The sequence below is a fragment of the Thermobia domestica genome, chromosome 4 (assembly GCF_964235325.1).
Source record: "Thermobia domestica chromosome 4, izTheDome1.hap1.1, whole genome shotgun sequence".
Taxonomy (NCBI): Eukaryota; Metazoa; Arthropoda; class Insecta; order Zygentoma; family Lepismatidae; genus Thermobia; species Thermobia domestica.
The window spans coordinates 119,355,442-119,427,530 of record NC_137457.1 but is presented as its reverse complement, the minus strand read 5'-3'; positions in this window follow the sequence as shown (position 1 = coordinate 119,427,530).

Sequence of the window (72,089 nt, the reverse complement as noted above, 5' to 3'; positions counted from 1 at the left end):
TCTTACATCTGCGTTATAAGGCTGGTCTAATATTTTCTTACTGGTTCTGGTAATAACGGGCAGAGAAACTGCGATGCCTGTTTATCAACTTGTCAAAACATTAGTGATAGGGGACGTCAGAGTGTCCAAACAAATGGCTTTACGTCAATCATCCACAATATCACCAGGACATTTTGTATTTTGTTTGAGCCCGGTAGACTGAAGGGACCAGCTCTGGTTAGGAGACAATATTTGCATTGTATATTTTGAATTAAATGTACAATGTAACGAAACATAAAACTGAATGGGGGCCTTATGTTGCATGATAGCTAAAAACTCACTTTACGTTGTACAAAAGTTTATATTACTTGAATTGTGTGTCCTGGGCAGATAAGTTAGAATTTCAAATTTTAGCCAAGTCTCTCTATTGTTCTTGTTTCTGAAATGCTTCAACTGCTCTCTGTACATGCTACTGAACCAGGTGGTGTTTATAATGTATTTGGTCCCGGTAGCTAGTGGAAAATAACAGTGGACAGTCTATCTGAAAAATTGTGTAACTAGTTAAAAAGTTTTATAACTGTGTTAGTACAGACGCGTTTAACTCAGCGTACATTGCACTTGATTGATTCCGGCTTTTCCCGGATGACACGTGATAGTGAATAGAGCTTTTTAATATCCTATATTTTTCGTTTTAGTTTTGATTAACCTTCAGGCATTTAGTATATATTTATATTAAGAAATTGAGTTACATTCCAAAAGACGGGGTCGACTATCTAGGGCATAACTCTTAAAAATATATCAGATAGTATGATTTGACTACAGTCTTCAATTTTATCCTTCCTTTTAAAACATTTGTTTTAACATCTGTAAGCCACATAATTTTTTCTTGTATTAGAATTTCTAATTTGAAGCTGAGTAAAAGCTCTATTTTTATTCGTTTTATAAAAATATGTTGTGTTATAATCGATATTTCGTAAATCCTCCGTGTTACGATTATATTGTCCACATGAGAAGGTAATTTCCTCGTGTGATCATTTTATTCAATAGTTTGGAATAGTGCCCCTTTAATCCGAGCCACACCAGCCCCGTGCTGGGATACTAACGAGGGCGCTGGACAAGACTACCAAAATAGCGACATTAGAAACGTGAATATTTATAGCCTATTGGGTGGTTCCTGTCTCCAAGATAAAAGCGAAAACTATAGAACAACCAGGGTGTAGAAATGCTTCAGATCTATATTCGGAAAATTATCGGATAAATGCAAAAAGAGACATACTCTAGAACAAAATGTTGGATCGAAATCGTGCATAATGGAATGTCCATTATTTTTAGTCATAGATTACATTATATATACAGTTAGATATAGTACAGCGGCGGGGCAAGGGCGACTCTCAAAGAAACTAGTGTATTTTTTCGATTATTTTATCAATCGATGAATAAGGAAAATGAACAAAAATCAAGTAGAAGATTCTAACAATCAAAAGTAATAGTGCATCATTCAAATTAGAAAACTTAGAATTCGAAAGAAAGAGAGATATATACGTGTGATTGATCTACAGGTTTTTCCAAGAAGTAATGAAACTGATTCTATAAACAGAAATTTATTCATCTGATTTTAATCACTACTCAAAATTCTTCAAAATAGTCCCGTTGGGCGTCTATGCGCCGCTGCGAGCGCGATTTCCGTGATTCATACGCTCCCTGGAAGTCAGTGTCCGAAATGATTTTCAATGATTTGGTCACGCTTCTGGATGGCTTCAACGTCATCAGAACGACGACCTTTCAGGGCAGTTTCCACTTTGGGGAACTTGAAAACATCTGATATACCTTCCACGAACTCCACCATTTCAGGCCACACATCAACTCGTCGTTGTTTTTATTCATAACCCAACACATTTGGTACCAATTTTGCACAAACTTTTCTGATGTTCAAATTGTCGGTCACGATGTTGTGTACCATTCCCTTGCACGTGTTAAGTGATTACGCTATTAATCGCAGACTCAACTGACGCCAGAATCCAATAGTTTCTTCATATTTAATACGTTTTGAACCGAAGGACTCGTCGAACGGCGTCCACATTTATCTTTGTTCTCAACTGTCTCCCACTCGTCTTTGAATTCGTTATACCATCGCAAAAATGGGCTTTCTACATTGTATTGTCTCCGTAGACCTGCCCAATAAAGGCAAGAGACTCTGAAGCAGTTTTCCGCAAGCGAATGCAGCATTTGATGGCGTGTTGTGCTCTGTCATGTGCTCTATTTTTCACGTTTTATCCCATGTTGAAAATGAAAAAAAAATTGCCCAACGATCGATCCTCATTCTCTCTCAGCTCAGAAGCGACCGGCGCAAGGTGCGATGCTTAGGTTAGACTCCCACTACGGATAACACCCATTTAGAGCTCTCTGGTCGTGACTGGAGCGCAGCCCGGGGGCCAGTCTCATAATTTCTTGGACAAACCCTGTATTTTGACTCAGTACAGAATAAACTCTCAGAAGATTAATTTAAATGAAAACAATTCTTTAACGTATCACACTTGTATCTTCTAGGCAAATAGTAACGGATGATTAATGAACGACTTCCTGTCCATGTTAAGAGCATGTAAAACTTGAGAAAAAATAGCTTTGATCCAGAATAAGTTTATAACGACTGTCCGTAAGACAGTCAGGCGGCAAAGATAATAATCATAAACGGGCATCCTTCACATGTTAATAGCGATTCACACAAATTATGTGAATACAATTTGGGCGAAAATAAGCCCCGTCAAAAGATTTCCTCCTCAAATAACTAAATCCGTGGAAGATAATAATTACGAACACAGAAGCAATGAATCTCGACGAAACACAAGCAGTGGCGGTGTGGCACAATAATACAAAGAAATGCAGTTTCAAACTACGACTTATTCTGTTTCTTACAAGGTAGGATATCTGTGAAATACTGAGGGGTACCTTCTACAGTATTTGTGCAATGCAATATGTGTATATGATACAGCTCTGAAGAATAACAGTTCACAGTCTGATATTGTTCACCGTTGACTGCATTGCAAAGATGCCATCGGCGAAGCGAATTTTTCCACGTGCAGTAAAAAACACCTGAAGTTTCGGATATAACTGCCAAAACTATATTCACTTGAGGAACAGGTTCTTTGACCGTCGTGGTTGGTGTTTCATGCTTACGAGTTTCATACTTCCCCCCAAAAAAATTAATCCAGGGAAGTGATGAGGGCTGAACAAGGTGGTCATAACACAGGTCCTATCTTAAAAATCCAAAGATCTGGAAATCTATCATTTAGGTAGGTATGCACATTCCTGTCAAAAATGTGCAGGTGCACTATCATGCTGGGATCACATTGGCTTTCTTATGTACATTTGCACATGTTTTAATATTTTGGGAGAATATTGCGTATAAATAAAAGATACGTGTTCCGCGTATTTTACAGGCAGACCCGGTAATAAATAAGATCCTACCACAAAATTATCCTCGCTCACACTAAGTCTTTGCTGCTAATTCTTCACTGGAATTGTATCTAAATTTTTACGATCTATGCATGGCTATTGATTGTTTCAGAATGATCTCTAATCATTTTCTGTAGGCATAGGGAAAAAATTTAAGTCAGACGCACTCGCCAAAGCTGTTTGTTACTGGTACATCTCAGGTACAAATTATGATAGGCCCCTCTTCCCGGCCTTTGATTTGGCAAAGAAAGAGATTACTTTAGGGCATAAAAACTTAAAACCATACATTTGATGCAGGATAATCAATTTTGAATTGGACAATTCATATACATGTTGAGTTGTGCGAATTACAACGATGTGAAAACTTCACCTTCCATGCCCGTTGTAAAGACTACACATTCCCTCACTCAGCTACACTTATTTTCGTGCAAGATAGAAAGTGCGCAGCGACGTGAGTTTAGGAAGAAACCATTCCTATTGAACATGGGTAGCCAGGTCTAAATTTCTAATCGACAATGGAGACCTGGCGACCGGAAATGTGGTGCCTTGCAGTGACTATCTTCAAATTTAACTGTCTATATTGTGCGATTTTCTCCGATTTCTTATACTGAAAATGGGATTCGAAGATACTCTATCTCTTGAATGAGAATATGAAGGCATGGGAAAATACAGGGAAACTTACGCTCCTTTGAGGTCGACGGTCGTGGTATAAACACCTCGCTTCTGGACTATTTTCCCTTGCCTCTCTGCGCAGACACGTGCGAATTAACACAATCAATTTTACTTAAACACCAACGTCTGCATTTTACACTACCGTGTATACCTATACACAACCCTCTACCGTTGAATGCAACAATTTCCATCATATTATATAGCGATTCCAGACTAGAGAATTGAACTATGTATATCGCTTCCAAATTATGTAAATGCCTACCACAACCCAGTTACATTAATTGAAGCCTTTCCACAAAAAACTACAAGGCAGCATTCTGCAAGCCACTCGCAATTGGCAGAAAAAATACTATAGTTCCGTATTGTGCAACCAAAGAATTATGCCCTTAGTGAAAGTACTATGAGATACGTACGTACTGGTACGAGTACCGCGAATTCCCACATTCTCTTTGCTATCCCACATACGTTTGCCATCACACACGTATGCTATTCGCTTAGCCACGAAAGAGCTCTTCCTATTAGCGTATTCGTCTCCAAAATACTAGGTTTCTTTATTGCTACGTGTGTATAGTCAAGTGCTCCGATAGCACCCGGAAATGTATATTGTTCTTGCCACTCTGCCTTTGCTGTTTGAATATTACACACACCTCCGGAAACAATCAATTTTCAGATTTCGCAATAATCGCATCCATTACACTTGTAGTAGTCATAGACACAATACTTTGAGCCACAACAGAATCCCCTGACATTCAGACCTGGAATCCCGGATCACTCACGTAAAGCAAGAAAACCCGCATCTTTTCATCATTACGTAGTGAATCACCCCAAATTTCCGTTGATTCTCCTAAAAAAAATGTTGTGCTAACTACTCTATATTTTCTTTCATGAACCTATGTTTTTTGTAATCTTCATTTGCAACATTTCTGTGCAATTTATAAATTTTGCTACATAGCAAAACAATCATATACTCTGCCATATTTCGCACGGAGTCACCTATTTAGCTTGCTCCACAAATTTGGAGAAGTTACTAGCATCACAGAAGAGTCTTTGATTTTTATTGATATCAAACGCGCAGTAGTTACTCGGCCCGAGAATAGAGGTGTGGTTACTTCAAAAGGGCGGGGCTTCTTCGAGGTCAGCCGAGACGACTAGTACTCAGTTCTCTTTTTATTGATACCAATGCGAGTAACTACTTCAAAATTGGGCGTAATGAGTAACTTCTCCGTTTTATTGATATCACCCATTGTCTCGTTCTCTGCTTACCTTTATTAAAGATTTATTACTTACTGAATGGTACTATATTTTCGTTACGTGTAATCATTTAATATTGTCAGAGCTGATAGATTTCACAAGATCTTTAGTTTAAACACTTTATTTTGCTTCATCCTTTTGTGAGCAGTTATTTATTGAAATTGATTTATTGTTTTATGATACCTAATTGCATTGCTAATTGTTATTTCTTGTTCTCGTAATGATCAGCGATGAATTCTTGAAGTGATATATTATATTATAACAGTTATGTAATATTCATTTCTTGAAGGATGAGAGTGAATCTTGTCCAATAATATAATTATTCCATTAGACGGTTATAGTCTAATTTAACATCTCTGCCTTCTTTCGTTGTTTTCACCCACCTACTGGTACTTTCGAGCATAATACATTGTAGCTTGATAACTTTTCTCGATTTCAATATGTACCAAAGGCCGCATAAATTAATTAATATTGCAAATAATATCACTTTTCACAAGGTCTCAAAATTAAGTACTTTTACGTAGGCGACAATTTAAAAATTGCAAAATTTTAATCTTTCTAAATGCATTTGCTTAATGTAAGTTGTCTCTCTGCTATATCTTTTCATACATCTAGTAATCATAACTACTGTCCTCTTCTTAATTTGCCTGCTTATCTTATTAAGTATTATAATTCAAGAATAATGCTTATTCTTTGATTGCTTAACAATTCAAGAATAATGAACAATTGTATTATTCAACAAATAATAGCCCGTATGTCTTCGTACACGTCAGGAATGTGATAGATTCGGTAAGAAAAGTCAATTGCATTAATAGTAGAGATGGTTTTGAACATTGATTCTTAGAGCTTCAGTAAATGAGTTTGTTAATAAGTCGTAGGCGTTACACGTACTCGCAGAAACCTGTAATCTCCGAAAGATCGTAAGTTTCCATGGGAACTGGATATAGTAACAGACCTCATCGAATATTACCTTGGGACGCTACGCGAAACTGATTTGTTCCTAAGGGGTTGTAGCGTTTCATCAGTTTCTTGAAGGAAGTAATAAGCAACGTGATGTGCGTGAGTCTGTGTGTGTGACGTCGTATACGTGAAGTAGTAGGATCATCTGTTAAAAGATAGCGAATGAGATGATGATGTAATCAAAGACGGAACGTAGACTGTACATGTATACGTATGTGCTGACCATTTCATTAGAAGCTCTTGTGAAGGAAGGAACATCGAATTAAATATTTCATTGTCAATGAATCTGTTAGATAAACTTAATATGCCATCATTGAAACCCATTACAAAGATGCGTGCTTTAGAGGTTAGCGTACCATTTCGTATTGTAAACTGTGAGATAATTAAAAGGATATATGAAAGGAATGCCTAGTGACATTTGAAAAAGGCGAAAAAGTGTTTATACCAGGACGCTATACTGAAAAATCAGAAGCAGATAATGGTGCATTATTATTGTATTTGTAAAGTTATGTTTTAGATATAAAGAAATTGAGATTAATTGATCTGGACGTAACATCAACGACCCTGAATTTACTGTGTTGGTATCTTATTCTTCGTAAGTGCATGAGACAAGGACAAACAAGACAAAACGTGATTTTCCTCTTCTTCACCCGCGTTCATGTGAGCAGAGATATCTGTAAGCATAGTGACGTTAGTCGCTGTTGGTCAGCTACAAGAGTAACATGTCTATGAGTTTGAGCATAACTATATACGCAATGAATATGGTTTTAATTTAATGAAAACAAAATTAATTTGTATTTGTATGGAACCAGTGGTTCGAATTAGTAAATGATATCCGTTTGGAGTGAAGATAAATTTAGCAGAATCGAAAAACTTATAAATTTAACCTCACTTGTTTCGGATTATTTGAAATCTCAAGAGGAAATTACAAAAAAATCTCTTGATCGGAATAACGATCTGGTGATGCAAAGACTAATACAAGACAAGCGGTTGTGTCACTGTTTTCCTCTTTCTCTTTTCATCTTCTGCTATTCTGCTTTCGTTTTCTATTATTTATAATAATACTTAATATTTCTCTCTTCTTCTTCTTTATCTGATTCAGGATGTGGAAATAATTCGTCAAGCCTATCCTGTATTTGTTTTAATAAAATTTTTCTTCTTTTGCATTCTGGTCTTCTTCATTCCCACTATAATCCTCTACTATCATCTATAAGAACGTTAAATTTATTACTTCTTTATGAGATGTCATGTCTTCTTCTTTTAATCATTTTTTTATTTTTGTATACAAGCTGATGCGTCACCTTTTTCTGTTACCATTCTACTAGTTTCATTTTCTAATGTTTCTATTAATACTTCACATTTCTCTTTTTCTTCTTCTTCTTCAGCTTCGTTAATCATCTCTCTTTTTCTCCTTCCTTTCAATTCCATTAACTGAATCTCTTTCTTCATCTTTGGATATTGCAACTGTATGTAATGTTACTTCTTCTTCCTTGCGTGTTCCTTTCTTCTTCTTAATTTCATAAACACCATCATCTTCATCTTTATGGGTTCCATCCTTCCTCTTATCATCATCTTCTATCCCAATTACATTGTATATATTCGTTTAGTTTGGACAAGCTCCACTTCTTGTTCTACGTCTAGTTCTTTCAAAAATTCTCATGTATTTTTATTTTTCAAGGGAATAATGATAACAACGAGGATAACGAAAAAGGAGTATATACTTTTATTTGTTTGTAACCTACCTAAAACAAAAAAAAATAAATTTGCCTTGATACCTCTAAATACATTCGAAATAGTTATAAAACACTGTATATTAATACAAAATATAAGACAAGAAGTATATACACATTAAAATGGTTATAAAATGTTGTATTTACAAAGGAAAAATTTAGGACAAAATTTAATATATTCCTGAACGGTCATTTTTCAGTAAACCCTCCTCCTTCCACGTTTTCTCTTTACGTTCAGTCACCTTTATTATGTCTATCTACTCGGGAGACTTCCAGTATAACACATGTACTCAAGATTGTTTTTACTTCTGTGATTGTGCTGAAACTCTTTTTTGTATTTATAGAATAAAACGTAGAATAAACAATTGTATGTTCACAGTTTACTTCAAGTGAGTTTTCTGGGGGACAAGCAATCTGTGCGTGACTTTTGTACTTCTGCCTTTTTCGCAATTTTCGTTTCCACCCGATTCCCTATGATGATGCTACATGACCCTAAGATTGACTAATATATCTATGTTAATAATTCGAATGGGAAGCAGTGAATAGAAGATAGATCGCTCACCTTTTTGCGTGAGAGTCATGGTTTAGTTGCAGTATAAACCTAATGTATTCGAGCAAACAATATATGTTGGATGCTTCATTTCACCATTTAGTTCGTCATCAATAATATCACCGTCTTTCTTCGAAGTATACTATTTACACTAATTTTAAAAAGCAACCTAATGATAAGCATGAATTGTGGCTGTATTAGGACGTCAATGAATGTGGAAGTATAATCATTCATTTTAGCGACTACGAAACCCATAGATTTTACCCTCATGTCGGCCATTTTGAATTATTTTTCATTTCTCGCTAGTCCCCTCCATTAGGGGCTGTTGCTTAACTCATGGGGGCTAAATTTGAAAGTAAACGGGAACTGGAATTTACATTTGTGCTCATTACCCGAAAATACATGTCTTAATAAGCTCAACACCGGAGATCACCCTGACTTGCAACCAAATATGACGAATGCGTTGTATCATGCAACAGACAAGTTTATTATAACGAGTAATATCAGAATTTCTGTTCATATACCATCAACATGCCTTGGAACTCTCTCATCCACGGTCAGGTTCCCCATGCGTGACAGAAACAGACAAACAGATTTATTTATTTATTTTAGTTATATATTTCACATGTAAAGGTTCATTGTCGTTCAGTGTCAAATCTTTACGTATCATACTAGGCTTTCAGCTGAATAAGATCTATTGTTTCATACGAAACGTTAAACATCAAAGCTAAAACACACACATCTACTACATTCCTATTATAGTAATGATTGTTTTATTAGAATACGTTGATATGTTTTTCGCTTCTTCTCTGTACATCGTTGACACGAAAGCTACAGAAAGAATTGCACTTTGCAATGTAACATAGAGCACAGAGAAACACTAATCTTGATATAAAACTTCAAAGCTCAGACAAACACAAATCTTGATATAAAACGACAGAGCTTAGACAAACACGAGTCTTGTATTGAATTTCTGGAACTTCAATTGGTTTGTATATAAGCTTGTGTCATTTTTAAGGTTAGAATTCATTGTTATTACCAAAGTAGGAGAAGATTATGAGTTATAACTTTATTCCTTTTTGTCTCTCGAGCTTCTTCGTAGTTAAACGATGATGTAACACCCATTTTCAATGTTTCGGGCATAATCATGGAACATAAAACTTGAAGCAATATAATTATTTATTTACTACTAATGTTTACATGTTCTTGTTTACTTATACTCACCTATTTTAATAAACAACAAGTGATCACATCAATTCACCAATTCACTATTTAATCTACCAGAAGGGAAACCACCTTATACAAACCCACTGTATCCACTATCAATCATAATTAATATCTTCCAGTCCTATACAAGCTTTCATCCAACACACGCACATATCATGTGAACCGTACCTTCGACAAAAAAAATGACTTTGACCAAAAATGTAACAACAAACAGAGGAATTGATTCGATGGAACATAACAACTAATCGATAGCACATGAAACTACTCAGGTAGCTCCGGACATCATTTATGACGTCTTCTGAAGGTCATGAAATAACGTCATATGTTCGTCATGATGCCACCAAATATCACGCCATCTGGACGCCATAAGCGGACGTCATATTATTTGCATTTAGGTACTTCTTCGTTTGGAAGTTCACTGTTTTGTATAATTGATTTGAGTTTCGATGACCACTTGTAAGGCGGCCAGAATGCTTCCTATTTTCGCAGCGTTAACCACCTCACATTAATAACTGCAGTCGGACGGCTGTCTCTTATACGTTACTCTTCTTCAGCTACAGCTTACATGTTTTTTCAAGTTAAGATAAATACAGTAACTTTTCATAAGAATTCTATGACAACAAAAACACATAACATGCAAACAAACACTACCGTTCCAATGGCTGGCACTAAGTACCGCATGTATGTTCCTTTAATTGGTTTGGTCTGTCTTACCACGTCACTTCTGTCACTATTATTGTTCCTATGTTATAGGTTTATTTTGGTCCCAGTTTTGAAGTATTTTTTTCACTATTACGGTCCGTATACTGTACATTGATTTCTTATCCTATGGTTAATGTCATACTTCTGACATATTCATCACGTACAAATAACGTCTGTATATTTTTCAAGATGTCATTTCCACAAACGATTCCTTAATACGTTCAGTGTACACCAAAGCTAAATTCCAGTCTGATGCAACCATAACATTACAGATTACTCGTATTAAAAAGTGAGTTTGAAAACAAATGTCCTATGAGGAGCTTCGATCTATGAATTTATCATCAACGTTTTCACCTGTTATCGTATACAATACTACATGGAACACAAGACCAATCAAGATCGAGGGTCTTTCCGTGATGCTGTCCAAAACTCAGAGGGATGAAAGATAATGTCGGAAGAAGAAAGTTAAGGATAGTTGCGAGTCCTGGAAATGAGTCATTTTGGATTTAGGGGTCGCCGACAATTTCTCGCAAGGGTACAAATAATTAACCATAACTCGAGAAGAAAATGGCAGTGTGCATTATTTTACTTGCATATTTCATTCATGTATGAATGGATTAGAAGCAAGGGCGGCGCAAGGGTAGCTCCCAAAGAAATATTGGATATTTCGAACATCTGCAACAAACATGCGAAGAGAACTTGATATCTGTGTCATTACAGATGCCACTAGCTTATTTATGAGCTACACATAGTAGTATGTTTTGAAAGATAGAAGTAAATACTTGATGGTGACTGTGCATGTGGAAAAGACGGAAATGGATTGTGAGCAATCATAATAGAAGGAATCCGAGGTGAGAAACTAATACTTGCACATGCAACAATACAATTATTACACGGTAGAGGCTGGAATATGTGCGAGAACATAGAAAGCGTGGGATGTTTTCTTTGCGGAAATCGTGAATAATCGTGCTCTCCGCTTCAAGGCTGTTTTCATTAGCCAGTCCATACATAAAAACCGAATCTGTGAGCAAACTACATTGAACTAAAAAGGTAATTATCACAAACTACAACCGAACGAACACGAATCTAATCTATCAACACTAACAAAACCAATACACGCTTTATCAGCTGAATTTGATGAAATACTTCACAGGCAACTGACAGCTGCTGCGGTAGAGCTGCAGAGAGGGCGTGCATACATTCGTGCTATTGTTGGTATCGACTTGCACACTCCCTACAGACCCTTTACTTACTATCCGTGTGTTTGTCTTGTTTCCGTCACTTGCTTTTGTCTTTACATGCGATAAACGTCGTGTTTATCAAAAATGACACATTGACATAATTTCAAGTAGACCAACATGCAATTGGCCACAATCATTTGTGTTCGTCTTCGTGGAGAGTTGGAGTGGGTCAGTGGCCGTGGTTCACTTAAGTCAAGTTCGAGCGTAGATCAGTTAGTTGTGAGTCGTTTCGATGACAGACGAATCACAGCGGACTAACACTAGCTACAGAAATGACATAACGCACCATGACCTACCACACACCACGACAACTGATCCGTACAATATTAGATTCATGTGTCAGACTGGGTCAGTCGATTTATATTGGACGGTGGTCAAAATGGACCGTGATTACGATGTGTGGTGGGTCAGTGTGTCGCGAGTCACGTCTTTGGTGACCGACTCCATCTCTGCGCGGTACATTTACTACCGTCCGGCTACGGCTTTCTTTCACACTACTACCGTGTAATTATTGCACTGTCGCACGTGCTAGTAGTAGTTCTTCACCTCTGATTCTCTCTTTTGTGATTGTACATTCTCCGTCTCAATCTTTCCCACTTGCACAGTCAACATCACGTACTACCTGTTTCTACTACTGTGTGCAGCTCATATTTAAGCCAGTGGCATATGTAATGCCACAGTTACCTTGCGCCGCCCCCTGCTTTTCATCCCTTCATACATGAATCAAATGTGGAAGTAAAATAATGCACAATTCATTTTACCGAATCTTAATAGGGCATTTCCTTCTCGAGTTATGGTCAATAGTTTGGACCGTTGCGACAAATTATCGGCGGACCAAAACAACGCATTTCCGGACACTCGTTTCTATCCTTTAATTACTTCTTTTTTAATAGTCTTCACCCATCTGAGTTCTGCACAGAATCAAGGAAACATCATGTATAATACACAATACTATGCCACATAGCAACTGTTCCATCATTGACCAGGTCCATTTCATATGGGAACGTCCCTTCATTCCCAGGGTACAAGCGTCTACGAGCACATATGCCTGTGTGCCACCACTTAGGAACAAACTGGTTTACTGCGGCGTTCATGGCCAATGGTCAAAACCATCCTAAGCTGGGGAATTGCACTTTAATTTTATTTAATATATACACAATTTTGTAATACCATTAATATTATTCGTATTTCTTTCTATTACTGCTATGTTTCTAGTTCTTCTAATTTAGGAACGTTGTATCTCATTTATGTTTAGTGCTAACAACACTGATCATGATTAATTGATCTACTTCTTGGTTGTTCGTCGGTTAACGTACCTTCTATCACAGGGGATATATGAATTGATAACTTCGAGCATATCTTGACTGCTGGGTTGCCAGGAATTCAATTTTCAACATTTTGTTTTTTATCGTATTTTCTATGAGTAGCGAGGTTTTAATTTATTATAAATAATTATTAGATACACATGCAACATACGGTGTATAAGAAATTCATCTTTTGTTTACTTTTCATGAGATGTAGAAAACTTAGACATAGATCTCCGCTTTATCAAAGGCTGGTTTAGGCAGACATCCCGGAAAGAGGCTGTCATTTATTCTACGGTTATGTATGAAGGGATGCTATAGAGTTTGCATTTTCAGTAGTGGATATTATTTACTTAAATGTCCACAGTTTTAAGCTTATTATTGAACTGAATGTTTATTTGGTCGAATAAATGATCGACGAATTCAGCAGATATGATGATGCTTCTAATTAGTGCATTTCACTAGGTAAGTTGCTCGTCTAGGAAGCGTATGATTGATCAGAAAAGATTTCTTCCTGTTGGAGTTTTCAAAGTACAATCAATAATTCTTTATGCTATGATATTACAAACGACTGAGATTTTTTGTAGTCTTTAACAATAGTTCACTCTTTAGCAATAAAATAGGTGATGAATCGAGGAGAAATATTCAGCCTAATAAAGATTTATATTTATGCTTCAGAGTTGTTGATATTTCAGTTTTTCCTCCCAAAGTCTAGAACTCTAGTCTTGTATACAAAGATAACGTCTTGCTTACTAGTAAGACGTGCGGGCTATGTTCCTCTTAACAACATTATAATAAGTTAGTGCAAGTGAATAGACATTCATATAAGCCATTAATGTAACGTAAGTAGTATGTGCTCATTTCCACATATTCTATTTGAACATTTCTCCGTCAGAAGTTGTTTGTAACAAAAACAATTGTTCCCTCAGTAAGGGATATATGTCTAAGCATTATGAGCTGGAAATCTTTCCCGTGTGTGATAGTCAGGGTCCGATAGAAATGCAACTGGGAATTGTATTTGATAATTGGTCATGGTGTTTTCTGTAGTTAATGAATTGCTGAAGTTCTTTTTATCAAGACTTTAAGACTCGATGTTTCAAAACGCTATGTCTAGGTGGCTCTTGTAGACAGTGCCTCATAATACTGATAAGCATATTACGAATTTTGAAGCTGATATATTAAGTTGCGTGTAGTCTAATATTTGCCATGCCAATAGTCTTCCCATAGCTGCTTATCATTATTATTACACGTTTTCATGTTTTCAAAAAGGAGTCAAAATGTGTTGTCGTCTGGAAACTAACTCAGGCATTGGCATGAATCCCATGACTTTTCAGTTTCAATTCATAAAGTAACTTCAAATTATTTAACATATTTTAATGACTATTTCGATAATAAACACTAGGAGTTTTCAAATATATGCTGAGTGTAGTTGAGTTTGTGTTGCTTAATCAAATACCTCTAAATTTTCTCAGATATTTCGTTGTGATAAAGGAAAAGAATAACAAACAAACATTAACCCATATTTACTAGGTATCCTAAACCACCAGAAATATATAATTTCGAATTTCAGTTACTACGTAATGTTAATTTCCATAGATAAACAGAGTAGCATATCATTCTCACTGTATAAGGGTGCGTCTTATAGTACCTTGTTTGTTCTTTTTAATTTATTGAAGATACTGTTAAATTGGTAATGCTCGCTTTAGTTTTTTACATCACATTAGTCACACACTGTTCAATTGATGTTTTAGTAGTTCTTTAATGTTTATGCTGTGCTTTTGTGGTACATATATGACTATTAAATAAAACCACCAACTTCTGTATATTAATTGGCCTTACAATTCGGAAATTAAATTCAAAATTGCTGGTTCAAGATAGAGGAAAAGTTTCAAAAACTTCTATGAAACTGAAACATAACAATGACTGGAAACGTACGCGTTGTTGTGTAAATATGCGTTATGCTTCGACGACTGTCTTCCTGGTATCACATTATTCCATTTATATTAGTAACCTCTAGTTATGCACTGGTGTGCGTATCGTGCCTGTAAGAGAATGAGAGACAAATGTAGAATTATTAATGATAATGATAGAGAACAAATAAATATTTCCTACACATGCTTTTAAGACTTTATATATATGACAACATGATTTGCAGATTCTTTTCTGGTTACAGTAATTTCAAACGGGCTCTTCAAAAGAGAAAATAATTTTCTTCACTCTTATAACTTTTTCTAACGACACATAGGACTTGACGAACCTTGCATATTTCTGAAGGTGTTCGATAGGGGTTTGGTAATAATATAATTAATTTGTATGCTTGCAATTTGTTCGTATACCAAAACTTTGCTTCAATCCGTGCCTCAATTATGAGATGGTTCTGTATTATAACACTCTCCGCCTTTATTGTAAAACATCATCTTTCCCTACTTGCTCCCCTATGTACTATACGTATTTCATACTACACCTAAGATAATCACATATATCCATTCTGTACATAACTTTTGCCATTTGCACTTCGATATCGGATCCGTCAGGTTCGATTTTGCATTTTAAACATTGAATTCGTAGTCGTCAAACCACGAAAACCTCCACCTACACATTTTCAGTGCCATAGCAGTGTTTTAAATTTTATCCGCCATCTTGGATCCAATATTTTGAATTTTACGGTTCAGGTATCTGATTCATTCATAGCAACTTCGAATATCTCTATATACCAAATTTTAGATCCATAACATTTTTGTAATTTGTGTCCTCCATTCTCGATTCGCCGTTTCAAAAGGCAGATATTTGATGCCAAATTAGTAGACAGACATCTTTTAAGTATATGTATAACACTTTTCAAAACAATTACATTATAGTTTCCTATTTTGTCCATGTTTAGTGTAGAGTCGGATCCTGCCTGGTTCGTATCTTCAAATTTACGGCCCTACAGGACTCATTCAAGCAAGATATTTCATATGGGACATTAACCCGGTGGGGTCTTTTCAACGATATACCGTATATCAAAAGCAGATTCCAATGTACCACTTCAACTATTCCCTTCTTAGTCTTTAACTTAATTAAACACACGGATGACAAGGGTGTATCAAAGTACTAGGGTGTATCAAAGTACAATGTTAATTAAGTTCAAGGATGTATACATATAATAAGGTATAATTCTGTGTTACAGTAATAGGGCTTGCATTCGTTATCAAAATATGTAACTCCTAATACGTTAGTTTATTCCTCCGTTTCAAATCAGTTAATAGGTGCATATTTCAAGCTTAAGGTTGCTTTGTGCCCCAGATGATCCAAATTTATGGATGTTATTCTTATCTAATCCGAATTTAATACAAGATACCCTGTTTACTAATTGATACTGATCTTTCAAGAATATTAACATCATTTTGTTAGTGCATTTGTAAATCTATGTTCAAAGTCCTATCAGAATTCAGTGTATTTTTATTTGCAAAGTCACATGCCTGGTTTATAAGTTTCTTATTTCGGACTAAAAGAAGAATTATTTGCTTTGTGTGTTTAGTTAATTAATTTCCAGTTCACATTCATCATCCTTCCGATCGTGTAAAAACACTTCAGGGAATATTTTTATATTAAACTTTTAACTAACTTTCTTTCCGTTTAACGATTGCTAAAATTTCGTGAATACTTCATACAATTATACTGTCATATTTAAATAAATTTTATTGATTAATTTAGAATAAACTTATGTATTGATTTACATTTATACACCTATTACCATTATATAGTGCTATATTATCCTCTGGCTATGTGAATTACAGTAGGTGATAAAATAGTTACAAGGTTTTAGTATTACTTACGATAAGGTTATATACAAATTATATGACTTCATCCTCTTACATGTCTTATCTTAGTCCCATGACTAAAGTTGACATCTTCCTCGGCGAATTCGAGGATTCATTCCACAAACGTCGAGAAGAAAAATGTGGACTATTAATCTTCACTTTACTTTTTATTCTGGACCTCCAAACGTATTCTTGTTTTCAAGGATGAGTTTAACTTCCCTGATTTTTATCGAACGTTTAACTATCTTCCGTCATGCTTGTGTATTTTTCAAGATGTCTATTATCTATTTACTTTTATTATAATGCTGTTCTTTTTAGTTATAGGTGGAATTACTACAAATCATCTTTCTACTTTTCCCAGAACTGAAAGAACAAAATAGGAAGGAAGACCATGCAAGTACAACGATAAAAGATGGAGAGAATGCATTCTTGAGCGTAGCGACTGTAAGGTGGGTACTCAGAAAACAATACGGTATAAGTAGTAGTACGTGTCACACATGTGAAATGGAATCAGAAGAACAAGATTGAGCTTCGTAAGTAATGTAAATGGATTTTATAAGACTGTTACTAATTATTAGGATAATTAAATTAAATTAAGTTGCAATGGAAATCTACATCTTTGAAACAATAGTACATGAATTACAATAAATGTGTTATCAAGAGACGTCATTGCACAGAAGCTGAAGTACATTGCATGTTAAAATTTAAGAATAATGTACCTATTTTTATCTGGGGTAATACATAATTCGAAAATCAATAATAGCATAAGTACAATATAAAATTAAACTTGTATTGATCCCAACTAATTGTTGAACAAATAGCGTGGTTCTGAGTTACGCTGTGTAAAACTAAAAATTATTACACAATTCAGTCCAGACCAGTCTTTGCATAATTCAAGTAACTACTTAATTTTTAACAATACTACGAATAACTTACTGTAACCGGGATATGAACAATGAAAGTATAAGTGGACACCAGTCAAGAAGCAAGCGTTTCAAGTATCAAAATAATAATTTCGAAACCTAGAGTAGCCAAACCTCAAGGAGAATTAATATCTAAATATAATAAGATTCCTAATGGGCATCTATTTGCCGAATTGGCTGGTCCTCTCCCAACTAGTTCTGGCTATTCTTATGTGTTATTGGTACTTGATAACTGTACACGTTTTTTGCATTTAATTCAATTGCGGAAGGCCAATAGCTCTACTATTACACGCGAATTATATAACATCTTTTATATTTGGTTTCGCGTTTTCACTCACTACAGACAGAGCTTCTTATTTCACAAGTTATACCTTCAGGTTTTTCCTGCATGGCTTAGGTATTAAGCATATACGTAGTTCACCCTATTTTCCTTGTGAAAACGCCGTGGAACGATACGTGCAAGTTTTGAAAACGGCTATTAGAAGTTATTTTCATGAAAACAAGACAAGTGGTCGAGTTATTTGAAAGAATTACATATTGGCATTAATGCTGCAGTTCATTCAGAACTTAAATATTGCCCGTGTCGTTTGTATATGGGAAGAGAACCCATTGATCCCTTAATGGCTAGGTGGGATATTTCTGATAACGATTGAAAAACGAATTTGGGCGTGATAACTAACATCGTGGTTGAAGGAGGAGTCGCCTGAACTTAGCAAAGAGTGATAATGAAATATCTACTACTAATTGAAACTGTAAAAATTTTTTAGTAAAGTAAATTTTGAATAAATTATATTATTATTCTTAGTCTCTGTATATATTCATTTTAGAGGTAATTATCCCAAATCGGACTTCCGAAGAAACTTTTCGAATCGAATTTTTTACCGTGCTGATAGCGACTACTCCCAGTCACGACCTAATTAGTTTTTCAGTTTCGTTAGAAATAAGAAAAGAAAGAGTGAGAAGGGAAAGGAGGGGAGAGAAGTAGAAAGAAATAAGAAAAGAAAAGGAAAAGGAGAGGGAAAAGGAAAGATTGAGGATTTTAAAGGAGAATGGATTACTGGATGATTTAGGAGATATAGTAATGAATTCGAATGGTTATTATCCGGTAAAACGTTACAAATACTATTAGTGGAGAATCAATTTTGAAGTGATGTGGAATAGACACATGTTCCCTCATACCACCCAGATCTAGCTCCAGGCACCACGTTCGTGGGGTTGCCCAGACCCAGACCTGGAAATGAGAAAAGTGAAATTTAATTCTTTGTAATTTAATCTCAAACAATAATTGATAACTATCCAATATCTGAACTCCATGATCTGAGATCGACCACACATATGAATTAGTTAAGAGAAAGAAAAAAGAAATAAATATAAACTCAATATAAAATTTATGTATCGTCTCAATAAGAGTTTAAACTTCCTGGAAGAAAGATGTCGTATTTAGGCTCATCCCGTTATTTTGTCTCACTCCTAGAGCCGACTTTAAATTTGTTAGTGGCGGTCTTTCATGACCTAGGTTATTTACCTTAACACACATATATTAAAACATGACACATATATTATACATGTTAATATGACAAATGATATTACTAAAATTACTTAAATTAAATCTATCATGCATTCACTCGCTCACTCACTCAGGACAGTGTATGTATGTTTAAAGGAAACCAACTAGCTACAAGGGTACAAATAGTTTATTACATTCATAGTGAAAAGGAAAAATAATTACAAAGAAAATCTTAAAAGCACAAGTTCCTGGTTATATGTTAATAGAATATATAGAGTTATATTTTAGTAAATTTTTATATATTCAATCATCTTGACAAAATAAAAGAAAATAATTACATATATTATATCTTAGGCATGCTAAAGCAAATTATGATTTGCGACATACGCAAAGAAGACACTTATTTCACTTAAAAGAAAAAATATGGACAAAGAGGAAAGAAAAGAAAAAAAAAACTTTTAGGTGTTTTAAAACTTATGAGTCTCTACCTCACGTCGAGACATTAAATATTAATAATTCTGAGCGTTCAAATTACAAATCACGCACTACTCGTAGTGTCCAAAACATTTCGCTCCATTTAACTTAGTTTGTGTATATATCTCTATATATATATATGACTATTGGTTTATAAAACCATTCATCAACTATTTTCAGTTTGTGACAGTACCCGCATACTACAACGTTTATACCCATCTAGGGATTTCACCAACAACATTTGGTCAGAGGAGATTTCTCCTCTCGGTTCAGTACATTCCAGATTACTACTTAGTCATTCATCACTTTGACACATCATAACACTTTATTTGTGAATTACTTATAACTTTTATTCATAGTATTTATATTTGAGGAGATCTTCACTAGTTGGGAGGATTGTGGTGATTTATATCGTGGTAAAACACTGGTTAAGTCATAGGATACACATTGGAAAACAGGGGGGATTCTAGGTACACTTTCCAAAAAAAATGAAAAATTTCTGGTTGATCACTAAAGGATAATATTTGTCGAGGGATTGGATTATGTTTTAGACCTGCCGTTATTTCGAAATGCATGCCATTGAAACTGTTTACATTATTGATTACTAATTACATTTATGCAGAACAAAAAGAAATTATTTAAGTTCGCGGCGGTATTCCTTAAAAAAAATTAGACTACATCATTCCATTCGTCGGAACACATTACTTAAAACCCATGGCAACCAATAAACGTATGGGGCAGATGCTGTGCTCTTACATATATCCATATTATAAATTTAACATTTTATATTTCACTTTAATATTCTATATTTCATACATATTTACATTTCGACGTCTCTCTCTCTCTATATATATATTTTATACATGCGCACACATTTAATTACATAACCCCAACACTAATTTGTCCAAGAAGGTTGCAACATTACACCAAGAAACAAAACTTCCGACGTATCATCATAAAATATTATTTTCATTTATACCGTGCGTCTAGTAATTTTAAATTTTCACGTATCCAATTGGAGAGTAGATCAAGGAAAGAAAAAAAACTTGTGAGGCAGGCACGTAATACAGAACATTTCTAAATACATGAACATATATAAACAAAACAATTTTTATCTTAACTTTGGGCCCAATATTACAACAACATTCACGGAAATAAACTAAATGGAAAGTGACCACTGGATAAAAAAATCCCAGACGGACAATGGTGAAGGAATGAAAGTGGAAAATTACGGTGTACCGAATCGTTACTCACCCCGTCGATGGGTCAAATATAATGTAAACCCAGTCCCTAACTATTTCATCAAACGAATCGTGTCTTGAGATGTCTCAGCTGGTCATTTCGGTTAAAAAAATATTATACATTAATTCATTGATATATCATACTTTCTAAATCGGGGGGGGGAGGTTGAAAATTAAAAAAAATCTCGAAGTAAGAAGGAAGGGACAAGAGAGAGAAAGCGGCATCAACGAAAGAAGAAAGATTAAAGTACTACTCACTACACAGAAGAGTGATCGAATTTAAATATATAACAACTCATAGCCAAAAATATTCACATATGCCGAAAGAGGGTGGTTTACTTAAATACATAAACTAGGAGGGAGTCCTGCTGCCAAGGATGCAAGTTCTGTGTCCATCAAATCCCAATCCCACAAGAATTTGCTTGTAAGATTGAAATCCGATCCCCGTATCCGGCCCAGACCAGCATGATAAAAGGAGAGGGGGAAGGGACCAGGTAACTGCGTCCCCAATTTTGAAATCTCTAAGTAAGAAAAAAAACATTCGACCCCTCAGAAGAACTAAGGAGGTTCAAGGACAGTGAAGAAACTAGAGTAAAAGTAATAGCTAAGATATCCCTAATTAGTGATTTGCCAAAATAAAAAAAAATTAAATAAACTGGATTTTGGATCGCTGGTTTCAATGACCAAACATCACCGATAGCTCCCCTTCGCAGAATGCGCTAAATTCTGAGGCATCGATTAATTTCCATCACTATCTAGTTTGAAAACTGAGAAAAGAAAACGAAAATATTCAAGGGGGGAGGGGACGATGCCCGGGTACGGAATAATAAATTCCAATAACTAATTGTTTTAATTCTGTAACCCTGTCAGAGCTGTCGCCTCCATGAATATTGTAAACTAGCCCGAGTAGGTAACGTGAAAAAAAAATCTCAGAGTCATAGGATATTCTCTTTCATAACCGACTGTAAACACAATTCACAACAGCCCAACACCAACTATTTGGTACCATGATCGATGAACAATTACATTCAGTTAGCCATTACATGATGCTATCCCTACCCTGCTGTCAGACGAGATTGTTATAAATAAATACTGCTGTTATGGCTCAACTGCGAAGTAATAATACATTCTGATATATAACTCGCCTACCTTGTCGAGTGATGTCTCGGCGTGGAGGTCAGAACTCGAAACGATTCTCACCACACATTTACGTTTCATCTATATATAGCAACATATGGCTAAAATACACTGGGCCCATGTATACACTATACGGGTGTCCTATCATCTATTCACTTTTACTACAATATTCATATTCATATTCAAATAAATATTCATATATTCATATCATCATTTTTTCCCATTTACTACGACGTTATATTTTAAAAAGAAACACCCTGTCTCCTCTATCTATGCCCAGCCTATATACACATTTCATCATAATACTTAAAAAAATCTATAAAACGCGTCCCGACCAACACGCAAGAAACATTACTCGAACCCAAGACTTCTTTGCCACACAAACCATCCTATATCTTACTTCGCAGCTGTTTTAAAACAATTCTCTATATAGAAATATTCACAAAAAAATAAAATATGTGCGATAATATTGCTGAATGTGATAGCATTCTGACAGCAACAATGAAAATTATTCTGCAACTACAAGAAAAGAATTGGAATTCAATATCTTAATTTCAGAACGGAAATAGCATCACATTGGCTGACTTCGGTTAAGAATCTATGCATAGTTTATTTACTTAAATATTTTCATTACTGGATTACACAGAATGTTGTAGTTTTCAGAATATTAAAGTGTCAAATCACATTATCCAATTATCTGTTCATATGGGTCGGAAATTATGTTTACTCGGTTTTAATTCGAAAATAAAGGTCAATTTTGAGAAATCTAAATCACTAACTGGGTTCGATGGTAAAATATGCACTACTGATAGTACGAAATTTCGACACAAGGGCGCTAGTAACGATTTGTTCGAACTGTAAACCACGAAATGTGACCTTGTACTCAGGATTATTGTACCATACCACGTTCACTTTCAAATATAGTTTATAAGTTCATTTAATGACGGAATATGAAAATCGCATGGTAAATGCTACACTGTCCATATTTAATTATCTCACACTCCCAATCACTCACTACCACAATTACTACTACAAGAAAATGTTTACTACATTACGAATATCTACATGCCACATCTATACTACACACTACATTAATATATGTTATACTAATAAATATACACAAACAACCTTCAGATTTTACCATTTTAATTCGGCTCTATCGGTTCACGAAAGGAAAGGGAAAGAAAGGAACAGGGCCAATTGGCCCTTGAATTTACTAAATCACATTCTTAATGCAAACTATTCAGTTAATACCCAAACTATTTATTGGAAAATATATAGGCCCCTTTCCTGAAGGGAAAGAACCTTATGATAACTATGCTTTCAACCCATCCCTGCTGGAAGCTATCCCAATTCGGGATGAAAACAGGAGCCCTGAGAGTTGACCTAAGCCATCATTCTAATGTTACCAAGATTGCAAAACTCAAAATACCGCCAAGTGGGTTAGTAAAAAAAAATCACTATCTATATTAATAAATTACTACACGGACAGGTCTTGACTGTAAATGATATTGGGAGGGGTGAAAAGGATAATCACTGAATGGAATTTACTGAGTCAAAGCAAATGAAGATATTATCACACCAAATTAACCGCACTTAAATGTCGAACCTGTCCACACTAAATATTTACATCCGACATGGCGTCCTGTGGTTCTGGCTATATTTCACTAAGATTTTATCCTGTTTTAACTGTTAAAATTTTCTAAATTTGAGCTCCTGTGCTTCCTGGTAGTGTAGTTTTTTACCTGGATATACTATTTATCTATCTCACACGGTTTTACTGTTAAATTTCTTTCATATCTGCTATCCGATCGAACGCACAGCTTATCATCAGTGCAATTGAAGAGTTTGAGATTTTGAAAATTGTGAGTTCCAATACTTTCACCTATTAAGTTATGTAATACTGCACAATTTTTCAATAATTTTACTATCAAAAATGGGCCAGTATATACTTTCATCCATTTTGCCGTTTCGTGCTTTAAACATGATGATAAATTATGCATTTTAACCATCACTAATTGACCTTCTTCCAAATTTATAGCATTTGATGTTTGCTTAGTATAGCATCGCGAATGTACATCTATTTCGGTGAATCTGAAGCGATTATCTACAGAATCTAATTGTGTAGGCCATGGGAACACTTTCTTGTAATTGTCAACGGCGGAGTAACTAAGAAAGCGTTCCGCAGGCGTACAACCGATACTTGAACAATAGGAATTATTTAGGAGGTCCTGAATTTTTACTAAATATTTATGCCAAGTAGTTTGATCTTCGTGACACCATAAACTAACTAACCTGTTAAGCTCTTTATGGCTGCGTTCCGTTATCCCGTTAGCCTGGAGCGAATAACTGGAAGTTTTCTTATGTTTAATTTGGTGTTTGGCGCAAAAATCCTGCCACAACTTAGACTGGAACTGCGGTCCTTTATCAGATAAAAATTCCTGGGGATATGGTAATAAGTGAAAGTATCTTCTCTCTAATACCGTTACTATTTCTTTCGTATGAGCTTTTCTAAGCGGGAGGAAAGTGACGAAGCGAGAGTAAATATCTATTAATGATAAGATATAATAGTATCCCTGACTCGGTGGCAATGTTCCAATGAGGTCCACTCCCAGATTCTCATGGGGTACAGTTGCTTGTATATAATATTCCTGTTTAGCTATGGCCCGGTTAGTGAACTTTGTTTCGGCACATACAATACAGTTTCGAATAAAATTTTTGATAGTAGCCTTTTGGTTCTTCCAATAGAAAATTGCTCTGCAAAAACGGTAGCATTTTTGAACTCCAAAATGACCTGTTGAATGGATAACACGGATAATTTGAGATATGCAACGCCGAGGTACTACTAAAAGCCATTTGTGGACTCTCAACTGTTTTATATAGATTAATCCACCGTGCATTGTTATTCTATTAGCATTCAAATTATTTTCATATTGTCTTAGCAGATTTCTACATAACTCGTCTGTTTTCTGATGCTCTCGGATATTATCTGGGTTAATATCAGCATATTGAGTTTTAGTTAAAAAATGAACATAATGAGTCTCAGGATTCAGCAATACCTCAGGTGGATATCTACTAAGTGTGTCCGGTACAAAATTCTCTTTACCCGGACAGTGTTGGAAAATCAAATCAAATTTCTGTAATTTCAGTAAAATTCTAGTAGTTCGTGGTTCAAGGTTTTTCTGTGTGAATGCATGTGTAACCGCAGAGTTATCCGTATGGACGTACTTGGTACGACCCATGATATACTGTTCAAAATGTTCACAGAGAAACAGGACGGACAGGAGTTCCAGCTGAGAAATCGAAAGAGACAACTCGTAGGGTTTCACTCGCCGACTGGCGTATCCGATGACATTAGGATTGTCTCTATCAGAAGTGTACTGTGCGAGTAAGCCAGCCAAATTCTCCATGCACGCATCACTGTGAATGTGAAACGGCAAGGAGAAATCCGGCTGACTTAACGCAGGCGGATTACTAAGAAGAGTTCTTAATTTTTCAAAAGTTTCCAAAGCTTCTCTATCCAATACGAATTTCTGGTCCTTTTTCAGAAGTTGATATAAATTAGCAGTAAGACCGGAAAAATTCGGAATGAATTTCCTCCTCCATCCTATAAGGCCTAAAAACTTCTGGAATGCTTTTTTGGATTTTGGTACTAGGAAACAACGGATCGGTTTATTGAGTCGAGGGTCCACCCTTATTGTTCTGCCACTAATTATATGCCCCAAAAATTTGATTTCCCGTGCAAAGAACTTACATTTTTTTAAAATTTAACGAGAAATTTGCTTGTCTGAAAATTTCAAATGTTCTTTCTAGATGAGATAAATGCTCTTCTTCGGTACTTGATTTAACTAAAACGTCATCAAGATACAAAACAACGAAGGAACGAGTAGAATCATTAAAAAATTTAGTCATCACAGATTGAAATACGGCGGGGCTACTCTTTAACCCCTGTGGTAGAACAGTGAGGCAATATTGTCTTCCCTTATATACGAAACTAGTGCATTTATACGAGTCTTGGTGTAAACTAATTCCATAATAGGCACTTGACGCGTCAAAGGACGAGAACCACATTGCCTGCGAAACACGGTGTAGCAAATCATTTATGGGTTCTACCTGCACCTGTGGGGAAATAATTTTTGAATTAGTTGCCCTCAGGTCCAAAACAGGACGTACACCCCCAGAGGCCTTCCTAACGACATGAATTGGGTTTCGGTACGGAGACATCAGTTCTATGGCAATCCCTAGCCGTAACCATTTATTAAGTTCGGCTTCGAACTCAGGTTATATAGCCTGAGGGACGGAATAACATGGTCCAACAACCGGTTCCTCATCTCTCAATTGTATTTTGTATGGAGGAGCGTTAACGCGACGTGGGTACTCGGAAAAGAGTGAACGGTAATTTAATAATAACTCACGGAGACCGGTTTTAATTGCTGGTAGCAAATCATCCCGAGTAGCAGTATATGTATCAATGTCTTGTTGTGAGACATTGCATTCGGTGCCCAGGAATGGATCCAGCTGATCAGCCCTATTAGCCTCTCCCTTATAGAGAGGCGTCACTGCACAAGCAGCTTGACAATTTAGTATGGGGTCAAGCGTGGGTCGATCCACCGCAGGCCATCCTGATTCACCGACTGCAGTCTCTTCTACCGGTATTCTTACTAGCATTACATTCGGTTGATCTGTAGGAACAGTAACTGTGTTTCCGGAGCCATCTTTCATTCGAATTTCTTTCTTTTCCCGATCAATAATGCAATGGAATTTATCTAAAAACGGACATCCCAGATTTTGGTCCGTTCGCAAATATTTTATAACGAAAATAGCTATTTCGAAAATATGGTCTTGTATGTTTAAATTAAAATTTTGAACACCCTGAACCGAGAAACTTTCCTTTCCAGCAAAAGCACCGAGCGTGAGGCCAGTATATGGTCTCAACTTAGCAGACGGAAACCGTTGTTTTAATTTTTTCCACATCTCCCAGTCCATTAGACAGAGCTCCGAGCCACTATCTATAGTAGCGACAAGTTCAACGCCGCCGATACTCCCTCTTAGGCTGGGAGAAGCAGAAAAGTAGCGCTCTTCAATTGAAGCAAAGGGTTCTTCATCTATGACAAATTTAATTATGAATTCTAACGAGTCCTGAGGAAATGACTTTTGTGTCCCACAATCGGATCTATATTCACTGAAATTTTTGCTTTTTGCATTAATGGGGTGTATATTCCCGCAACTATCCTCCCCCATTTCACCAGGTAGCTGCGGTGTTAGTTTGTCGATTTGACAATGGACTCGCGACTATCAGTCCCTCCATTTATCAACATTCTATTTCCGCCATTATTCTGTATTTGCGAAAGAGCCGGATTCTGAGGTCTATATCCACTATTGTTATTATTATTATTGTTACCGCCTTGGCCGTTACCACTTTCTCTTCTCCAATACGCCCCGTTAAAGCTCCTCCGGTTATCGTCCCTATTAGGGTTCGATTCTCCAGCAGTACGGTCATAGGGGCGATAACCTCGGCGATTATTAAATATAGGCCGGTTACGGTACGGACGCCGACAATAATTTTGGTTGTTTTCCAAGCCACACCCACTTGGATAACGAGATCCAGCCTGAGTGTAACTCAGAAAATCTGTTTGGCAGCTGGCTGTTGCCTTATTCTTAGTAGGTTTTAAGACTTTAGCTTGCCGGGCGAAATACCTACTTGGTGGGCCGCCAGTTTCTTTCCCACACAGAGCAGCTAAACGTGAAGTCACTTCTCGCACAGATTGGCATAAGTGGGAAGCTATAGCCCGCGACTCATCCCTTGGAAGAGCATTTATGATGATATCCACGAGTTCAGCTTGTGACGGATTTTCTGCAATTTGGTAGTATAATTCAATGATTTTCCAGGCATAGTCCAGAAGGGACCCATACTTAGCTCGGTCGTACCTTAAGGATTGGAGGGTACGTTTCTGAAGCCTTTCGATATGTTCGTTACAATATTCCTCTTTAAAAAGGATCAGAAAGTCGCTGTATGTATTAATTCTATATTTGACGGATGCAAACCATGCGCCTGAAGCTGCAACTAGACGCTTCTCTACTATCTGTAAGCGTTCTCTGTCCGTTAACCGATACATTTCCAGACATTGCTGTAGTCTTCGTAGGAAGACACGAGGTAATTCATTAGTGATATTTCCGTCAAAGGTAGGGAAACGTTCGATATCCCTTAATAAAACTTTGGAACTCATACTACTATCGGTAAAATAATAATTTAATGGCATGAAAGCATTATCTTGGCTAAACGGAGTAGTCACCGGATTCGCCACTGACGACGTTGTAGCAGTGCTATATGTACCTCTGTAACTAAAGGGGACTCTGTTAGTCGAGTCGACTATGTGGGGTTCCATCTTTGGACCAACCGCGTTCGTGAGCAACGACTCAGCACGGCACCCTTCCCCTCTTCCCGGCAACACACTATATGACGGTATACCTCCCAGCAAAGAGGGCGCATTAACACTAATAACAGTAGTTTCACAACACTTGTCTGACAAGTAAACCTTACGTTTGGGTGAATCGAGTTGCTGACTGAGACACATATGAGAAAGTAGTACTAATTGTGGTCAGTATTTCAGTGAAGTTATAGGTGCGAAGCTCCAGGGGTTTAGGAGATACAGATACCAGAACATCACATGGAAGTACAGAATAGTCTTCATACAGTTGGAGGTAAAAGCTCTGTAAGACCTCTTGTAACGACAAAAGGTGAATAACAAGTATATGGGTACATATTAGAACTAGGGGGAAGTCATATAGTAAGGGTATATCTGACGGCAGCCATCTTGAAATCCTCCATTTTGAATTAAGGTTAAGTTTTTAAAATAGGAATAGGGTCATGTGATACATGATTTAAGACCCAAATTTAATCAGAAGAACAATGGTGACGTTAATTTTGATTTACACGCAATTGGTAAAAAGTTACAGGGAAATTAAATATTGTTGCAGCATATGTATTAGTCATTTACCCCACCTTGTAAATTTTGTGTTAATGATAATAATTAATTAAAAAGCAGGTGGATAAATATTAGGTCTATGGTAAGAGTTGCCTTGATGGCGGCCATCTTCAAATCCGCCATTTTGAATCAGACAAAAGTTTTAAACAAAACGCATAACATTGACACCTTATTAATAGCAAATATTACCCTAAATCCAACGGTATAACAATTTTTGCTTTATCATTAACCAGCATTTGTTATCGCATAAACAAGTTGCTAATTTAAGGAAAAATGACCAAAGTGGAATTGAGTCATAATTGAACTTGGGTCTTTCTTCCAGAAAAATCCTCAATTAATACAATAAATATGTAGTTCAGAAAAGAGTGCATGACTTGCACAAATGCTCTGCTCACAGTGAGCACACCTGACAAAGGCAATCGAGTTACACTTGACACATTTGTCGTTAACATTTCCGTCAAAGCAGTAGTCGTAAGAAGCGATCCATTTAATTTTGTGCTGGTTAATGATAAAGCAAAAATGGTTATGCCGTTGGAGTTATTGTAAAAATTGCTATTAATAAGATGTCACTTTTATGCGTTTTGTTTAAAAATTTTGTCTGATTCAAAATGGCGGATTTGAAGATGGCCGCCATCAAGGCAACTCTTACCATAGACCTAATATTTATCCACCTGCTTTTTATTTAATTGTTATCATTAAAAGAAAAATTCCAAGGTGGGGTAAAGGACTAATACATATGCTGCAACAATATTTAATTTCCCTGTAACTTTTTTACCAATTGTGCGTAACTCAAAATTAACGTCACCATTGTTCTTCTGATTAAATTTGGGTCTTAAATCATGTATCACATGACCCTATTCCTATTTTAAAAACTTAACCTTAATTCAAAATGGAGGATTTCAAGATGGCCGCCGTCAAGTATATCCTTACTATATGACTTCCCCCTAGTCCTAATATGTACCCATATATTTGTTATCACCTTTTGTCGTTACAAGAAGTCTTGCAGGGCTTTTACCTCCAACTGTATGAAGACTATTCTGTACTTCCATGTGATGTTCTGGTATCTGTATCTCCTAAACCCCTGGAGCTTCGCACCTATAACTTTACTGAAATACTGACCACAATTAGTACTACTGTCTCATATGTGTCTCAGTCAGCAACTGGATTCACCAAAACGTAAGGTTTACTTGTGAGCAGGCATGTTATGGCTTTCTGACCAAGGTTTTAACCTTGACTAATGCGGAGGATAGTGCATTGCAGTACCCCATGCATCAGCTGACACTTGATTTTCATTCTCAGTACTAAATGTGATTTTTCTCCCGGGTAATGTACTCGGAGAATCGTTACCGGGGAAAGGGTAGGATACATCTAACTTCTCCCGACTCGGCCTCCCTATTTTCTCTTGCATATTATTTATTTCATCCTGAATTGCAGTAATTTTTTTATTTGTCACTTCCATTTTAGTTTCCAATGATAAGTGAGACAAAGTAGACTTCAAATCGTTGATTTCAGCCTGCTGTAATTCTAGTTTCTGATCTACTTCTTGAAATTTGGTGTTTACCTTCTCTAACTCTGAATCTACTTTATTAAATCTACCCTCAGTTTCCTGTTGGAGTTGCTCTACTGTTTGTTGAGCCTCGCAAAAACCCGATCGATTTCTGTAGTCGTTTGCCCCTCAATTTGTTTATTGAGGAAGCAAAGTCTACACATATATTGTCCATTTTGTGTGTTAATACCTCAAAGCGAGCTTCTGTTTCTCGGTTTGAGGCATCAAATTTTTCATGGATTTTTTCTATTTTTTCACTCATTTCTCGTACTAGATTCTGATTCATTTGGGTCATATTTTTATTTATTTGTTCAGCGAACTGCTGAAATGAGACAAACATATCAGACCCGCCCGATGATGCAATTTCCTTTGGATTAGCTGTCTGATCGCGATTCGGATTAGTTTGAGAATCACTATTGTGATCCCTATTCTTTACATCATCATCGAGGACAGATATCTCTAATGGAGATATTTGGCCTCGGTCTTTCGGAGTACTATACCCACGTTCTCCATCTGAGTCTGGGTGCTCAATTTCTTTAGAATGAGTTGGATTCATTATTTCCCGAGACTGGCAGAGTTTCCCTTCACATTCGTCACAACATTTGATTATCTCCCCAGTACGGATCTTTTCTTCATTCTCAACTGAATCATCTAAATTGATACAGGCAAAATGAATCCATTTTTTCCCGCAACCGTGACACCTCACTAATCTACGAGGGACGCGAGCCTTTTTCTCCTTATCATTTAGTGTACATTGTGTACACGAAACTTCAACCTCGTCTTGCGTGACGATTACTTTCTTATTGGTTGCCATAGTTTTTTACATGCAACATATACAATACAAATACACATGCAATATAACACTTACAAACTAACAAAGTAGACTTGCTCTACAGATACTATTCATAAATTAGAGGGCTCCCATTTTTTTCCCTCCTTGAACCAGCTTCCAGCATTTTTTTATTTTATTTTATTTAATTTAGAAAATTTTGTAGTTCCTTCCATTTCTTCCCCTTTCTACAGAGAGAAGCAAAAATAACGGAAAAGCCGAACGACTATAATTGTCTAGCTCCATAATGACTTTTCTATTAATTGCATTCTTGTGGCCAATTCCATACGTGCTCGATCTCAATAAATACTCAATAAATAATTTTAAATCTGTTACCAGGGAAAGACAATTGTCTCCATAGTGACTGTCTTGAATCATCAGTCGTGTTATAATACCGAAAATAAACTATTTTTCATTTCTGAGATTCGTTGTCATAGAAACAACCGTTTCCACGACAAAAATCCTAGTCACGTGTCGCCAATTCTGAAAAACGAATTTGGGCGTGATAACTAACATCGTGGTTGAAGGAGGAGTCGCCTGAACTTAGCAAAGAGTGATAATGAAATATCTATTACTAATTGAAACTGTAAAAATTTTTTAGTAAAGTAAATTTTGAATAAATTATATTATTATTCTTAGTCTCTGTATATATTCATTTTAGAGGTAATTATCCCAAATCGGACTTCCGAAGAAACTTTTCGAATCGAATTTTTTTTACCGTGCTGATAGCGATTACTCCCAGTCACGACCTAATTAGTTTTTCAGTTTCGTTAGAAATAAGAAAAGAAAGAGTGAGAAGGGAAAGGAGGGGAGAGAAGTAGAAACAAATAAGAAAAGAAAAGGAAAAGGAGAGGGAAAAGGAAAGATTGAGGATTTTAAAGGAGAATGGATTACTGGATGATTTAGGAGATATAGTAATGAATTCGAATGGTTATTATCCGGTAAAACGTTACAAATACTATTAGTGGAGAATCAATTTTGAAGTGATGTGGAATAGACACATGTTCCCTCATACCACCCAGATCTAGCTCCAGGCACCACGTTCGTGGGGTTGCCCAGACCCAGACCTGGAAATGAGAAAAGTGAAATTTAATTCTTTGTAATTTAATCTCAAACAATAATTGATAACTATCCAATATCTGAACTCCATGATCTGAGATCGACCACACATATGAATTAGTTAAGAGAAAGAAAAAAGAAATAAATATAAACTCAATATAAAATTTATGTATCGTCTCAATAAGAGTTTAAACTTCCTGGAAGAAAGATGTCGTATTTAGGCTCATCCCGTTATTTTGTTTCACTCCTAGAGCCGACTTTAAATTTGTTAGTGGCGGTCTTTCATGACCTAGGTTATTTACCTTAACACACATATATTAAAACATGACACATATATTATACATGTTAATATGACAAATGATATTACTAAAATTACTTAAATTAAATCTATCATGCATTCACTCGCTCACTCACTCAGGACAGTGTATGTATGTTTAAAGGAAACCAACTAGCTACAAGGGTACAAATAGTTTATTACATTCATAGTGAAAAGGAAAAATAATTACAAAGAAAATCTTAAAAGCACAAGTTCTTGGTTATATGTTAATAGAATACATAGGGTTATATTTTAGTAAATTTTTATATATTCAATCATCTTGACAAAATAAAAGAAAATAATTACATATATTATATCTTAGGCATGCTAAAGCAAATTATGATTTGCGACATACGCAAAGAAGACACTTATTTCACTTAAAAGAAAAAATATGGACAAAGAGGAAAGAAAACAAAAAAAACTTTTAGGTGTTTTAAAACTTATGAGTCTCTACCTCACGTCGAGACATTAAAATATTAATAATTCTTAGCGTTCAAATTACAAATCACGCACTATTCGTAGTGTCCAAAACATTTCGCTCCATTTAACTTAGTTTGTGTATATATCTCTATATATATATATGACTATTGGTTTATAAAACCATTCATCAACTATTTTCAGTTTGTGACAGTACTCGCATACTACAACGTTTATACCCATCTAGGGATTTCACCAACAACATTTGGTCAGAGGAGAATTCTCCTCTCGGTTCAGTACATTCCAGATTACTAGTTAGTCATTCATCACTTTGACACATCATAACACTTTATTTGTGAATTACTTATAACTTTTATTCATAGTATTTATATTTGAGGAGATCTTCACTAGTTGGGAGGATTGTGGTGATTTATATCGTGGTAAAACACTGGTTAAGTCATAGGATACACATTGGAAAACAGGGGGGATTCTAGGTACACTTTCCAAAAAAAATGAAAAATTTCTGGTTGATCACTAAAGGATAATATTTGTCGAGGGATTGGATTATGTTTTAGACCTGCCGTTATTTCGAAATGCATGCCATTGAAACTGTTTACATTATTGATTACTAATTACATTTATGCAGAACAAAAAGAAATTATTTAAGTTCGCGGCGGTATTCCTTAAAAAAAATTAGACTACATCATTCCACTCGTCGGAAAACATTACTTAAAACCCATGGCAACCAATAAACGTATGGGGCAGATGCGGTGCTCTTACATATATCCATATTATAAATTTAACATTTTATATTTCACTTTAATATTCTATATTTCATACATATTTACATTTCGACGTCTCTCTCTCTCTCTATATATATATATATATTTTATACACGCGCACACATTTAATTACATAACCCCAACACTAATTTGTCCAAGAAGGTTGCAACATTACACCAAGAAACAAAACTTCCGACGTATCATCATAAAATATTATTTTCATTTATACCGCGCGTCTAGTAATTTTAAATTTTCACGTATCCAATTGGAGAGTAGATCAAGGAAAGAAAAAAAAACTTGTGAGGTAGGCACGTAATACAGAACATTTCTAAATACATGAACATATATAAACAAAACAATTTTTATCTTAACTTTGGGCCCAATATTACAACAACATTCACGGAAATAAACTAAATGGAAAGTGACCACTGGATAAAAAAATCCCTGACGGACAATGGTGAAGGAATGAAAGTGGAAAATTACGGTGTACCGAACCGTTACTCACCCCGTCGATGGGTCAAATATAATGTAAACCCAGTCCCTATTTCATCAAACGAATCGTGACTTGAGATGTCTCAGCTGGTCATTTAGGTTAAAAAAATACTATACATTAATTCATTGATATATCATACTTTCTAAATCGGGGGGGGGGAGGTTGAAAATTAAAAAAAAATCTCGAAGTAAGAAGGAAGAGAGAGAAAGCGGCGCCAACGAAGGAAGAAAGATTAAAGTACTACTCACTACACAGAAGAGTGATCGAATTTAAATATATAACAACTCATAGCCAAAAATATTCACATATGCCGAAAGAGGGTGGTTTACTTAAATACGTAAACTAGGAGGGAGTCCTGCTGCCAAGGATGCAAGTTCTGTGTCCATCAGATCCCAATCCCACAAAAATTTGCTTGTAAGATTGAAATCCGATACCCGTATCCGGCCCAGACCAGCATGATAAAAGGAGTGGGGGAAGGGACCAGGTAACTGCGTCCCGAATTTTGAAATCTCTAAGTAAGAAAAAAAACATTCGACCCCTCAGAAGAACTAAGGAGGTTCAAGGACAGTAAAGAAACTAGAGTAAAAGTAATAGCTAAGATATCCCTAATTAGTGATTTGCCAAAATAAAAAAAAATAAATAAACTGGATTTTGGATCGGTGATTTCAATGACCAAACATCACCGATAGCTCCCCTTCGCAGAATGCGCTAAATTCTGAGGCATCGATTAATTTCCATTACTGTCTAGTTTGAAAACTGAGAAAAGAAAACGAAAATATTCAAGGGGGGAGGGGACGATGCCCGGGTACGGAATAATAAATTCCAATAACTAATTGTTTTAATTCTGTAACCCTGTCAGAGCTGTCGCCTCCATGAATATTGTAAACTAGCCCGAGTAGGTAACGTGGAAAAAAAATCTCAGAGTCATTGAATATTCTCTTTCATAACCGAATGTAAACGCAATTCACAACAGCCCAACACCAACTATTTGGTATCATGATCGATGAACAATTACATTCAGTTAGCCATTACATGATGCTATCCCTACCCTGCTGTCAGACGAGATTGTTATAAATAAATACTGCTGTTATGGCTCAACTGCGAAGTAATAATACATTCTGATATATAACTCGCCTACCTTGTCGAGTGATGTCTCGGCGTGGAGGTCAGAACTCGAAACGATTCTCACCACACATTTACGTTTCATCTATATATAGCAACATATGGCTAAAATACACTGGACCCATGTATACACTATACGGGTGTCCTATCATCTATTCACTTTTACTACAATATTCATATTCATATTCAAATAAATATTCATATATTCATATCATCATTTTTTTTCCATTTACTACGACGTTATATTTTAAAAAGAAACACCCTGTCTCCTCTATCTATGACCAGCCTATATACACATTTCATCATAATACTTAAAAAAATCTATAAATCGCGTCCCGACCAACACGCAAGAAACATTACTCGAACCCAAGACTTCTTTGCCACACAAACCATCCTATATCTTACTTCGTAGCTGTTTTAAAACAATTCTCTATATAGAAATATTCACAAAAAAATAAAATATGTGCGATAATAATGCTGAATGTGATAGTATTCTGACAGCAACAATGAAAATTAATCTGCAACTACAAGAAAAGAATTGGAATTCAATATCTTAATTTCAGAACGGAAATAGCATCACATTGGCTGACTTCGGTTAAGAATCTATGCATAGTTTATTTACTTAAATATTTTCATTACTGGATTACACAGAATGTTGTAGTTTTCAGAATATTAAAGTGTCAAATCACATTATCCAACTATCTGTTCATATGGGTCGGAAATTATGTTTACTCGGTTTTAATTCGAAAATAAAGGTCAATTTTGAGAAATCTAAATCACTAACTGGGTTCGATGGTAAAATATGCACTACTGATAGTACGAAATTTCGACACAAGGGCGCTAGTAACGATTTGTTCGAACTGTAAAAAACGAAATGTGACCTTGTACTCAGGATTATTGTACCATACCACGTTCACTTTCAAATATAGTTTATAAGTTCATTTAATGACGGAATATGAAAATCGCATGGTAAATACTACACTGTCCATATTTAATTATCTCACACTCCCAATCACTCACTACCACAATTACTACTACAAGAAAATGTTTACTACATTACGAATATCTACATGCCACATCTATACTACACACTACATTAATACATGTTATACTAATAAATATACACAAACAACCTTCAGATTTTACCATTTTAATTCGGCTCTATCGGTTCACGAAAGGAAAGGGAAAGAAAGGAACAGGGCCAATTGGCCCTTGAATTTACTAAATCACATTCTTAATGCAAACTATTCAGTTAATACCCAAACTATTTATTGGAAAATATATAGGCCCCTTTCCTGAAGGGAAAGAACCTTATGATAACTATGCTTTCAACCCATCCCTGCTGGAAGCTATCCCAACTCGGGATGAAAACAGGAGCCCTGAGAGTTAACCTAAGCCATCATTCTAATGTTACCAAGATTGCAAAACTCAAAATACCGCCATGTGGGTTAGTAAAAAAAATCACTATCTATATTAATAAATTACTACACGCACAGGTCTTGACTGTAAATGATATTGGGAGGGGTGAAAAGGATAATCACTGAATGGAATTTACTGAGTCAAAGCAAATGAAGATTTTATCACACCAAATTAACCGCACTTAAATGTCGAACCTGTCCACACTAAATATTTACATCCGACATGGCGTCCTGTGGTTCTGGCTATATTTCACTAAGATTTTATCCTGTTTTAACTGTTAAAATTTTCTAAATTTGAGCTCCTGTGCTTCCGGGTAGTGTAGTTTTTTTACCTGGATATAATATATATCTATCTCACACGATTTTACTGTTAAATTTCTTTCATATCTGCTATCCGATCGAACGCACAGCTTTCTTCCTTCGGTCGACGAGGTAGAGTCAAGATGATCGCGCCTTAATCTGTAGCGTGGGTAACTGCACCAATCAAAGTAAAGCTTTTTTGGCGGTGGAGTATTTAAAACGAATAAAAAATGGTAAAATCTGGATTGAACCGGATCTTTAGATGAACATTGGTACCAAAAGAGGGGTGAGGAGAGTCCAAAATATTGTGCCAAAATTTAGATTGGTTAATTATTCTAAACGTCCATCCAATGGTGGGACTATATTTCCGAATAGCACTGACACCGTGAGATTTGTAATCGTCCATTTAAGATATGCATATATAAGATTTATAATTAGTTAATAGATAAATAAAGATATGAATCCCCAAAATACGATTCCTAAACAATTTTTTACCGTCTTCCATGTTAATTTGGAATAAAATAACGAACAAATAAATAATTTATATTGATCGAAAGAAATTTTTGCTAGATAGGAAGTACAGTCGGTGCAAAAATTTCTGGGACCCTCCCATCAAAAATATCATTACATTAAATTGTAATGTTCCATTACACGATATTGTAGCTCAAGAGGCCAAGGATATTTGGTCTAAGGTATTTCACAATACGGAAAAAGTATGGAATGAACGAAGACGTATTTATAATAAACGAGTAACTCCAGTAACATTTTCAGAAGGGGATAGAGTTTTGTATCGCTCTCATATTCTGTCGTCTAAGAAAGATGCGATTAATAAATCCTTGTCGCCCTTATGGGTTCGGCCAGTGGTTATTGAGTCGTTTTTGAGTAAAAATACAGCTTTTTTTGAGTAAAAATCTCAAAATAGGAAGTTTCCTTATCATGTATCGTTACTAAAACGCTACTTACCTCGGATGCATGTTAATATTCCTTAAGGTTTAAGACGGTCCGGCATTACTACTAGATATATAAAATTCACACATATAAATAGCTTACTGTGGTTGTGTTGTGTTAATTGTAGTTTATAATTTGTTTTTGTGGCCACAAAAACGTCAAAAATCATCAATATGTAATACTTATTTCATTTATATTTATTTAGCAGTTGTATCATTTACTATATATATATATATACATATATATATATATATATATATATATATATATATATATATACATATATATATATATATATATATATATATATATATATATATATATATATATATATATGGTTTATATAGTTTAATGGTCTATTTTCTGAATAAGGTTGGTATCATTCTGGCTCTGAAAAAGTTCAGTCTGATCACCTGAACTTTTTCAGACGGAGGAGGGTGATATGTAATGTATTCAAAATCTAGTCATTTATAAAACATTATTATTATTATTATTTTTATTATTATTATTATTATTATTATTATTATGTTATTGTTCCCTTGCTTTGGTTATTATGTTTACTACGGCATTGTAGTTTTGTTTTACGAATTTAATTTCTCACTTGTTCTAAACTGGAGCATGCTGGGAGTTTGCTGGCTCGCCATGTAAAAATTCTCAGATGCTTCAGTTGACGTAATTGTCTGGTGACTTTAACTTCATTTTTATAGCTTATCAAAGTTTCTATAGTCTTGTGACAGTATAGTTGAGTCTTGCCAGTAATATACGTATTGCAGATAAGTTTATATCTATATGTGTGTGTGTGTGTGTGTGAATCTTACGAGTATTAGTTCATACATTTTTATACATAATAATTATAATTTATTTGTCTTTCTTTGTGGCTGACGCCATTTTTGTAAAAAATAAAACAAGGACTATTGTGTCCTCGTGGTCAAGGCAATTTTGAACAAAACAAAAATATTACATACACTACTTAAAGTAGTCTTGTAGTGTTGAAATAAATTGCGTTTAGTTTCTTGTTGAATATTTTTGATAATTAAAAATATATGTACAATATGTTAATTGTTTGACTTTTTATATTTCTAAAATCAGCAGTATAACCTCAATAGTATATATAATTCTTATATGTATTTTGGCCAGAAACCAAATTAGATTTTCGGGAAGTTAGTCAACTCATCCAGATGTGTGGTTGTTTTGTCTCTCTGGCCTTACAACCTACTTTCCAATACATTTTGGATTTATTCAATTTTGTCTTGGGTGGGTTTTGGGGATGGAGAGGGAAAATGGTTACAGAGTTTTAAATTAATTACACTCTGAGATAATGAAACGTCAGGCCCAAGATATCCCATGTACGATCCATAATACATTCACTAAATTTTTGTAGGTATGGAACCGAAATACTTCATGTTGGAATAAATAATTTATGAATAGTATTAGTAGGAATTGATGTTGCATGAAGATTTCAAAATTATTTTCGGCAAGTACATTCTAAGAATCAGGAGCAGTGAAATGAAGAAATAGTGTTGAAATTCTTGTACGAGCAGTAAAGAGATATCGTATAATTTTTTTTGTGAAATTTCGAGATAATAATTAAATGAACCTAAACTTCTAGAATATCAGTTGAGAGAAACATATATATGATCATAATGGAAAAAAAGCTAGCCATAATGCGCTAAGCGAGAAGTAAGGGTTGTGTGATCCTAATTCGTTGGTGATTGCTCAAAAATTTGTGTTGAAATTTGGGAAGCAGTAGAAAGTACGTTATTTGGTAACCGGAAGTAGTAATAAACATTTTGTTTTATTGCAGCAAGCATAAATACTTTTAAGATATATGAAAGAAATTAAAATATAAAACAAAGGTTCATTCCAAATGAGTACGATTTGCTGAACTTTGACTTTCATACGAATAGTGAAAATTAGCCTCCCATAACTAGTTCGCATAGGTGATATTCCAGGATAAAGACATTGTTAAATATTTTCTTCCAGTTATGTTGTAAGGGTGGTTTTACGTCAAGTAAAATCAAGTTCACCAACATATTTTTAGGAAGCTTGAGTGTTTCTATCTGTTACAAACTGATACTATTTATTTTTTCGTTAAGAAATCAGATACTGGGTAGTAGGGAAATGGAAACCTTTTTGAATTTGGAACTGCTGATTGATCACTAAACTACTTTGACAGTTAAAAATTACTTAACGAAGGAAGGTTGAATTTGTCTTGGTGAATAAATTCTATATTTTCAGAACAATTCAAAGACTTTGTGTTAACTTATTGGTAATAGGAAAATCACCCATTTGTAAACTTGTAACAACAGTTCACATGCCTGGATGATATCTTGAAGCTCACAATGGATGTTTTTTTTGCGTCGTAATCATTTCCCCAGAATGTATTAATTCAGCTTGGACCACAAAATGTGTTAACAGGAATTTCAGATACTTTGCAGAGACCAGCAAGTCGATTGAGGTACGTTAAAATATCGTTGTCAGTGAAAATAGTATTTGAATCTGAATTGAGACCAATACGCGATATTTGTGAAACAGTTTATATATGTGATTCAGATAATTGAAAGGATGTATAATCAGATGAAACACATGAATTACTTATTTCTTCGGATTTTTGGAAATTTGATGATTAGTCTTCACAAATTCATATCATGTAACTGTGCTGTAGTAATAGGTAATGTGTATCCTTGTTTCTGCAATTTCGGTGCCAGAGTTTGCATATCATTTACAATTTTCTTGCGTTCACGAATTTATTGAAAAATGTCTTTTACACCATTATGTGAATAGCCTTATTGTGACGTTTGTATTGTACAATTGCAAGAAATGTACTGACACCTGAAGTTATCCAACTAATCTACAAGTTTCGCATTGAAACTTGAACAAGTGGAAGGACATGTTGAAATATGGAAACATACTTACACCGACGATTCGCAACGTCGTCGAGCAGAAAGTGTAATGATCCTTCCTCATGGCTCCTGAACGTTACGTACTCTGGTCATACATGCCTGGAATGAAATATGAATTTGATACACTGCAACTTGTTTTGTTACTATGACAAATGTTGAAAATTTAAAATTTTACAGCTGCTGGTGATTATGGTCTCTGGTACGTCATTGATGCGAATTGATGTCAAATATAACATGATATGCGATCGTTAGTTCCCAATTAACACGTTTACTCGATAGAGAAACGCAAAAATCACTTTCAGCGTTGATTATTATTATTAGTCATACTAGTAGTAGTAGTAGTAGTAGAGTATGGTTAGTGTTGCTAGTAGTATGATGACTGATAATAAAAATAATTAGTTGAAGAAAACAACAAATGTGTTGTTGAGCCCTTCAGGCACGAAGGATTTTGGAACTTCTTGATTGTTCTCTAGCTCTGATGTGAAAGGTTTAACATTCACAAACAATAATATCCAGCCGGGATTCGAAGCCAGGACCTTGGAATATCTAGTTTGATGCCTTAACCCACGCGATAACCAGGACGGCATGAAGACGAAGGAAAAGACGAAGACATAATAATAAGAATTAGAATATTAATAATAATGATGATAATAATAATAATAATAAAAATATACATAATAATAATAATAATAATAATAAGCTAGTGGGTAAAATCGATATTTACACTAAAATGAAAGCTGTCGTAGACAGCTATATACAAGTTCATCAAATGTAACCTTAAGTGATTTCTAACCAGGAGAAAGAGGTCGAAGAGCTGGCAATCCATATATCTTGCCAGGCAGGCCATTATGAGCACCAACATATTCAGGTTAATCTCACTTCCGGTTGTATATCTCGGACGGACAATCGTTGCAGGGCAGCCAATTCAGATATTCTGGGTCTCCAAGCCAAAACGAATATGAATGTGTGTTGGTTGTGTAACGCCCCTTCCACCTAGCATACACAGAAAGCTTCCAGTCCGACAACTATTATCATTTAAACTATTAATAATAATAATAATAATAATAATAATAATAATAATAATAATAATAATAATAATAATAATCGTCAGACCGAATGCAATCCGATTAACTCCTAGTCGATGGGACTTTGAACCGGAAGATTTAGTTCTCCATCGTATATCCAGTCAGTGTGAAAGAATTATCATTCCGATATTTCCAAACAACAGTAAATCCAAAATAAATAGGAAACAACTTATTAAATAATAAATAAATGACGACAACCAAAAATTCAATTCTTAATAACAATTTTATTAACAATATTGGGTTGTATGTTTGCACTATTGCGTTAGAATAGTGTAAATATACTATTGAAAAAAAATACAACCAAAAAAATTATTTAAAAAAATACTATCAAAATACCTAAGTGAATCTATAATCAAAAAGTTTCTTTAATAAACTTGAATTCTAAATTGTAATAATATCAAAAAATAATTCTTAAATGAATCTACTATTATGCAAGGAAATACAAATGCAATACGTTAAATTAATTTCCTCCAAATATCAATGATTCTCAATAATTCTATAAACGTTACTTATTACCTGAAATCATAAAGATAATCAAAATTAACAATTTACAAGCGCGCATCTAAATTTCTCTCTCTTTACGAATTCTAATAAGATTTTAATTACTGAAAAATCCAATTTCAAGTAAATAAGTCTATATAATATTACTATATGATGTATTAAACAATGCATCTATTATATGAACTCTCAGTCTCGATTTTTATAAAAGTGGAATGAAAATGTTGAATCTCAATTCTTGACTTAAACATATATTATTCAACATTTCACACAATTCATAATCAATACCTTTTTAATATATTTCAATACTCTTTTCAATAAAGTGGAATGAGAATATTCGAGGAAAAAATATTCGAATTCTAGTTTACTAACGGCAAAATACTCGGAACTTTTCATATAAAATGAAGATTAACCATATACTGTAAAAGAAACCAAATTGGACTGGAAATATTGGAATTCTTAAGGTTTTTCAATAATTGGTCACTTTTGTCCCCTGTACTACTTAACTCCGAAAAGATGGAAAATTCCATAAAATTCTAGAAATTTTCGTAAGGGTGAAAAAATGATGGAATTGCCTTAGCAATACAACCTGAAGTGGATTTCAATTCTGGCAACCTCACACAACACAGAATAAGACAAGTCACAGATACTACTTGTAATAAGTCAAAAATTACACTCACCTTGACTTGTTTATAGTATTGATTACCTTCTATGTGTAATGATCGCTCTCCTTTTTAGTGAGGCTTCCGTCTGAGCTTTCTGATATTCGATTGAAATCAGATTGGTGGAAAAGACGTCTGTTTTCGAATGTTAAGTAATTCCTTACAATAATCTTTCTATGCTTTAATTTCCGAACGAAAAACAAAAGCAAGAAAAAATTATTTCTGGTGTTTAAGCTAACCACACCAGCTAGTGCCCGATAGGAATTACTAATAATGTGATCTAAGCGGGCTTTCACTCGGCACAATAGGCCCCACAAACACTGCCCTTTAAAACTCACTATTCCTCTGCACAGAAGTAACAAATATAGCAAAATTAAACTTATAAAGCAAATAACTTTCTGTGCTATTAATTCACAAGCATATAAATCACTATGAAAGAAAACTTTCACTCTACTATTAACTTTCATTACTTAGCGGCAACAAAACGAGGAAACAAAAAGAGCCCGTTTGACTTGCCACTAAGTTTGCTTGCGAGAATAGAATAGACGAGGAATAAAACATTCCTTTTTCCAATGATCACTTCGTTATTTAACTGACTTAACAGCAATATGATTTCATCGACAATCGACGATAACACTCTCATCACATAAACAAGAATAACAACGGTGAAACAATTCTCAAAAGAGAAACCCTGCCGAAACGAAACAACACTCCATTGACTGCACAATCCTCTCGTTATACCAATACTCCGTTTTGACACTATTCCAGCTATACAATACGAACAGAGTAATCATCCGGCTAAGTAAATACGAAACAGAAGGACAACCTTCCGGTTAAATAAATACGAACACAAGTAAAGTAGGCACGGGACCCACTTTAGCTTGTAGATTCGGTTTTTTAAGACCACGCCCACAATTCGCGACTGCAATCTTTCCTCTAACAGTCTTACCAACTCTCTTTACTTAAACTTTTACAGTTTATATTTGTTCTTCCTTCCTTCCAACATTTTTTTACTTTTTCTTTTTTTCAAAAGAAAACTTAATATGACAATACCAATGGATCTAAAACAACCCATAGTGACTCTTACAATGAAATTTGATTAACTCAATCTATTTTACATTAATTTATCCTTTATTGGATTAAATTCTTCTTGTGTCGTGTCCATACTCGTCGGCGTCATTCCGCAGTCGGCCTCATTCCGAAGGCGACACAGCACAGTTGGTCGAATCCGAGTGGTCACTTCCAGCCGGAAATTGTCAAAATGTACCACCTGTTAATCTGCAGAACCTAAAGTGACATCTTGAAATATTGAATGTTACTCGGATGGAGACGACGTGACACTATTTGGCGGACTTGACTTCTTCCAGCAAACATGACATATCGATATCTAACCGGAAATGCTCAATAGGGATCGAATTATATGCGTTGTCGTCTCAGTTTGATTGTGGCTCCAAATATGCAATCCACTTTCCGATCTCACCCCCGGTTCGAAAGATTAACGGAAGAGAGAATACAATGAATACAAAAGGGAACCCTCAGTTACGTTTGTCGGGCCCGGTAATAAGAATATAAGATATATAATAGAATGCGCAATATGTACTATTATGTGTTTACTACTAATGGTCGGTTTACAATGCACATGTAATAATTCGAAATTGTGTGGGAAGGAACAAAGCTCCTGGAATAGTTCTGTGGATAGAAAATATAATTACGAAACTTCGAACATCATCACAGACGAAATGCCTTGCAAAAAAGACCGTAACGAAACTTCTCCAGTGTTCGTTCTGCTGAATGCGACCTCGAAATCCGACTATGTCAGAAATGCTTGTAGAAGGTTCTCCCTCTTGGTGGTTCTCCCTCTATTTCGACACTGATGTGAAAGCGGCGAACTTTCTTCTTTAACTTCAGCTTCGGGAAAATGAAGAAGTGTACATAAGCTAAACATAGCAATTAGGTCAGGCGCGGAAACGATAATTATGTTCTGGTTTAGGAAGAACATGCGAAGAAAGATTGCTCGATCAAAAATGTAATTGTTGTTTGACTGCTTAGTTTCAATACCAAGCAACAATTGCTCAAAGGTTTCGGCTTCGAATACTGGCCTGGGTATATTACTTTCTAGACTCTTAAACCTTCATTGCAGTGGTAGAGGTGACAGAAGACGTGCCGAAGTCCTTCGTCACTCAACGGTCCAACAATATATTCGTGCTTTTCTTATTACAATTATTTTACTCATTATACTATTAACTATACTATATTATTAATTATACATAATACTATTACTAATAATATTAATAATAATTTTAATCGTCAATGAAAGTCACTTTGCTTTCTGCTTTCAGCGCGTCCCTTTTTGCACCGTATAAACGTGTTATTTCTACCTAGCAAAGGCAAAGGGCTTTATTTAACATCGATTCGCATCAGTAAAGTTTCAGACTTCACAATCACCACGGACTATCATTTTGAGTTTGCAACATTTGCCTTTGTGCAAAAACAAGTTTCAGTGTAGCAGATAGGTATCCTATCTAAGGCATGTATGGCCAGAGTACATAACTTTCAGGAGCTATGAGTACAATTATTATAATTCTTGTTAAATGACGTTGGGAATCGTTGGAGTAAACATGTTTCCATCTTTCAAAGTGTCCTTCTACTTGTGCAAGTTTCAATGCGACACTCGTCGAGGAGTTCGATAGCTTTCTTTGTGAGAGTAAGTTGTTATATTGAACGAAACATAGTACAGTTTGACTAGTTTAGTAAATTTTGTTTTATTACATTATTTTCCGTTCTCTGGGGAGATTTCACTTTCGTTTATATGGTGGGTAGAGGCTTATTAAGTAGTATGACTTGATTTGTGGTAGGATCTAGTGTAAGAAAATATCACAGTGAACGAACACTAGATTGACAAATTGGTTTAGAATTCCCCCTTTGGTTTGTAACGTCAAGTTATTTTGTAAAGTACATTTTGATATGATATCACAGCAGGATAACATTTATAAATTATTTCCAAAACTCATTTAGTTTTATCGGATTGTAGCAAGTACAAATTTAAATAATATAGCCTCAGTTGCAATTACACGACCTTGCGATATTTCTATCATGTATTTTAATAATTCCCAAAAATGTACAAAAAGCTTCTAGAGTATGTTCTCAGTAATTGGATGTAAATGTGTAATGTAAAGTTGTAACTCTGGTTTTAGCTTGGATGAGCTATAGGTGTGCAAGGTATAGGCTAGTATGCCTAATTTCTAACAGGATACCTGTGACTTAAGATTTTTCACAGTATACTCCCACAATTGTTACCACAGGCATGAAATCATATGCAACACAAGGAGGTATAATTATGTACAGCAAGCAAAATATACTAGGTAGCTAATGGCAATTTATATTATGTCTGTAGAAAAAGAAACACCAAAAATTGCTATAGACACTTTGTGCAGTAACGAAGAGAGTTTATGCTTACTTCCAGGAATTGTGAATGAACCAAACTTTCTTTAAAAATGAGATGATTCAAATGTGTCTTGAAACGGATAGCAAAACGTATTTTAAAACGGGGAGTAAAATGGTTCTGTAATAAAAACAAAGTACAGAGATTGTTAAGGTTTTAAACTACGCTTGAACTTCAAATTTACATAACTATACTTGTAGCTGTGGGCCTAAGAAATGTTTAACACCACTGAATTATTGGGTGGCCTTTCAGTTTAAAAAATCCGTATAGGTATAAATTATAAAATAATATACCAGCTATTATTACTAATATCATAATAATAATAATAATAATAATAATAATAATAATAATAATAATAATAATAATAATACTTATTATTATTATTATTATTATAATTTTAAAGATTACTTAGCCTTAACAGGGCGATTTTGCTCCCAAATTTGAAATGTTTTAGACGCTTGTGCATGTCTAACCTATATGAGGGCCAGATTCGAACTGGCCACTCCGATCGAATTCTTGCCCCCAGCTCAGTTGGTTAAATTCCTTATTACTTATAACTTCTGGAAGATACAGAAAAGAAACAAAGCAGTGTTTTTAGCAATACAATTCTCTTTCTAAAGCGAGGATTGCTTCATCATTACAAAATCCTGGCTAAGACGTTCTGTGCATCAAATATTTCATTGAAATAATATAATTCCTCATATTTGCTAAACATTTTTTTGTCTATTGGTCACAATTTGTTTAGCAGTTGATAAACAAATTAGCTGCATTTTCTAAAAATACGCCTTCACTTGATGAATTAAATGAGATATTTCAAGCAGTTTTAAAACTAGAATTCTTTTCCTGAGAATTATAAATAGCCTTCAAGTTGGTATTTACGAATAATACCTTGGTACGGTGTGTACAACGTATACATGTATACGTATATAATGCCATTAATGTCGTTGATGCAAATGAAGGTTTGGAGGACGCATTCTAAGTTACCTACATGTTTCTTATATTGCGTATGTCTTACTTCTAAAGGTCAATGCCTTCTTGTTGTATATGTGTGTGTCTTTGTATGCTTGTAACAATTACGTGTCGTTATCACAAATGTGATCACAACATCAAAAAATATGCCGACGTTTGGGAGGAATCAGGAGCTACTATGTCTTGTTGTAATCTAGGAAGAAAATGAACTACATAGAACGGCATTTACTAGCGGCAATAGGCGTTTTGGGTTCCCCCCAAAAATACAACAAGAAATCGTATTCTATTTCAGCTTTTTTGAATAGGATCCTCTCAGTGAGAGCAGGGAGTTTATTTTTCACTTTCTCATTGCCACCAGGGGAAGTGTGCCATTTGTTTAACTATAATAAATAAGTAAAAGGTTTATGTAATGAGCTAAATTATCCCAACGAAAACAATGTTTCTTATAAAACGAGTTATAATACATATTTTATGAAATACGGGTAGACCAGATAGTAAACACTAACTTTAAATAAAGATTGTATTGTTATTCATTTTAAAAGGTGATTCTTAATTGCATTTATATTGGTTGAAGCAACCTGCTGTAAGTTAGATGTTCTATTGTTAGATTTTTTTAATTCTACGAGGGTTTAATGTGCATTTTCTATATAGTAATCACAATAATAGTTTCACAATATGTAAACTCAGCGATTCATCATAAGTGCTTTGTCACATTTTCAGATCATTATAGCGAACTAATCGACCTCCATTAGTTTGTATATGCATCCTCACACTCTTTAAGCCATAAGAATATTTGACTTTGATGCCGCTATGAAGCTGATACCTTTTCTTTGTTATTCCTTCCAAGAATTTACCACAATTTGCTTCTATTTAAAAATTACACTATTCTGACAAAGTGCACTAGCATAGACAAATTTCTTGTAGAATAAGTGTACAAAGAGGATTGCAGAACTCAAAGATGCCGTGTAGTAACCCCAACGATATCTCAACTAATTGCTTGCAGTAAGTTTTGATAATTTAACCCAGGCACACGTAGAGAAAAAAATATACATAAAATAAGTATATCAAGTAGAAATTGTTGTTGGTTCATTAATGCAAAACAGGTATGTTATAGGCATTAATAAAATGATTGCATCGCCGGTTGCCAAAACAATTTCCATATCAGAGAATGCGGATTTAAACATGCACCACATATATCAGTTTACTAAATGAACTATTCTTTCCTATTCGTGTCACCGATGAAAAAATAATCGAAAAGTACTTTCTCTAGAAGAAAAGTCCAGCTGCTACAATTCACGAGATATTTGTAAAGTAATAAACTGATTGTTTCATTACTTATAACATGCCCTTCCCTGAGTGTTCTGCCCAAAGCCAGGCTCTAGCTTCGTAGTCTAACGTACTGCTGTGCGACATCAAGTAAGATAACCATTTACTTTAGATCAGGTAGCTGATTTATTTAAATAGTAATTGGATAGGACATGTGTAAACCTATAAATTAGCCATCTGGAGTAAAAGGAAATATTAGGCTATCACTTATACGAATTAACTTCCATATGACAATTTATGTTGCACAAGGTACTCTCATTTTTATAATACAGAGAATCCAAATTATTTTCATATGAAAATGAATACATTAGCACGGTAAAGTTGTCATGGAAGAGTTGTGGTGCATTATGCAGTATAATATCTCTTCAATATCAGGTTGCATAAATGTAGCATCCCCACCGAAACAAAAGGAACGTAAATAATTCATGTTTAGTCTCTGGTTTCTTCCTACAGAGTTTAAGGTTGATATTTTTTATTACTTGACATAAATATAACCATAATGCAAGAAGTATAAATAATTAATTGAACCTAAAACTATAATTCACATTCCTTACAACAGTATTTCCCAAAATGCAATTCGCAGAGCCCACTTCGATTTAAGAGTGATTCGCATGGCCTCCATTAACAACAGTAATCAAAATGATAAACAACACAAATGACAAGAAATGATTTGCTTCCTCTCTCTTGCAAGAATAAAAGACGATTTCAATCAAGCAAATAAAGTTTTTATATATATCATTGCCGCACTGCCGAAATTGATCTATTCATTACTTAAACTATTAACGTAACCTACAGAAATGCTTTAGTTACATATAAAAGTTTAATTAACATGTTTCAACATTACAAAAATTTGACGATTTCTGTAATTGCAGTAAGACAGACCTTTCTCCCCAAAGCCCCAATTAGCAATGCTGTGATCCCTTTCTATTATCTATGTAATTATGAAGGAATTAATAAACAGTTGGCAATCTTAAATAGAATGAATACTAAAATATATCATAAAGTGCTTGAGAAATAATTAATATTTTACCGGTCATTCGAGAATCGCGCCCTTGCTTTTCGTTAGTTGTCATATACAAATATATAAAATGTATTTATGTTATTTAAATAGAGTATTGGATATTTTGGTCATCATATTTACTACACTTAAAAAGCTAGTTGCTACCATAAAGTTTGATTTTATTTCATAACATAAGATGTACTGAACATCAAGTATAAGTAGTTTAATCAAGTGTTCCTATCTCAAGTCATAGAAAATATAGCACGTATTTGAATTTTTAATGACTTATACATTCTTGTTTCTTTCAATTTATTAAGGTTAAATGATACGCAGGTAGTGTAATAATCTCATTATTATAGCATTATCAGCTGACCAGCAAAATTTAATATAAAATTGTATTACAACTTGCTTTACATAGACGTTTCCCTAAGTGTTTTTCCTAAATGTTCTACAGCACCATTTTATTATGTTGGTAAACTGTTATTCTTACATTATAGAGTAACGAATCTGTTATTTGATATATGTATGTGTATATATTACCTAAATAAAATAAATGTTAATATAAACACGAATTTGAGACATCGTAGGACATTGTTTGTAGAAAACAATTTTTTACTTACTGTATTCATCTGTTTAAAACAGAAAGGAAGATCATTATAACTTCACACAATTATATTGGATCATAATTGTATATATATGTGTGTGTGTGTGTGTGTGTAAAAGAAAGAAGAATTCTAACATTTGAATGAAACATTCTCACCTGATATACAACATTTTTATGGACATATATAGGTCATAAAACATGACTGCTTCGAATTTATCCATCAATAGTTTGGGAATATTAATCAGATTTATCTGTGGCAAATATGATCAAAATATCCTTTTGTTTCTATGTTATTGTTTGTTCAGAAAGATATACAAGTGTGTATGCACAAATAAATATATAATGGAAATTATTATAATTATATACTTAAGTGAATATTTGATTATGATTGGTTAATTTTCACCCATTAGTGAATAGCGTCCATTGTACACCTAAATCTGGCGGATCATTTAAAAGCAAAATCATTTGGTCATAACGAAAAGTTTCTTAACCCGATGTATAGACCCAAAGTAACTTGGTTCGCTCACATTCTGGCAACTCTGGATACAGGTTGCTTGTAAAGAAGAAGAAGAAGAAGAAGAGAAAATGAATTCCCGCAGTTCGTTGAGTTGCGCACGGGATAAGTAAATGTCCTTTATTGTTGTTCCTATCTCTATATATTTCCTTATATTTATGTTATTGTAGAGTCAAATGTCTTCAGACTTCAATCAGTACAACGTAATGTCCAGAATTGTAATACTATAAATTACACAATAAGAAATATTTGTATGTCCAACAAATTGGACGCTATGCACGAGATGCTCTTTTGCTGTAGATTCATTGATTCTCTTGTACCGCATGTAGCCACACAAGAGATAGCATCGTTTCCTTTCTCCAGTAGTTACTTTTTTCTTCTAAGGACGCAAGACTGGCCTTACCTTATGTCATTCTTGGAACATAAACAAACGTGATAAACAACAAACTTTTCTGACAGTGTTGCCATAAGTTGATTACAAATTCTTCGGTGAATTCAATATTACTATTGGCCAAATCACATGATCACATTTTATTGAAAGAAAAGTGTTACACAAGCTATGTGTTACCATGTAAATGGAAAATTTTTCACTTAGTGTTACATAAAAGCATAATACTTAGCTTTACGTTCGTGGTTTCCACACTTTCTGTAATATTTTTATTTCAATGCTCAAGTTCTGGTTTCCTTACTGCATCCAGCATTTATAATGCAAAAGAACAGAATACCTCTTTTCAATTTGGTCTTGGAGGAGATTTTGTATTTTCATTTCTATTGTGCAGCAAAGTTAAGATGGGAGCCGGTTTCAAGGTATATTTTTGTAATTATTTTACTAATTTAGCTTTAATGAAGCACTTGTCAGAAGTATATATCTGCGCTAAAGGAACAATTCAAGAGGGAAGAATTCTCAATTGCTGTAAAGTAAGAAAGCCGTGACGCAAGAAGGAAGAGGACAGTTAGATTATTGTTGCTGCGATGATATATTGGTTGTACATTGGCATGACAAAGATCTCGTAACATTAAACACAAATTATGACACAACGACAATCGGCCAAGTTCGTAGTTGGTCGCAACATAAAAGACAAAAAATCATGGTAAAACAACCAGTTGTCATATCCCAGTAAAAGAAGGGCATGGGCGGTATCGATCAAATGGATCAAAACGTTTCCACATATCGTGCAATAATAAGACAAGGAAATGGTCTAGCGGTTTCCAATGCATGGTTTATGGCGAGGAAAGTCAATTGAAACCTATGCATTGAATCCCTTTTGGCATTTAGGTTGTACATAGCATTATCTCTCTTACAAAAATTTGGTACAGCTTCACATCAGGAAAGCAGATTTCAGTCCCATTGTAGATGTTCGCTACGATGGACTGAATCATTGGCCACAAGAAATAAAAAAATGTGTGCAAATGAAATTTGCACAGGAAAAGCAAAATTTGCGTAATCAAAGTGTAAAATCGGACTACATGCAAAGTGCTTCCTGGAACATCACGTGAAGAAATTACCAATTACCCAAACCACCGAACCCAAGTCTAGAATTGAAAGCGCTTTGTTTGAATAACAACGCCAGTTGTATAGTTTGCATCATTGTAAACCAATAATATTTACTACGTTATTCAAGAGTAAAATATACAAAATTATTGAAGTTATCATGAGTATCTTTCTAAAACATGTTGTATAGTAATTTTGTAGTAACTGTGAGATTGATACTTAAGCAACATTGTAATTTTCATTAGTGAAAATAAATTATATTACTTTGTATATCTAATACATTACAAAAAAGACGACAGAAAATTTATTCAAAAGTGTTCATGGTGTATGGCGCTCATTATATTGGACAGCTCCTTCCTACGCTCACAGAGTGCGCATAATGATTATGACTCCTGATATGCATAATTTGGAGATATAATTGCCAAGTTTTATCAAGAAAATTTTTTAGAACTTATTTATAAACTTTATGCACTAATGGGTTAATAGTGATTGCCTTCAAGAGGAGACTGTGATGTAGAAACAGCAATAATAATAATAATAATAATGCCCGTATATCTTCAACATACCTTTAAACGTCGATCATTGTAAATTTATACTACAGTTATGTTCAGTGAGTTTTCAAGCGAATTCCTGCAACGACATATATTCATACATGTTCCTAACAAGATAACAAGGCATAATCTAATCAAAGGTGGAGTAAAATTGAGCTATAAGCCAGGCATGACAGCGTTGTATGGGCAATAGTTTTAAGTGTTATAAACCTCCACGGTTCCTCGAATTCTGAATATGTTGTGTGACAACGTGTTTGTTTACAAAATAATACACGATAATACTGTATATATGAGTGTGGTAATCACTGCAGTAGGAGATATACTTCACTTAGTTTAGGTTAGTCACTAATTAAAAAGCGATTAAGTAACTTATAAATTTATGTATGTTCTGCAAGGACGCTAGGTAATGCTTGAAAAACCATTACTGAAAATTAACAATGCTTAATTTTAGAAAAACATGTTTGGTGTATGCGTATGTTAGTTTACAATGACATACTACCAGCAGTTGGAATGGTTTGTTTTGTAGAATAGTTCTTCAACGACATTAGAAGACAAAAATAAGTTAAGCGCTTCGCTTTCGGATACACTTATAATTCAAAACATTATCTTATTTTGTGCAAATTATAATTTTCTGAAGTTTGTCCATACCCTAGATAAACATTTGTATGGGTCCAATGTACATCAATTGATATAGCCTTACAAATATAATGTTACTCTATCAAAATTATAAATAATTTATTTTATTCTTTCAGTTATATCATTAATATATTGCAGGAAACCAAAATGATAATAATGTAAATATTAATCTTTTTTTCAACAATATATCGCACTTTGTTAATTTTAGTCATTATCATAGAAATTCTAGCCATAACTGCCGGGTCACTTTTGGCAACATAGAAGCTTTCTTGCACCACGATCCTCGCCTAAGCACTTCTTCTTCCCCTACAGTTTTTCTGTTTCCATATCGTCCATTAATTGTAGTCTCCTTCGCCCTCTCCCTGTCTTTTCACTTTTGGGCAACAATACCCTCTGAAATGTCAGTAGGTAGTTACAATCTTTTCGCCCACATGAATGTATATGAGTGGCGATATTTTATATTGTAGGACTTCTTAATGATATGTTGTAGTTACATTCACGGGCGGACGACAGTTTAAATAATTGTTGCTTTCTTATCCCGGATAATTATGATCTTTAAATGACACAGAAGAAATATGATCATATATGCAGCTATGGATAACAAAGTTTACGGAGGTTTTATAGCGAAAGAGAATATGGCGTATAGTGAATGCTTTCCGTTGTTACAGTGTTTAAGAAACGCTAATTTTACAAGTAGAATATAACTTGTCTCTAGAAATGAAATTCGCAGATCACACACGTATAACAAGTTAATATAAATTTTGTTACATTTATATGCAGGACATCTCGCATCGCCTTCTCACTATGGCTGCTGTCCTTAGAAGGAGGAAATAGTATTGTGGAATTTTGGTCGTTGGAATGACGGAAAGTTGATACTCGAATTTTCGAGATTGCTCTCAAGGTTATTGGAGTTATATAAATAAAGATTCATTTGCATGATCTGTACACTTACGAAAGAGATCGTATGAAAAAAAATGTTAAGTTTACGAAGAAGAGAATTGTTTTCTAGTAGCAGAGACTGGAAGATTGGCAAGTAGTAACTTTTTAGTTTTGTTGTTTTAGGCATGTTCATTTTGATATGGGAAGTTATATTTGAAATAAAATACATTTAAAACACATTCTAATTGGCGGGAGTATAACGGGACGGAAGTGTTTCTCTTTTACCGGGGATGAGTTGCGAGTTTTCGACATTAAAAACCATATTTTTTGTTGAACGTATATAGAATCTAAATTCACTAAGATACAGTAAATGTAATATGGATGCTACAGGGAATGTAGATTGTTCAATTCACCGGGACTCCAACGAGGAATCTCCCATGTAGAAAACCGTAAGCTAAATATTATGCTTGCAGTGCGAACTTGTTATTATATGTAGCAGTAAATTTTGTAAGACTTACAAAATGTATATACACATTATATCTTAAGAACTAAGTTATACTGCATAAGGAACCATGACACTGCCGGTACCACAGCGATTTTTAACAGCTGGAAATTATTACCCCCCTTTAAATCTTTACCGCCCTTGTCGGTTTCAAGTAATTTCAAAGAAAAAGTCAGAAGTCGTATTAAAAGTTGACATTATTGAATGGGATCTCTCTGTGTACGCAGTGACTTTTGGCAGGATGGCTTTAAATTCCAAGATTTAGTATGGGAGTAAAAATTTCCCAGGAAGTTATTACCTCCCTGTATATTTCTCGTTACTTCAAAAACAAACAGAAATATTATACTATAAATTGGTACCACTCCATAATATCTCTTAACACTACACTGCTGGCGCGGATTACTATTGTAGTCCAGTGGGTTTCAGTTTTCTGGTATCTGAGGGTTGGCAACACTTGTGACCTTGAGCGGTCGTCTACCTTTCTCCCCCATTTCTAGAACACCATTAGTCGAGTGATAGCACCCAAAGTCAACGCACTGATGTTATACGAATTGTTATTTTCGCATGGACTACTATTGTAATCCATGCGAGTACTGACGTGATAGTTTGTTTTATGTCTGACGTTTTAACTGTTCTTGTTTTGAATGTATTATTTCACATTATTCGTTCAAATATATGTGATATATATGTTAGTTTAAAATGTCAGAGTAAGAACAGATACGACAGTGGCTAACAGAAACTGAAAGTGACGACGAAAGTGTTTTCAGTATAGAACACTAAGATGAAATAGAGGACGCTGTTGTCAAGTAGTGACTCTGAAAAAAGTGCTAGTGACGATTTGGAAGAAATAGAAGATGAAAAAAGGAACTGTGGTATCCAGGAGGAGAGGTTTCACGGAGAATTTTACATTGGAAAGGGCAGAATTTCCAGATGGTATATTGGTCCAGTGCACCCAAGAAATACGCGAACACAGCGCCATAACGTCATACCTACACTGCATAGTTATTCCTCCATAGAACAACACTAAATTTGGAGTTGACATATTGGACAAATTGTGTCGCCAGTGTAATACAGCCAGGAATTCGCAAAGATGGCCACTCACTCTCTTCTTCCATGTGTTAAACGTCGCTGAAGTAAACGCTCTCATTGTTTTCAAAGCAAATAACAATGATGATATGATCAACCGTAGACACTTCCTGCAATCTGTGGCTATGAAATTTATCAAACCTCTTTGTGGAAAATGAAGAAACAAGAGTACCCGGAAAAGATGTTTTATGTGCAGTAAGTGGATCTGCTCTGACTACAAACACATTCTTTGCACTGACTCTTATCACTGAAACATCCAAAATTTTGCCTACTTTTGACTTTGTTTTCAAGTGTAAACGTATCCGAACGTTGTATATATACAACGGGCTTTGCACATACGTTGAGTCCGAGCGTTGTATATATACAACGCGACATTTAAAAATTAAAAGGAAAAAAAGGAGCATGGCCTTGACCATCAAGTGTTCACCCAAGTTGTTCAGCGACCAATTCCCCTTCAGAATGTAATAGGAAGAAGGGTCCTATGTTTTGTTTCAACGAAAGAAAACAATATGTACTGTGTGGGTGACGTAAGATGTTTTTGCGTCTTATCATCTACTGTAAATCACGTTGCACTGATTACGTTTTCAACACTTCCCTTAGGTTCTTAGGCGTCAAAACCATATACACGCACTCGCATCATATGCGTTCATTGCAGTGAAACGGGCGAACGTGCATTTATATTTTTCCTGTGTATTTTTCGTTCTCTTTTCTTAGAAAAAAATGGATATTCCTTCTACGAGCACCGGCATTACAGAAAGAAGAGAATCTCTATCAGGCAAAATTTTGAGCGATAAAGAAATTGCAGAACTGATGAATGATTCTGACTCAGACGGTTATGAGTTAGACAGTGAGGACACTGATTATTCTGTGCTCAGTGGCGTATCTGGGGATGAACAAGATACCTCGGTTTCAAGTGAACCTGAGATTGCTCCGGTAAAGAAAAAAGCGCGGCGTTCCCATTCAAAGGCAAAATCTGATGCAGATTGGAGCGATAAAATGCAAATAAATGTGTTTAGTGGTGTCCCGGGAATTCATCAAAGTGCTGGTCTATCTACAGAGTGTTCCCCATATGAAGTGTTTCAGCTGTTTTTTACCGATGAAGTTTTAGATATAATAGAAAGAGAAACTAATCAATACGCGAAACAGCAGATCGTGAAAAAGAAAAAAAAAAAGACCACTGAAACAAAAATCTTTGTTTTCTAAATGGAAGCGTGTTACTTCACTTGAAATCAAGAAATTTTTTGCACTAATTATTCACAAGTGTCTTGTACGCAAACCAGCTTTACGGGATTACTGGAGTACCAATCCAATTTTACAAACCAACTACGCAAGAGCTATTGATATGTCAAGGGATAGGTTTTTCGAAATTTTGGCTATGCTTCATTTGAATGACAATAACTTCCTTGTCCCCAAAAATCAGCCCGATTATGATCCTCTGTACAAAATTCGACCCATTTTGGACATTATTACACGGAAGTGTCGGGAGACGTATACACCCGAAGAATTTGTTGTGATAGATGAAGCTATTTGTGGATTTCGTGGGCGGGTGTCGTTTCGTGTCTATATGAAAGGGAAGCCCCGAAAATACGGTATGAAAATTTTCGAGTTGTGCGAAGCAAGAAGTGGGTATGTGAGTAATTTAGAAGTATATGCGGGCTCATATTCTGGTGACGCGCAGCATAATTCTGCACTGAACTTTGTGGATAGACTTTGTAAAGACATAAAAAACAAAGGGTATACAGTTCATATGGATAGATGGTTCTCCAGTCCTATTCTTTTCGATCATCTGTGGAAAAATAATACGAAAGCCGTAGGCACTGTTATGCCGAATAGACAACAAATGCCAAAGGAAGCTTTCAAAAGAAAACTACAAAGGGGAGAACATATTGCTATGCAAAGGAAGCATCTTTTAGCAATCAAGTGGAAAGATGTAAGAAAAGATGTATATATTCTCAGCACTGTTCACACCGATGACATGATTGAGCAGCCAATGTCCAAAGGAAGGCATCAAAAAATAAAACCTTCAGCTGTGGTCGACTACAACAAATACAAGATAGGGATAGACAAGTCGGACCAGCTGCTCGCGTATTACAGCTTCGAGAGAAGGTCTGTCAAGTGGTGGAAGAAGCTGTTTTTTCGTTTATTTGACTTATCACTTGTCAATGCTCATATACTGTATGGGAAGAAAACAGGAAAACATATCGCACTTCGAACTTTTTATGCGAACGTAGCAGAAGGACTGCTGCACTCAGCAGGCATAGAAGTACAGGGACCATCCCAGTCTTCATCCGGTGGAAGGCTGGTAGCAAGGGGCCATTACCCATACAGAGTTCCCTCAACATCCACAAATCCCAATAGAGTAGGACAAAGGAGATGCAAAGTGTGTAGCATCCGCACGGGGAAGGGAAGTAAAAAATTTACTAACATTTATTGTCCGATATGTGACGTTGGGCTTTGCGTGGGAAAGTGCTTTGAAATGTATCACACTAAAGAGAAGTACTGGGACTTTTAGATCTGAAAAGACATTTTCTCTTAAGTATAAACGCAATATTACACATCGGATAAGATTTTAACTTATAATAAATTTTATAAGTGTATGTGTTTTTTGTGCAAGTGTATTTTTTAGTGTGTGCAATAAGTGAAAAAACTGACAAAATGCAACCATTTTTCTCAAGACCATCACATACATTCCAAACAAGGTAAACGGTTAGCTTTTCTAATTTTGAATATTTGATATATTTACTGTATATCCTGTTAGTTTCTAAGAAATTGGTTTAAAATCAGTAGAGATATGAAATTTTAAAAATACCTCTAAAAAGTGCCGGACAGGGTGTGTGACACGTTTAAATACCCGTCGGGCTCAGAGTGTTTTTAAGCTTGCAAACAATTTAACAACTTTTTTATTTTCTATAACAGTTTTTAACACTTTAAATGCAAATTTCCTCTTTTATTTCAATTTTTAATCAAATAGCAAGAAAATAAACGAACATTTACAAAAATATAGAAAAATGCATACGCATTCTAAAGGTTTGGCTTCTAATCTTTTTGTGCATTAAAAAACAAAATGTTTGCACTGAAATGTGTTCTTTATTGCTTGTGAGAACCCACAAAAATAATGAAAAAAATACCAATTGGATAACCACTAAGATATATATATTATCAAATGGACTACAATCGTAATCCGCGCGAGCACTCATGTTTCAACAATTTCATGCGAGTACTGTAGTGTTAACAGACACACTCCCTTTTAGCAACATGGCATTAAATCCGAAGATTTGGTAGTGGATAACATTTCCTAGAAAATTATTACCTCACTGTCGGTTTCTGGTTACTTGAAAAACAAAATAAAATGTTACAATATAAATTGAGACCACTCAGTAGTATCTCTTAACAGACACATTCGCTTTGGCAAGCTGACTTCAAACCCGAAGACAGGGTAGGCAGTAAAATTTTCTTTAAAAATTATTACCTCCTTTCGGTTTCTGGTTACTTCAAAAACAAATGAAAATGTTAGATTATAAATTGATACCACTCCGCGATATCTTTTAACGGACAACTTCAGTTTGGGCAAGATGGTTCTAAATACGAAGATATTGTAGGCGTTAAAAATTCGGGTACCTCCCTGCGGGTTTCTGCTTACTTCAAATAAACTAAATAGTTACATTATAAATTGATTCACTCCATATTATCTCTTAGCAGACAGCACCGCTTTGTATCAGATGTCTTTAAATCCGATCATTTGGTAGGGGATAAAAATTTTGGAGCAAGTAATTAGATCCCTGTCGCTTTTTGGTTATCTATAAAAAAAATCAAATTTTACATCATAAATTAATACCACTCCGTAGCCTCTTAAAACACAGTCACTTTGGGCAAGATTGCTTTAAATTTGAAGATTGTGTAGGAGGAAAAATTCCTAGGAAATAATTACCTCCCTGTCGGTTTCTGATTACTGGAAAAACAAAATATAATGTTACAATATAAATTCATAACGCTCCGCTGTATCTGTTAACAGACACAGTCACTGTGGGCAACATGACTATAAATCCAATGATTTGGTAGGGATAAAGATTTCCTACGAAATGATTACCTCCCAGTCTTTTCGGTTACTTCAAAGCCAAACCAATATGTTACATTATAAATTTATATAACTCCGTAGTATCTCTTTATAGTGTGAATTGTCTGTGAAGTAACTGTGATGTGACTGTAAGATAACATTGCAAACTTTGTAAACTTTCAACTTATTTTGACAAATTCAATTATTTTATTATTTTTACGGATTATTTTCACGATTATATTTTATAAGATCATCAACTCTTTAAATTTAAACGGAATAAAAACTTTTTATTAGTGTTGTATATTTGAAGACAACATGTACAATCACGTACTTGCTAATTCTTGCTTTTGAAATTGTTAATAAAGACGACTAGTTTCCTTCTTGCCTTTCCGTGTTGTTTTCCAACTAGCTTGACATTTCCTAGTTCACTGAACGTCAGACTCGTCGTTTTTCGATTAATCAAAACCAAGGAGGTCTCATCGGAAAGGAGTATTCGCTACAAGGTTTAGGGAGGTGAAGGGTCCTAGTGAGGGGCACGTCGCTCCATTGAGGAACAAACAAATCAATGACCCTAGAATACCATTCTGTTGGTTCATTGCCACAAATATATTTGAGTTTGACAACTGAGGAGTGCCATAAAGGTGAAGAAGGATTTCGTGGAAGACGTACCTTCGAGAGATTACTCGACGCCCTAGCAGTCCAGCAGGATTGTGTTATAGTTATTGGCTAACTCCAGTATATCCAGGCTACTCTAGGGAAAACCATTCATTATCTAGATGTTCAGGAAGACACCTGACTCATCGGAATTTAAGGCTAATGCTCATCCGTTATCTTTTAATCATAACCTAACTCTCTCTCTCTCACCTTTTCCCCAACTAGCAATTTTCAAAACTAAAACATTTGAATTTTATTTAAATTAAAACCTAATTTCGCACTTAAGTACCGTGATGTCCGTCAGTTTCATCCCAATTATGTCATTTATTCAACGAGTATTTTAGAGATTTCTCTGGGACTACAACTGATGGGAGAGCATCGGTACATGGTGGAGATGATGTGAGGCTTACGACGATGTAACAATCCCAAATCTCCAAAGATTTCCATGTGCCGACTGGCAAATGCCGGAGAATCTGTGGGGCTTACGCGGTTGTAACCATCCCAAAACTTCAAATGTTTCGCAAGTGTAGACCGGCACATGATGACACTTGTGAGGCTTACTCTCTTGGAACGCTTTCCTAGAAACATATCTGATAGTCGTTAGAATTATTGATTGTTGACTTTTCTCTTAAAGAAAAGTACAGCATATAGTAGCGATAAACAGCCCATGTATCTTATAGATTTGAAATGATAGATCAGATTGAGCTGAACATATTGAAGATACATTTGAACCACTGATTGGAAAAAGGGAATAAGTACAATTTTTTGCGATTTTAACCTGAGATAGCAGATGTGTTTCTTTGAGATAGTTACATCGTTGGTAGAAAATAGGAATGTTTGGGCAACTCTATATGACCAATGTAGAAGACAAAATATCTCGCTGATTAGAAAAAGGGAATAACTACGTTTCTTATTTTCTTCTTCCAATCACTATAGGATACCACCACAACTGTGAGACTGTGTGTATGTAGACAACCATAAGAGCCCTCTGCTGACGTTACGATACTTCGCATTGTCTTCGCATTGCACAATCTATAGAGAAATATTTGCCCCAATCAGTTACAGATTTACGTGTTTTCAGTGATAGAAGTGGTGATCATACAATACCAAAACTGGAATCGTACAATGACATTAATGCTTTTCAGTCTGATCGTGTGATAACGCTTTACCACTGTACAGCAATATTTGCCTGCCAGAGGTCACAGTTTTTACCATGTGACCGAAATATTGTTATAATCAAACGAGAACACAAACGACACAATCGCATTTATTTACCAGCACAGTATAATCACATGATTACGAATGCAAGAAATACTAATACTCCATTTCAGGTTTACGAAGTTGTCAATGAAGAAATCTTAGATTTTAAACATTGGTGGTAACCGTTTTACAAGAAATCTTCAGGGAGCATTGTGGACAAAACAGTAAATTCCAAGTAAGTAAATAGAGACACTGTTTATAAAGCAGAATCTCTAGGTTATGTGCAAGCTCATAAGTTTATCAATGAACTAAGAACTGATATTTTTCGATTACTCAAAAGTAATGTCACAAACGTTCCACTGCCAACGTCAAAGGCATACGATTGGCAAGTCCCGATTAATCAGAAGAAGATAAACGATTCTTCACAAATCATCAAATGCATACCTCACCAATACAAAAAGTTTTATAGGATGATTTGTTCATGGAAAACCACTGACCAAGAAACTGCAGAAGACGAAGATGAAGACGGATAGGACCCTATGTAAAGTCATTCTATTTTGACAACGTATTTTTTCAGCTGTCTATTGTATTACTTTTCTTGCTGTACGAATAACATGTGCTTTACAAAAAAAAAAAAAAAACGAACGGTGACAATAACAGTGTTAGAAGCCTAACATGCGTGATAGTTCGGATACATATATCCAAGATAACAAACAACATTGTATTCAGCATGCATATTTTCATAGCTTTCTATCATAAATTGCACATTACATGCCCTACACACAATTACAATTGCGTCCAACTCTAATTGATTGGAAAAAGGGAATATTTTTTCCATTTTTAAGCTTATTTAACCAATTGCAGTGCTGCAATACAAGATTCTCCTTCTTGTCTTAGTGTTTGTTAGTTCTTTTGCTACAAGTAATCAATTATACACTTTTTGCAACAAGTACAAACAACGCCTCGGGAAGGTTTTTTAGCGTTTTTGAAAACTTAGGTCTGATGCACTTATTCCCATTTTCCAATCAGTGATTCATTTATAGTAACGAATAGAGTGTAATTTATAGTTTTTGTTGAGAGACATTTAGTAGAATTACTTTTATCTCACCTGCCCACTCTCTCTACAATAGTGCATTTTCTCAGTTTCAGTAACTTTTGTTTCATTTTTTTTATTTGATTGACTATGTGGGTGAGAAAAGAAAATGTTGCCATGTTGTTATATTTTGCTTTTTCCTAGTAGTATATAAGACGTCTGATTTGAATTTTGGTGGTGGATATATATTCATAGTAGTGTAAGATATTTATTTATGAGTGTGATTAGGAATTGTAATTTAAAAAATAGTTATAATAGAAAACACTAGAGTTATTTTATGTGCGTTAGATCATTTAGTGGAACCCCCCAGATTTTCTGGTAAATTAATGGAATCAGTTCAGCTATTTTTAATCAATTTGAGGATTTTTCTATCCTTCATAACCTTCGTTATGTACAGAAACGGCATTTGTTGCCATATTTACTAGAAGATGGGGCTCGTGCCTTTTTGTTAGCTTTACAATCGAAAGCACAATGTGATAACTTTATGTATGTTCAAATTAAGAAAAACATACATAAAGCTTATCAATATAACATGCTTGTAAAGATAACATTGTGCTGCAAGTTTTAGAGCAAGAATTGAGAAGTAGAAAACAGATTCTGAATCTGTTTTAGATTATATTTTTCACAACTGGAAATTAATACTACAGTAGATCCGAAGATGCCGTTAACTGAGAAAATGAACTTGGTAATCCACGGGCTTTTGCCTTCCGTCTATTCTGTAGTGCGAAGAAAATCCTTTAAGTCTGTTATTTAGTTAGCAAAGTTCCTAGATTAAGAGGAAATAATTAATTTTCTTGTCAGCATGAGTATTCAGTGATCGAAGTCCTTGGCAATACAGACATTTTGTTGGTAATAATCTTATACAGCAAAAAGAAAAAAAATTAGATTTTAATACTCAGAACGAAAATGAAGCTGTAATTCAGCCTGTAGAAAAAATAGCTTGATCGCTCGGTTGCAAGATATCAAAGTCCACCTAGAAAGTCTGTTGCAACGAACTGCGCACACAAAAGCTATTCATACACACACAAAGAGAACTCTTTATGTATACAATGTTATGAGCGTTTTCGTTTGAAGCTAAGAAATCCAGCTCTTGCATACTTCTCTCATTCACAGCCTATTGGTTCTGTTAACACAGTACATGTAAATCCCAATATGAAATTAAATCATAGGAATAAAGCAGACAGTAATATGTGTAATATTAGAAATAGTAAGCTATATTATGTACCTATACAATTCAAATCTAATTACTCTCATGTGAAAGTATACATCGATAATAAGCGACATTTATTTTTATTAGATTCATGAAGTACCATTAGCACAATTTCTGGCAATATTTAATGTAATATGCATAAAATACTCAAGGGTACTACTTTTATTCGTAGCGTTACTGGAAATTCCCAAGAAAGTGATCAAATAGCTATAGAGAAATTTAAATTAAGAGGACAGTATTTCAAGCATCCTTTGGAGAGTATAAATATTTCCCTTATAATACTATAATCGGGCAAGATTTCCTGAAAACTCATCTTGGAATAGTTGATCACAATAAGAATTCTTTGAGTTTTGTTAAATTTGGCATTTCTCCAAGAGTTGAGTTCCCCTTCATATATATCCTTTGATGAAGTTTCTATTTCTAATTACATAGCGAAATTACATAAACCTCAGTTTTTGGGGGATCATTCTGTAGTTTTGTCTCCAAATTCAAGTGTTCAGGTTACATTAAATAAATTAAATGATCTCCCAGGTACCCGTAACTTACTACTTCCTAATGAGTTAATAGATACACTAGCAGATTTTTTTGCGAAAATTAGAAGTAGATGAAATTAACCCCGTAATTTGTGTAATTAGTCACACCAAAAGAAAACTCTATTTGAAGAAAGATTTTGGTTTTTGCTGAACATGTTATTAGCAGTACCACTCTACGCAAACAAAATGGCTCTAATAATATAGTACACCATGTGAATGCAGTAGATACAAAATATTTTCTTGAAGATTATTATAAATACCGTGTAAATGTTAACCCTGAACTCTTGCCACAACAACAACAGCAATTATATGGTTTAGTAGAAGAATTTTATTCTAGTTTTCCTCAGAATGATAGTGCTAAAGGATATAAGCATAAAGTTGAACTAGTAGATACTGTTCCTGTCAGTCTCCAGCAATTTAGCATCCCATGTCATCTACGGGAAGAGATTAAAAAAACTGGTAGATAATCTATTAAAAAGTAAGATCATTGAACCTAGTATCGTCCATATAATTACCCGTATTGCTTGTTAAAAAGAAGAATGGACCATAGAGATCTTTTCAGGATGGATGCCATATCAATAAAAATAGTTACTGACAATTTTAGGGTTCCTCTTATACAGAATTTTTTGACTAATTTAGTAGGACGCAAATATTTATGTTCTAGAGCTGTTTTTAAGATCAATTTAATATCCTTTAACTGAAGAGTCGAAACCTGTTACAGCTTTTTTGATTCCTGGCATTGGCTCTTACCATTCTTTAATATCTTACCAGGCTATTAATACATCTACTAGTGGCATGAAAAAATCAGTGAAACTTACTTTAAAAGGTCTTCCAAAAATAAAATATTTGCCTATGTTGAAGATTATTTATGAACTAATGATAGTTTTGATGAAATTGTGCACTAAACTCGTATTTGCTTCAAAGAATAAAAGAAATTGGTTTAAAGCTTTCCCCTGAAAAAAACAAAATTGAGATATTATTAGTAGGTGTTCTAGGTCACATTGTTACTAGAGGTCGTTTGTCTATTTCGAAAAAGATAAATAACTCAATTTCCGACTATCAGCGTCCCAAAACAAAGAAACACGTCAAAAGGTTTTAGGATTGTCTTTTTTGTTGATTCGTATTTTCTAAAATTCAGTCGATTGGCAGAAGCGTTATTTTTTTTTCGATTTACAATGTTAAACTTCAGCTGGCTTCTGAAGTTACCAGTAGTCAACAGCGAGGTAATTATTTAGCAGGTAGCCTTAACCCCTACCAAATCTTTGGATTTAAAATCATCTTACTCAAAGTGACTGTGTATGTTAAAAGACAATGCGGAGTGTTATCAATTTAAATGTAACACTTTAGTTGGTGTTTGAAGTAACCAGAATATTTTCCTAGGAAATTTTTACCTCTAATAAATCATCGGATTTTAAGTTATTTTGCCCAAAGTGGCTGTGTCCGTTAACAGATATTACAGAGGTGTATGAATTTATAATGTAACATTTTAGTTTGTTTTTGAAATAACCGGAAAGCGACAAGGAAGTATTAACTTCCTAGGAAATTTTACTCCCTCCCAAATCTTATAGTAAAAATCTCTCATCGATATTTAAAGCCATCTCGACTAAAGTGACTGTCCCTGTTAGGAGATACTACGAAATGATATCCATTTATTGTGTAACATTTTAGTATGCTTTGTAGTTACTAGATACTGACAGGAGTAGTGTACATATGTATGTTCTCCGGACAACTTTCCCCTCTCAATATTTTTGACCAGCACACAGGAAAGCGTAATGCATTTTACATAAGGGTCCAACTAGCTATACATAGCGCAAAGTGACTGTGACTTTCCATAACTACAATGCTAAAGTGAGATCGCATTGGCTTTTATGACATTTAAAATCATAAAAACTTACATCTAAAACTTATACCTTATAGTGCTGTCTTTGATTGAAAAAGTAGTTTTTGTTTGATCGAAATCGGCCTACTAATAGCTGAGTAATGTGAACTTAAAATTTAGTATATTGCATACAGCTGTTACACGAATATATGTATATACATTCTAGCTATCATTGCACACACGCACGCACATGCATTCAGTTGAGAGGAAACCAATAACATACATGCACATGAGATTTATGATCATTCGATTTCTTTCTTTTTTTGAAGCGTGTTTAACGATCCAGCTTCTCTCTCCAATTTCCTCACATATATACATTAGCCTCCTCTTCCCTTCAACAGAACTTTTAGCTAGCAGTCGTGAGAGGGCGCTATACCAATGACGTAGTCTCCATGAGCGAGACAACGTAATACATGACGTCATTGTATCCATGACGAAATATCTCTTGGGTCTCTCACTCTCTTTCCTTCCAATCTCTGAATGACAGAGAGGTTTTCGTCGCTCAACGTTTCTCTAGTAACGGCCTGCTTTCAAGCGAATGCATGTTCGCTGTTATAATCATCAGCGGAGTTAACATCTAGTTCCAAAACGAGCCACATACATGCGCTAGTGTCTCTCTCTCTTCCCTTCCCATTGGCAATCAATGATACCAGAACATTGGATTTAAAACTAAGTTGTGAGACAAATTCTAAAAACAGGGTTGCAAACTAATTATTTTTAATTGTTTTTCCAGAATTGTTAAATTACAAATTAAACCTTGAAACTATTACCAATAATTACTACCAAATAAAGAAAACATGATAATTTTTGAACACGATAACCAACCCTGTCATCAGTGGCGTATTGAAGGGTTACTATTTTTCAAATCGCTATATCTCTGTTGTTTATTAACCGATTTTCAAAATTCAAATGACATTCGGTAGAGAAGTATATCTACAATGCTTTGAGTGTCCAAGTGGTTCAATACCTTTAAGGATACGATTTTAATTTTTAATAATTTTACTAATTTTTGCCACTTTTGAAAAATAAAAAATAATATCATAATCTACATAAAATTCAAAGATTAATTAAAAAGAATATCATTTTCCCGAAAACTCAAAAACAAACCCGTAAAAAAATTCAAGAAATTTTGAATTTGCTGTAACTTCGTCAATTATTAATCGATTTCCAAAATTCAAACAGCAATCAATAGAGAAAAAATCCGCTATCTTTTCAATGACTTGAAGGTCGGATAACTTTAAGGATATTACTACAAAACTCAAATAAATCTCTTATTTTTGTATAGAACCTTAAAAATCGAATAACATAACGCTGTGTATTTTTAAAGATCTCAGCTTTTATAGTCTTGAAACCCTAAAAACTCTTATACACTTAGAACATACTTAAAATTACAAGTTTTGATACTGATAATGGAATCTTCTGTTAACCTCGTTCTCTATGGGAAACAATGTTTTCTTAAATTTTGTCCACTGGTCATAATTCAAACTGAATAGATAACCATTAATTTGAAATGCTACTTCCGTTTCAGATTGCACATCTTTTACAATTACATTGAAATTATTAGTAAGAATGAACTTTTTTGGGGATCCATACTAACCACTCCACTCTTATACTTTACAAAAAAAAATTAATATATTTGTTACTTCTTAGAATCGTTTCTAAAGTTGATGTATTAGTTGATGTACTTTGTAACCATTAGAAAGAACTTTCATTCCATCATACTTCATAAACAGTTTCTTAGTTTCCATCTCTTTTAAAACTTGATCAATATCTTCATTATATCTCTTCGGTAATAACGATTTGTATTTCTCGTTTAGATGTACTAATACCGTTTCCCCAGTGTATTTTGTTTGTATCAATTTCCATGAGGTTATTTTGTATGACTTTCCTACTTCCAGATCTTGCTATTTAACAAGCTTTAAAATGTTAATATTGTTTTTCTTGTTTAATTGTGAGGCCATTTCTCATTTATTGTATAAAACTTTTAAAAAATTCTTAATTTTTAGTAATCTTATCTCGTTATATATATAGTTAAAACTATCAAAAATATATTTTATATGTTCGTCTGTTAATTCTCAATTCATTACTTTAATAACATTAAGCTCATACTTAAACATAGCAATATGAGTACCCATATTCTTATAATACTCTTTCCTCGAGGCTATATTAAATCGTGTAGATAAGCCAGTGATAACTGCAGAAGCAGATGCAAATGCTGTTGAAATAATCGAATAAACTGTAAGAGAAATAAATATATTTATAAACCCTGTAGAGGCAGAAACAGTATCGAAAATGCAGAAAGAGTAACATAAATACATTTTAATCTCTTTAATTTCCTCTTACTTTTCGCTAGTAAGTTTTGAAGTGTTAATATTGTATCCTCAATTTAAGCAATTAGATTCTCTCGTGGAATGTTATCTGGAATATTCATTTTATTAAATAAGTTTTTATGATCATTTTTTTTAAATTATCGATTTTATTAAATAAACAAAGTAGGACGTTTCGGTCCTATTAAAGACAATTCATCTTAGCTTAAACACAAGTGAAACAATTCGTTCCGTTTTGTACAGTTTGCATCACAATCTGTTTATCTTCTTGGTCTATATATAAGGTTTTATGATAATTACCATAAAAACACTTTACAAACTAAAAAAGCATCTAATCGAATTTCAATTTTCTCAATCATCTTTTCTTTTTGAACATCATATTCAAGGTTTTTCTTGAAATTCATTACAACATAACAAATCGTTTTATCTGGTACACCGCTTTCGAAATTAACAATTAATTTCAAATTAGTTCTATCATTTACAGTTATTGATTTATGCTTGCTTGTGTTAATTACGAAGATGAGTCCGTTTTCTAAAAACTCTTATTTGCTTTTATTTCTTTGTTTATTTTCTTAACTTGAGGTATAGAAGGAGTTAAATGCATTTTATATATTCTTTCGTCTTTTTAGCTTTATCATTTATCTGTTTCTTAGTTAAAATGTGATCAATATTTAATTGTTTAAGTTCCTCGTTAGGAATTGTAAATGTAAAACTACTTAACTTCATACTTATATTTATTATAAAACTTTTATGGAAATATCCATAAAAATTAAACATAATAATTATAAACCTAAACCAAACCTTACTTTTGTGTTCATAGCTAAAGCAGTTCCAAGAGCAGGTAGTTTCTCACTTATTAGATTAGCATCTTAAGCAAAAACTTTTTCCCATGCTTTATTTTCTAATTCTTTGTCTGCAATATGTCTAGAAGCTATATCTTTATAATCTCTGTAGTAAATATCATGTTCTCTACAAGTTTCATCTAATGAATTAATACCTTTATCTCCTCTTTCTAATCTTTCTTGCAGCTTCGTAAAAGGCCCGCAAAATTCATAGCCCGGTATATGTAACTCTGGTATCCCCTTCATGTTTAAAATCCTATTCATTAATCCTTTTCCATACTTCTCTCTATTCCAAAATTTTGGTGGTAAAGTATTCAACATCCTTATCAAATAGCCTGTACCCTTTGAATCATTAGGAATAAATGTGAGTTTAGAATTAATGATATCCATTATGCCTACTTTTTCATTATAAAAGTTATCATTTCCAACATTTTCTTCTCCATCTATAACTATTAATCGATCAATTAATTTTCTCATATCATCCATCCATATATATATATTTTTTAGGTAATTCGTTGTATATTTTTATTCCTTCTCTAGACTTTGGTGTTTTCTTTCTTGGTGGCGATGGTTTTTGTATTTTTTATATATTCATCCCAAATAGCTTAGATAATTTCTTTGTATTTTCGCTTCTACTAGATCGTTGTTTTCTTGTATTTGGATCATTGTTATGAAATACTATATTAGAATCAATAACTATTTGTGTATATTTTTCTAGATCATCTTTATTATAGTTTTTTGGATTGTTTTGTTAGCAATTCCCATAAACTTTGTTCCTGTGTAATGTCGATTATTAATAACTAAATCATCACCATTAATTTTAACTTCCGTATCCCCAATCATATGTACGATTTTTCTATCTTCATCATATGGTTCAATTCCAAAACTTTTATCAACTCTAGTTGCATAATATCTCGAAGCAACCTTACCAAAATGGGTAGTTGCTAAAGATTCTATTCCTTCTACTTTATACTTAATTTGTTTTTTTCATATGTTTGATTTTTTCTGTTAAAGGCGTATCACTTTCACTTATTGAAATCTCATACATAGGAGGAGTTACTAATACGCTTGAATCTACTTTCGCGCTTTTATTTACAACTGGAACTAACTCTTGTCTTAATATTTTATTTTCTTCTGCTACTTTTGATATATTTTGTCCTAAAACTTCAATTGCATCTATTACAGATTGATCTTGTTCTTTAAATTTTTCATATTTATTTCGATTAGCTTGTTCAATTTCCTTAAATCTTTTAACAAGTTCTTCTTTTAATTTATATATTTCTTAGCTTCAGCAGCATCTAACTGACTCATTTATTATGTAAAGAAAAAATAAAAAACGTAACCTAACGTAATACAACATACGCGTTTAGGTACCTCCAATCATGTTTCTCTCCAGTCTAAACTTTTAAAAAGCCTTTAATTTTATTTCTGTATTGGCCATTTTTCGTTTTTCTAGTCGTATCTATTGTTAAGAAACCATACCCTTTTCCCAGCACTTATTGCATAAAGACTGTAATTTCTCAAACGACATATCTTTTCCAAAAATTCATCATATGTATGCTTTAAATTTACATTATCCTGTCCAAAGAGGCATAGAAAATTTAAGTTGTACCTTATCAGTTGTTTTGGTACTTTAGAATATGTTTGCCCGAGATAGAAACAGTTTAAACCTTTATGACGACCTCGAGTAAAATATTCTCTAATGTTGTTTTGATGTTCTAAAATGAAATCATCAAACACTACCACAGAATTGTTCTCAGTCATCTAACGAAATAATC